Source organism: Adiantum capillus-veneris, chromosome 12, assembly GCF_014529385.1.
Source record: "Adiantum capillus-veneris isolate H3 chromosome 12, ASM1452938v2, whole genome shotgun sequence".
Lineage (NCBI taxonomy): Eukaryota > Viridiplantae > Streptophyta > Polypodiopsida > Polypodiales > Pteridaceae > Adiantum > Adiantum capillus-veneris.
Window position 1 is genome coordinate 99799253 of NC_140942.1, and position 72089 is coordinate 99871341.

Genomic DNA, 72089 nt, shown 5'->3' on the forward strand with positions numbered 1-72089 from the left:
ATCTTTGTGTGTGTGTGTGTGTGTGTGTGTGTGTGTGTGTGTGTGTGTGTGTGTGTGAGAGAGAGAGAGAGAGAGAGAGAGAGAGAGAGAGAGAGAGGGGGGCAATAAGAGAGAGAAGGAGAGAATGAGAGGGAGGGAAGGAGTTAGAGAGACAAAGAGAGAGAGAGAGAGAGAGAGAGAGAGAGAGAGAGAGAGAGAGAGAGAGAGAGAGAACTAGATCAAGCAAGGGAAGGTGAAAGAGATAAAGAGAAACAAAAACTTTTTCCAAGTAGTTTCAAAAAACATTCTAAATTATTTAAAAAATAAATAAATTTACTATCCTCGAGAGAATCATTTACATAAATTTTCTAAATCTTTTATTAGAGCTATTATTTAATGGTCCAAGTTAGTATATATGACCCATTGCCTAATTAAGTCTCTCTCACTCTTTTGATAACTCTTTTTAATCTTGTTTTCAAAACTAACACTTTCATTTTGTAGTAGATGGCTTGCTTTATAAAGTTTTCGATGGAAACATTACTATTTCATTCAGCTCTCAATAAAGCAGTCATACATTGACAACGTAGTCTTTATTGACAAAGTGAAGCTAAAGAAGTTTGAGTGGCTGGAGGTGGAGGCTTGAATTGATAAAGAGGATGTCTTGATCCAATTACTCACAATTGCCAATCAATATGGCCATTTTTTCTTTGTGTTGGAGCAATTTCTTTCTTCAAACTACAAGGTTCTTTGCATTGCTATCTTGGAAGAGGCTTCAAATGTGTAGTTTAATTCCACAACCATACAAAACAACACTCCCAAGTCCTCATTCCAATTTTCTAATAGCTCCCCCCCCCCCCCCCCCCCCCCCCCCCCCAAAAAAAAAAAGGGAAGGGAAGAGTGCTTTGGAGTACCTCCTAAGGCTACACAAAAAGAATATCTTGTGCAAAAATTTTGAGCGCAATAGAAAGGAGATAGTAAAGGTCCATGAGATCCCAAAGCAATGCAATGGTGATGTCACATTTGAGTTTCCACCAAATTTTGGGACATGCAAAGGAATGGATGCTATGGAGTTCAAAATATACACCTTAAGACAAAGATATTGTGGTCTCATTATGTATCCCCTAGAGTGTGGAAAAAAGGCTATTCCCCCAAAGTCTAAAGTGTGTGACTGAATTGTGTACGAAGTTTAAAAATTATAATTGCATTAATTGTGCACACTTCTTTGGCAACATGTTCAAGGCCCCATAGGGTGTGCAAGCATGCAAAGATAGTGAAGGGAGGCTAAAGTGCTTTTATTGCAAGTGTTCCATTATGAATAGGAAAATATTCAAAATTTGTATTTTAAGTAATATCAAAGAGGAAAATATGAGCCAATTGATATAACATTGTGATCAACATGATTACCCCTCATGTAATAGAACCTCTAAAAACCTTTGAGATCGCATAAAGGTAATGGTAACTCGGGTGATGAGAGCGAACCACACTAGCAGCCCTCAACATATACAAATGTGTTTAAAAAAGGAAATTCTAATGGGTTTGTTGGTGAAGGAAGGAGAGGCAAGCAATACGATGGAGACAAAAAACTTGCAATCATTGCGGAAGAGATGGAACCATTATTTTTTGAAGATGGATGGTAAGCAAAGTGTGCATTGTTTTAAGATTGCTTATCCATTCCAAAAATGTTGCCCTTTTTTGGATGGAAATGGGTTTAGAAGGTCAGTTACATTAGCTCACACGAGAGGCTCTAAAGAGAGCTATGGATTTGATGCCTTTTTGAGGCTAAAAAAGAATGCGCATATGATATGGGAATCATTTTTTTAGCTAGGGAAAAGAGACCAAGCGGTGTCTTGTTTTCAAGATGTATACCATTGGTGCGACGTCTTGAGTTGAGTTTGTGTATTGGATGAGGTGCGCTTGTATTGGCGACATGTGACCCAAATGGATCCAATTTTGATCACACTAGATAATTGAATGATCAAGATGTCTACCATTGGTGCAACATACGGAGCCGAGTTTGTGTATTGGATGAGGTGCACTTATAATGGTGACATGCGACCAAAATGGATTCAATCTAATCACACTAGACAATAGAATGATTAGGTTACAATGGCATGTTATGTCTATGATTTAAGGTTGTATTTGGTTTATCTTTCACCTTTTTTTTGTTCTCCTTAAAAAACTAGTTGATGTTAGCCATGCTCCTCTTCTCTAGCATACATGTATTACTCACAATTGTCGGCTGTGAGATAAAGGGGGAAAACATGGATACACAATTTTTCTTCGGCAATCTTTTAAATGGTGTTGGTCAAGCACAAATGTGAGCCAGAAGATTTCCATGGCTTCATGGCAAAGGAGGTTCAAGAAAATTGGAATGTTGCTCAAGAAGTATTCCAATCAATCAAAGGTGATGAGGGAAAGAAAGCGAGCATGCAAATGGAACTAGAAACAATTGCATTCTAAGTATGTTGTGGTGCATGCTCAACAAGTACAGGTCAATGTGTGACACGTGGAGAACAACCACCAACCAAAGAAGTAGCAATTGCAAAGGCATGTTTGCTACGATAATGATGGTGCATAGTGCAGTGCATGTTCAATATTGAGATAGCCTAGTGATGGATATATGGATGAGTTGTTAGGAGATATGAATATCCCACGTTGGCAATGCAATGACTAGAATTGAGGGAGGATGGTAAGGGACGAGCACTCTTCGCACAAACTTGTCAAAGTCAAAACATGGTGCACGAAAGGGTTTCTAAGGAAGATCTCTCTATATGACACATGCAAAACTGGCATGGAAAATACAATACTGCAAAGCACAAAGGACATACCTTACTCATTCAAAAAGCACATTGGATTGGGTCCTATCTTAGAAACCATCATGAATAGGGCCAACAACGCTCTAGTGAAGGTTGTGAGGATGGTGGTGAACATGTTCATTGAGTCGAGTCCCTTTGATGAGAGATCGCAAGTCTGCCTCCACGAGAGGATGAAAAACATAGTGATCGATGTTGTATGATTCCAACCATTCATGGATTTCAATGTACACACCCAGACTTCAAAGTCAAAAATGTAGAACACGCCCTAGGAAGACTCAGCTTGCCAAAACTACTCTTAATAGGAGGTTAATGATTAACAAAGAGTATGTGCTAGATTAAAATGTGAACAAGGATTTTGAGTGATACATTACACCCTAATTGGTAGCAAGGTAAGTGGTGCAAAGAATAGAAAAAGAATCCGTTGAACAATCATAGATATTGGGGCGTTCCAAAGGTGTTCTTGCACCTTCATTTGAGAGCAACAACAAGCATCCTAATGATGTCCAACGGCAAATGATGTGGTGTTGTACAAATTATGTGATTCATTGTTATGTAGTGGAACACAACATAGATCCACAACCCAATTATTTGTCCCATACATGGCTAGTAACCCTCGGGGCTAACGTGATGGAGGAATAAGACAAATCCTTAATTAATGGCGGGTACAAGTTGAAATTGTAAGGTCCAAAAGGAAATGGAAAATGTAGATGCAACACCTCCAGCTAATGTAGGTCCCTCTACAGATGATGCTGGAAGTGTAAGTGCAGGTCAAGCATGCATGTGGTGAGTAGGAAGGACAAGACACACAGCATGTGGTGGAGTGCAAAATGAGAAGAATCCTCATCCACTTTTTATTATTATATCAATCCAATAAGTGAATTATGTTAATGATGGATTAGTGAGTGTCCTGCCTAGTTGGTGTGAAACCCCAACAAACTCCCACTTGAAGGCCAATGTGCCCCAAGCTACCTATATATGTACAAACTTGTATAGTCGTGAAGCATGTTTGTGGCTTTATCCTATACCCATCATCTCTATGCAATGTTCAAACCTCTCTAAGGATAGGCTCTTTGTAAGAGCATCTACAAGGTTATCATCCGCATGGACCCTGAGTATCTTGAAGTTCTCCCACTAGACGAGCTAACCATACAACTTCCTTGCTAGCACTAGAAATCTTGGAGACATTACCTTAATGAAATGGCTACTCTAGCAAAGAAGAATGCATAGCCATATGTGAATTTTTTACTATCCACACAACCTGTATAATCTATATCTATGTAACCAATTATGGAAACATTGCTATACCCAAAGTGTAAGCACTTACTTGTTGTACCATTAAGGTATCTCAAAATGTGCTCCGCTACTTCCTTGTGCTTTCTGCTAGGATTTGTATGAATTTGCTAACCATTCTCACTACAAATAAAAGGTCTAGTCTGGTGGCTACCATGCCATCCATAAAGACTACCCATTGTTGAAGAGTATGGTACCTTTTCCATTTATGCTTTCTCTTCATCTTGGGAGCATCATCCTTGCTAAGTTTTTCACATGCCTACATTGGGGTACTCAATGAAGCCTTCCCCCCTACATATTAAAACATTGCAAGATTTTGTGGATATATGTCTCTTGAGATAGCTCCAATATTCCACGCTACTAACATACCAAGAAAGCAATTTGTATCTCCCAAATCCTTCATAACACACTACATGCTAATTGAATTTTTTAGGATAGCAATGTCATTCTTAAACTTCCCACCAATGAGCATATCATCGACATAAAGTATCGAGATGATTAGTGAACCATCATTCAACTTTCGGGTACCCAAGCAATGGTCTTCTTAGCTTCTCACATAACCTTGGGACTACATGCACTTGTGAAATTTTTGGTACTACTACCTTGAGCCTTGCTTGAGGCCCTACAAATGCCTTTTGCAGTGTTCACATTGTCTGCCTTGCTAGGCTTTTAAACATCCTCTTCTAGATCCCCATGAAGTTTTTGACAAGTTGTAATGGACGCTTTGTAGAAGGTTGGCTCTCTGTAGATAGTGACTAATAAATAGTTTTATTGTGGTTGAAAATTCTCACATACATGAGAGACTCTAGAATATCTCTTCACTTTCTCTCTCTAGAGCACTACTAGTAGTGGGAACGTCACCATAGACTAAGCTGCTGGTCTAATCTCACTTGAAGCTACATCTTGAATCTAACTTTTCAATACTCCACCTCTTGGAGAGGTTGCCTGTGCATCTTTAATTTATTGAAGATAACATGTAAGCTTTTAATTACTCGTTAAGATTCCAAATGGCACAGATGGTATCCCATTTCTCCATAGACACCATAATCAATGAGCTGCATTTGTGTGATTCAAGGTCTAGCTTTCTGAGAATGTCTCACACCCAAATAGATGAAGTTTGTGATATTGTGGTTTCTTATCAGTTTACATCTCCTCTAGAATCTTGTAGTTCAATGGCGTACTAGGCAATCTATTGATAATATAAACCATTGTAAGAAAAACCTCTCCCCAAAAATATGTGGGTAAATTTGCCATAGATAGCATTATTGTGACTCTGTCCTATACGACTATGTTCATGTTACCATATACATGTGGTAGTGATGTGTGTGAACACACTAGGACCGCCGGGGCATTTTTTCCCTCTTTAGGAGGTTTTTCCCCCCGTGCATTGTATATACGCCCATCACACTAGGGCTATCTATCTTTCCATTGCACACTAAGTAACACACTCTATTCTGTGCCTTGAGCTTCCTTCGTCTTCTCCAAGCTGTGTGTGTTTCTCTGCAACCCTAATTCCAACAATTGGTATCAGAGCAGGTCACGTCCTCCCGGGCTTAGTCGCCAGCTGCTCCAACACACGCCTGCTCACTTTCTCCGATTTCAGTGAGCTTTGGTGAGCGTTCGCAGGTCGACAAAAATTTCGGGATAGCTCGAAGAGCTGGGACTGCTCAGAATTTTGATTTGGGCTCATTTCGGCCTCCGTTTCCACTACAGGCAGTCCTGCACAGGCTATTTCGTCATTTTGTGCAGAATTTCTGTCAGTGCCGTTTCCTGCATTACAGGTGCCTTATAGTCTTCTACGGTTTGTGCTATATAACACAGGTTGTTCCCGCTCCGTTTCTCCTATTTTCGGGCAGTTTTCACATCAGGTGCAGCATTTACCATGGCTGACAACAACAACACAAATGTGTTCAAGATGTTTGCTGCTGAGGACAGGTTGGATGGGGACAACTACCCTATGTGGGCTTATATGATGCAACATGTTCTTGTGTCAAAAGGTGTCTGGAACATTGTGCAGGGCATTGATGTACGTCCTGGTTCTGAGGATGTAGGCGATGTTGAGGATGTTGCAGGTCTTGCTGCAAGGATTGCAGCTGTTCGAGTTGTTTTGCCTACGGCAGAACAAGCTCGTTGGGATGTTAAGGATGCACAGGCTCATGCATTGATTGTGTTGTCTGTGAAGCGCACCATTGTTCCTCACATCCGTTCAGCAAAATCTGCAAAACAGGCTTGGGATATTTTAGCAGGTCTTTATGCAAGCCGCAATGAGACTAAAATTGCTTTGCTGCGTAAAGAGCCGGAGTCGAAGATTATGCATGAGGAAGATGATATGGACACTTTTCTTGCTACTGTCAAGGATATCAATGAGCAACTTATTTCTGTAGGTGAAGTCATTTCAGACAGTTCCCTTGTGCAGACTGTTCTTGATGCCTTACCAGATTCTTACCAGACTTTTGCTAGTACTTGGAGACTTATGACCCAAGGAAATCCAGATGTTGTCAAGTTTGATGCATTATGCACATTGCTGTTGCAAGAGTCACTTTCCAAAAAAAACAGGACTAGACAGCGTGCAGTTGAACAGGCTTTTATTGCTTCTCAAAGAAAGGGTGGTAACAGTAATGCAGCCACTTCTTATGGTTCTGCTGCGAGTGGCAAAAATTATGTTCCTAATGCTTCTGTTGGCAGTACTTCGTCTAGCAATTCTGGTGATAAGGGCAAAAAGAAGATGCGTTGCCATTATTGTAAAGCCAATGATCACTTGATCAAGTCGTGTCCTAAGTTGAAGGCCAAAGAGGCTAAGAAGAAAGAGGGTGGTTCCACTGCAAATGCTGGTTCCACTACAAATGCAGCCATTGTTGAGTCTTCTGTGAAAGGAGACGGTAATGCTGATGTTGATGCAGAATGGGCGTTTAGCGCAGAGTGCACTTACAATCCTGCTGTCCATGATGCATGCTTGTTAGTTGCTGCAGATTCACATGTGTGGTATTTTGACAGTGGTGCTACAAAGCACATTACCTCACATCGTGAATTGTTTACCTCTCTCGAGTTTGTCCCTCATGGGAATTCAGTCACTTGTGCCAACAATGCCTCTTATCCAGTTCAGGGAGTTGGAAAGATTGTGCTCACTGCTGCTAATGGCAGTTCCTTTACACTTGTTGATGCACTTTATGTACCTGGGATCAAGAAGAATCTCTTGTCTGTATCCGCACTTGCTAGACTTGGACTTGTAGTCAAATTTGTGGATGACAGATGTACAGTTCATGATCTCAGTTTTGGTGATGAAATTGTTGCATCTAGCCTTTTGTGCCGTGGGCTGTATAAGCTCACTTTGTATGACAAGTGTGACAAAATTTTGCAAATGCTGTTGCAGATTCAAGGGCTATTTCAGATGCAAAACTTTGGCATGCACGTTTTGGTCATGTGAATTTTGCCAGTTTGCTGCGTTTGCAGAAATCTGATATGGTTGCTTCTTTGCCGCCTCTTGAAGCACCTATCAAACATGTTTGTGAAGGCTGTATTTTGGGTAAGATGCAGCGTTCTAAGTTTCCAAAGGATGGTTCAGTTCGGGCCACATGCAGGTTGCAGCTTGTGCATAGTGATGTTTGTGGACCCATGCAAACTCCGTCCTTGGGCAATTACCTGTACTTCGTGACTTTCATTGATGATTACTCCAGGCATGCATGGGTATTTCGGCTTAAAGTGAAGTCCGAAGTTTTTATGTGCTTCAAACAATTTTTGGCTATGGCTGAAAATGTCTCAAAATGTACTATGGGCACCCTCCGTTCCGATCCAGGGGGGGAGTATATGTCTCATTAATTTAATGCATTTCTGGCTAGTCGTGGGACAAAACACCAATATACAGTGCTTTATACACCTCAGCAAAATGGTGTTGCTGAGAGGAAAAACACGTGACTGACGGAAATGGCACGATGTATGGTCAAAAGCCAAGCTTTACCGCATTCTTTTTGGCTTGAGGCCATCATGTGTACCACTTATGTACTTAACAGGTGTCCTACGAAAGCTTTGTAGTCTATTACTCCATATGAAGCGTGGCATGATAGAAAACCTTCTATTGAGCACATGCGTGTTTTTGGCTGTTTGGCATATGCTTTGGTGCCACAAGTGCAACGCAGAAAATCTGATGATAAGGCTGTCAAATGTATTTTTGTTGGTTACAGTGCTGAAAGCAAAGGTTACAGGTTGTATCATCCGCAAACAAAACGTATTCTGGTTTCACGGGATGTAGTGTTTGTGAAAGATTCTGTTCAGCCCTTGCTGTCATGTACCAGAGACAGTAATGTAAGCTCACGGGACATTTATGACACTTTGTTGCTTCTTTTCAATGGTGGAAATACGAATGTAAGTTCCAATGAGGCAAATGTACAGCCTATGGGGGTTTCTAAAAATGTTTTAGATCAGCCTATTACTGATGCAGATGTACATGATGTACTTGATGAGGAAAGGGCTGAAAATGAGCAAGCTAGAGGTATGCCAAAATGGCTGGTGCACACTTTGTGTGACAGTCAATTGGATGCACCTTTGTCTAGTCGTACTCGTTCAGGCTCTCGCCATGCATCTTATGCATCAGATTGTTATGCTTTGGCTGTGTCTAGCTTACATGATGTTGAGGAGCCTCTAACTTTTGATGAAGCACAAAATTCAAAAAATTGGATGGCTGCCATGCAATCAGAATATGATGCACTTATAGAAAATGACACATGGAATTTATGTGATTTGCCTCCTGGCAAAAAGGCCATTGGTACAAAGTGGGTTTACAAGTCGAAACGCAAGCCAGATGGTGAGATCGATCGCCATAAGGCTCGACTTGTTGCAAAGGGTTATGCACAGCAAAAAGGCATAGATTATGAAGAGACTTTTGCTCCCACTTGTTGTATGACTACTGTGCGTTTTTTATGTGCATTGGCAGCTCATTTTGGTTGGGATGTACATCAATCAGACATTGTTACTACTTTCTTGAATGGTGACATATTTGAGGAAGTTTATGTAACGCAGCCTCGTGGTTTTGTCATAAAAGGACAACAGGACAAAGTGTGCAAATGTAACAAGGCTTTGTATGGGTTGAAGCAATCTCCTCATGCTTGGTATGAGAAAGCTGACACTCATTTGGTCAAACAAGGCTTTTGTAACAGTCCAACAGAAAGCACATTGTATGCAAAGTGTGAGGGTGTTGTACTTCTCATTGTGGTTCTTTATGTTGATGATTTGCTGATCACTGGACCAAATGAGAGACATATTGCTGAATTTAAGGGAAATTTGAATGCTACTTTCAAGATGAAAGATTTGGGGCTGTTGCATCATTACTTGGGTATATAGTTTAAGTAGTGTGATGGTGGTATTGCCTTGTGTCAGAAAAGTTACATAGAGACATTGCTATGTAAGTTTGGACTTGAGGATTGCAAACCTATTGCCACTCCCATGGAAACAAGTTTGAAGTTGAGTCTACATGATGCTGGCGATCCTGCTGATGTCACTCTTTACCAAACTGTTGTTGGCTGCCTCATTTATGTATGCAACACGAGGTCGGATATTCAGTTTGCAGTCTCACAGGTCAGCAGATTTATGCATAGCCCAAGGTCTAAGCATTGGCAGGCTGTCAAGAGGATTTTCCGCTACCTTAGTGGCACTTTACATCTTGGCTTGTTTTATCCCAAGGGGGGATCATTGTTGCCAGACTTACGTGCTTTTTCGGACTCAGGTTGGGCTGGTTGTTTTGACACGCGAGTGTCCACAAGTGGTTTTTGTTTCATGCTTGGCAGTTCATGTATATCATGGTTGAGCAAGAAGCAACCTATTGTGGCCACTTCGAGTTGTGAGGCTGAGTACAAGGCAGTCTTCACAGCTATGGTTGAGTGTGTATGGCTCAGATGCCTTATGGCTGATTTGGGTGTTGGACAGGACACTGCCAACACTATCTACACTGACAGTCAGAGCGCATTGGCAGTTGCAAGGAACCTTGTTTTTCATGCTCGCACAAAACACATTGAGGTGCATTACCACTATGTCAGGGAGAGGCTCTCAGCAGGAGAGATCAGTTTGGCTTATGTGCCAACACAGGACAACCTTGCAGATCTTTTCACAAAGGCATTGTCTCGTGAGAAGCTTGAAGCTTTCCGCAAAGCTTTGGGCTTACTCCCCTTTGTGGACTGATCCTGTCCTCAAGGCATGGCACTTCCCTTTACTCATGTGCCATCTCTCGTTCACCGCATCACTCCAGGGGGGGATTTGTTACCATATACATGTGGTAGTGATGTGTGTGAACACACTAGGACCGCTGGGGCATTTTTTCCCTCTTTAGGAGGTTTTTTCCCCCGTGCATTGTATATACGCCCATCACACTAGGGCTATCTATCTTTCCATTGCACACTAAGTAACACACTCTCTATTGTGTGCCTTGAGCTTCCTTCGTCTTCTCCAAGCTGTGTGTGTTTCTCTGCAACCCTAATTCCAACAGTTCATACACTGTATTATACCATTCTGAGTAGGTATGTATGGCATAGTGTACTACCACATAATGCCTTGTTTGCTACAAAAATCCTTGAATTATCTGCAGACGTATTCTTCCCCATTATCAACACACAAAGCCTTAAGCTTCTTGCTTGACTGGTTCTCAACCAACGTAAGGAATTTATGGAAATTAGCAAAGACCTTGTCTTTCCTCTTCAAGAGGTAGACACATAGCTTTCTATTAGCACCATCTATGGACATTAGGAAACATACTACCCCCCTAGAGACTTATGCATCATAGGCCCACATAGATCACTATGTACAAAGTTTAGAAGAAAGTAGTGTAGCTTGAGTCATCGAGTTGAGCCAAATTTGGCACATGTTGGAAATATGTTTCATGGTTTTGTACCTAGATGTGATTCCTTTTCACATTCTATTATGGTCCAAACGTGTTAGCAAAGCTTTCAAGTAATTGTAGTATTTAGTTTCTTTCATAGATGTGTTTACACATATTATTCACTCCTCTTTCATGTGTGCTATGAACATAATATCCAACATAAGCATTGGCAACTATAGTTATGAAATGTAGGTTTGAATCAATTTTTTGTAAATGCATGCACACTGGGCCTTATGGGCCCTAGTGTTTAGCAAAGGTAGATTTGGAGCAACATGCAAGTGCATGAAATTGATAGATTATGAAGCATTTTGCACCACAGGTGCAATATCTCTATGAGATTTATCGTGGCTCTACCAACCAACACACGAGATGATGGCTCTGTATGGGTGCTTGTAAATAGGTCAAATAAACTTTCCAAAGTTTAGTCAGTTTACTATTTACTCCGACTTTGTATCCATTACGAGTAATTGTGACCCACGTTTACGAGTCATTTTTGGAGGATTGTCTGAAAACGGTTGGGAAGAAATGACTTAATATCACTATTGTCACTCATCCAACAACAGATGGGCAACTTGCAAGTGTTAATCTGGTGCTAGAGGATATGTTAAGAGTGTACGTTAGCGAGAAGCAATCCAATTGGAAATATTCTCTCCCTAGTTTGGAGTTTGCTTATCATGATATAAAGCATGTTGCGACTAGGTTTAGTCCGTGTGAGGCATGATGCGGACCGTGCGAGTGCACATGTGCAGTGCAGTGAGTAAGAGGACATAACATAGAGGTGTGGGTGGGGAGACTCAAAAGTATGAGCAACCCCCTATACACTGTAACTATATCAATGTACTTGAAGAGGGCGGGCGCCCAAGGGCTTTGGGCGACCGGGCAAAGCACAGAGGCCTTTGTCCCAACAATCTCCCACTCAAAGGCAAATGTGCCTCTAAACAAGAGAACCTAGTGTGATGTCTATGTACAAGAAAAATAGGTGAGAGTCTGTTTCAACCTAGGCCCACTGGCTCGCTCAGTTGATCTACATGTAGTTGTATCAGCTCTAGTGATAGGCGAGTGTGTGTATCCACATTAGAGCCTGCATGTAAATTTCGTAGACAACTCTGTATGGTCTGCAACGCCCCACAATGCATCATGCTAGTGTCAACCACTATACGGCTGGCAATCCCTGCTGCAAATGCTCCCACTGTAGCTACTAGGTTGGGCCTCAAAACTAGTGGGTCATTCATGAGATGCTTGAACGCTAATGAAATTTGCTCAAACCTGGCTATCTGCATCATCAAGACTATCCATCATATAAATGTGTCATCGTCGACACTAAAATGGCTACGTTTGTCTCACCCATGGGCAAAACCATGCAGCTTGGCATCAACTCATCATCATCAGCCTGTAGCATGAGCATCTCAAAGAGCTCTGTGTTTGTCATCTTTGTCTATGTCTCTAGGGAATAGACCCACTCTACCTCTACTTGCACAGACTCTGAGAATACATGATGTGTCTCACTAAAGAAGTGTTGCTCTCCCTTTATCCCTACAGAGTCTACTGGCATGTCCTACATAGCTAAATGCTTTGTCTTGTGAGCATGGTGGAGCTCACCCGCGAAGGAGACATGTTTCATCTCTAGCTCAATGCAAGTCAGGAAAGCCATTGAGACTGCACCGTCTCATTTTTTATCCACATGAATAGGTAATCCATGTTATCCCTGACACCTCTCACAAGGACCAATGAACCCAAATGCATCGTAAAAGATCCCTCTCAAAGCAAAGTATGGCATCCACAATCTCTAAGTTGACCAACTGAGATCAAACTCACTGTCATGTTTGGCACGTGACGCGAATGTCTAAGCACATATGGATATAACTTTTTAGCGAGCGCTTTTTTGGAATCCAGCAAGCAGATTCCGAGAAGATTCTTTCTCCCTTATCAACTTTATTCTCTCTCTTGATCCTCCGTTAGCCTCTTTTCCTCTCTCTCTCTCTCTCTCTCTCTCTCTCTCTCTCTCTCTCTCTCTCTCTCTCTCAATTTCTCACAGAGGTGTGTGTGTGTGCTTTGTCGATGGTTGTATGTGTGTTAAAAAAAATGATAAATGGTTCTATCATTATACCACCCAAGCTTCTTCTTCTCCATCATCATCTGCTTCTGTGTGTGTGTGTGTGTGTGTAAAACATTCATAATTTATAAATCTCTCTCTCACTATCCTCTCACTCATACATGTGACTGGTCTTCTCAAATGTTGTGATATATGTTAGGCAACAATTTTAACCACCAACCTGATAAGTGTCCTTCTATTTTTTCACACTTGTGAGCACTCATACACATGCAAATTTGTATACAAACATGGAAAATATATCCATAGCACAACACACACACTCTTTTCAAACATCATGCCATCAACCGGACAATGATACATGCACACAAAACGTTCGCAACAACGCTTAACACTCCATAATAATGAAATTCGATTTTGAACAACATTTAAAGACTAAAAATAAAATAAAATCACAGACTTATATCAAAAGGGTTTAAAGTACACAACTTAAAACAACACCTACCATAAGATGGATGTGGAGAAAAAAAACAGTACGATATGCTAATATGGTGTCAAGGCCTTATTTTTTTAAATTTAGTGAGGAAACGTGAGATCTAGTTGTTGTTGTTGTTGGCTCCATTGGCTATTCCTTACACAAAAATGTATGCCATCCACACTTCTACCCAAGCCTCCACATGTCGTTTGAAGGATGCACACTCTTGTGAGGTGCAAAAACCATGTCCCCCCCAAATCATACTTGCATTGTTGGCTAGTGCGGCAGCTTGATCGATATCCCCTTCGATTGGATGTGCATTGAAATCAAGGTTTTGTATGGCATTGAATATTGAGCTTGTGGCTTCGTTGACTGCACGAAGAGCATTCGTGTAGTTGTGTGTACTCTGTGCTGTGAATACAAATCTCATTTATAGAAGATACATTGCATTGAACTCTTTCTAAAATACAAATCGTCAAATCAAACTGATTTCCAAGAAAAACCCCATGTACTTACCTAATGTATGTGTATTATAAATTTAGAATTACCTTCCACGGTAGTTGCGCTAGCAAAGATATATGTAGTCTAAGCCATTTTGAACAGTTCATTGCCGTCCCACGAAGTGCCCCTTAAACTTTCGCCCTATCTTCTTCATTGAATTTTTCCAATAAGGACTGTGGGTCCGCAAGCACTAATTTTTGCATCATAAACATGTCATGCGCAGTGGTGTGAGACCGACGTCACTAACTCTCTCCAATAAGTGCCACGCCTATTGAATGGTATAGGATCTTGTCCGGAAAAGCTTCAGACACAATGAAGGAAGCCATCGTGGGCTGGTAACCTCTTTCGGCTATAGAGGTTGTTAGTTTTGCCACACAATCATCATTCGTTCTAATGGCTGGGTTGACCAAAAGACAACAAAGAGGGATGCGAGGAAACAAGTGATTGTATGGCACAACATGTGCATCAATCCAATGCGATGAGATGTGGCTATATCAACCACGGATATAAAGAAATCTGTAAGAGGATCATTACTCGTGTTTTCCGCAAGGATGGTCATTGATGTGACTGCACCTGTCGAAGGAGGCACTTGCATCGTCGTCAAAACGGACGCTTCAACAAACAGAATCGCTCTCTTGAGTGGTGTGCAAAGGAATTTCTTCTTAGGTGATTTGAATCATCGTTTCTTCTTGGCGGTCCATGTCTTTGGACTGCTTTCTTGTTAAAATTGGCCTTTAATTGTTAATTGAGGTGCTTATGACTTCCAAAGAAATGATGAAAGATGAAACTAAGAGAAGAGGTTTGAAGATGTGGAGAGAAGGTTAAGAGAAATGAAATGAGAGAGAGCGGGAGGAGAAGGTTTGAAAAGGTGTGAGGTAATTAGAAAAAAGGTTTTCTTTTCAAAGAGATAGAGATCACTAACTAACTTAAGAAAGAGTAGAGTGTGGAAAAAATATCGAAGAGAGAGTGAGCTTTTTTTTTTTTTTTGGGGGGGGGGGGGGGGGGGGGGGGGGGGGGGGGGGGGGGGGGGGGTACGTAGTGTCAAGGAGGTAGCACACAAGGGATCAAGGGGGCGGTGCGCGCAGGGGGTCAAGTGGGTCGCGGTGCAAGTAGAGGGTCAAGGGGTCAAGTGGGACACTGAGTCAAGGGGAGACGCGAACAGGGAGTCAAGGGGGCAAGGCGCGGACAGGGGGTCAAGGGGGATGCGGTGTGGGTAGGGGGTCAAGGGGTCAAGTGGGGTAGTGGGTCAAGGGGGGACACGAGCAGGGAGTCAAGGGGGGGCTACCATCCATGTGGCAGACCATGTAGACTGTGGGCGACCCGCAGTCCATGTGGACTACCACATGGATGACGGTCCCGAAGCTCCCGTGTTGCGTGGCCTGCTGGCGTGCCGCAGTCTGTGCCCGCATGGGCTGCGGCGAGCCAGCATATGCCACACAGCACCCCCCTGTCCCCACCCGTCCCACCTTGATCGCCCGCAAAGGGCCGGTTCCCACGGTGAGAGAGAGAGAGAGAGAGAGAGAGAGAGAGAGAGAGGAGAGAGAGAGAGAGAGAGAGAGAGAGAGAGAGAGAGAGAGAGAGAGAGAGAGAGAGAGAGAGAGAGAGATTTAACCTTAAATAGCTAGCCGACGAGGAGAGTTGAACTCAAGACCTGTTATACAAGAGGGAAATGGCATAACCAATCTACCACACTTGGGTGATAGAAAGGTTATACCATTTTCCTCTTTTATTAGCACACACACCCGACACACAAGAGAGTTTTAACATCGTTAGAAACTATCCCAAGAGACCATAAAGATCTACTCGACGAGGAGAGAGAGAGAGAGAGAGAGAGAGAGAGAGAGAGAGAGAGAGAGAGAGAGAGAGAGAGAGAGAGAGAGAGAGGGTGGGGGGTGATTCACACGGGGAAAGAGAGAGAAAGATATATAGATATATTTTATTATTGTGCTTGGAGGTCAAATATGATCTATGAGATCGAAGTTACATGTGATGTAGTATGTGTATGGCTGATGAGTGACTCTCGATGCTCCAAAATTGTGGTGATAAGAATCGCAATGGAGAGCCTACACTTTGGCTGGGAGAGGAAAGTGTGTAGGTCTAAGTCATGGCTGAAAATGTGAGAGAAGCAAGTTCAGACATGACCAAAAACTGAGCACTCTAGCAGTGTGGGGTACTCAGACTCTCGAACTTGCAGAGAGCATGATGTGCACATTCGATTTGACTCTTCTCCATTGCCCCAACGCCCTGTCTCGCATTGAAGGGAATGGGAGCTAAATCGAATGGATGCGATAGTGCGTATTGCCGACAAGGGGATAGGCTCAAGCATGTAAGTGTGAGTACGGTTTCCTCTTTCAGTGAAGAACATGGTTTTGTAGTTGGGGGCAATATCGGTGGTGTAATGTATGAAGCATGACCCACCGGATTTCTTCCAAGCCGTAACATATTCATGTTGTAGAAAAGCTTCATTCACTTGGGAGTCAATTGAAGCATCATGTAGCAAGTGTAATGCATCCCATCTCCAACACCACTTTATGTCTTGCATCCATCCCGTGCTCAAGATTTTGCTTTTATGCATCTTTTGAACTTTTTTGCTTGCTTCCCATGCAATTGTAGAAAGTCGATGTGAGGGGTTTTGAATCATGTATTCCACAACCCTTTCCATGCCCATAACCTGAATTGAAAGAGATCCCGACTCAAGAAGTAGGAGCATATATGGTATTTGTGTCTAAACTTGGAGAAAGTATGTAAGAAAGCTCTTTTGGACATTCTCAAACTCTTTCCAAGTAGATCACACTTCGACTCCGTAAAGAAAACCCGTCTCAGAAATGCATCAAAAAGGTACTTCTTGAAAACCCAACATTTGATGTTTCCCGCATTACATATCTTCTCAAATGCATAATATGCTCTCTTTCCTGCTTCCAAACAACGCATAGCACATTCATGCCATTTGTGATTGGACAGAACCTCAAGGGACCAAGGTACTTAAAGCTCTCAACAACTTCAAGTGTCTCATTGTTGTACACAATGCATGGCTTCTCCTTATGGTTGGTTTTCACAAGCATAACCTTTGTTTTGGATTCATTCACAATCAGTCCACTATGTAAGCAAAATCTCTCGAGTACAACTATAAGCTTTTGTGCAGCTTCTAAAGTGTGTGCGTGAAGCACTACATCATCTGCATACAACAAAAGCATGATTACCACATTACAAATAGTGACCTCTTCAATGCTTCTTCTTGCATAAAGTCAAGTACCATTTGTTCCAATTGATCGATGCATAGATTAAAGAAAGTTGGTGACAAGGGACGTCCTTGTTTAACCCCAATAGTGCTTACAATTTTTTTTGAAATTCCTCTTTCCATGCACAATTGACACATCACCTTCTCATAGATTCGAGAAACTGCAAGCGCAAACTCACTTGCCACTTGGAGTTCTTCCATCCTTCTCCACAAATTGTTACATGGAATCATATCAAAGGTTGCTTAAAGTCCAGAAAACAACTCTCCAAGAGAACACGAAGAGTGACAAGATGATCAATGGTGCTATGTCATCGACCAAAACCCGCTTGTCCTTTTGTACGCTTGTCATTCTCTGCAGCCCAATCACTCAATTTCATCTCCATCATACACCCATATAACTTTGCCATAAGAGACCCAATCATTATAGTCTGGTAGTTGTTTACATTCTTTACATCCCCTCCTTTATACAAAGGCTTGATCCAGTTAGTACTCCAATCATAAGGCATATCATGTTGAAGTGCAAGATTGAACATATCACACATCCACTCATGGGTAAAATCTCCCGTCCATTTGATAATCTCCGGCTTTATACCTTGAAGATGTTCCGCTTTGCGAGTGGCAAACTTTTCAAGCCCACCGCATACATCCTCAATAGTAAAAAAAAAGAGGGCATACATGGGAGTAAACCATAAAATGGCATTTTTCAACATTTGGTTGCTCATATAGTTTCCTACAATGTGTGTACATATCCACAAGACTCAAGTTACCAAAATTCTCACCCTGCTTGTCCCTCAAGTTTCTCCAAAATCTTCCGCATGACGTGTCTTTTCTTGGACTTGAAAAGTTGTTGCTTTACGTCCTATCTTATTCTCTTCTTTTGAACAATGCCTTGTACGTATGCAAATGATTTTGATAGTTGTCTTTGTCCATAGTTGCATCAAGATTTATCAAGGACTTTCGAGCATCTTGACATTCTTTATCAAACCACCTTTTGCGTGATCTATCTTTGTTGATACCATTGAGATGCTTTATGGCAAAGCATTCTTCAGCACAAGAACAAATAACTTTCTTGAAAGCTTTCCGTTTAGTTTCCAGTGGTGCGTCATATTGAATCTTTGTCATCCATAACTTTTGCTCAACCATTTCAATGTACATTGGTGCCCATTTGAAATCCATACATAGTGATAACTTCTCTTTCCTTTGGCTAAGATTATTATGCTTGGTTGCTTCTCCATATGCAAGGTCATTACATAAGGTCTGATGGTCTCATTATGGGGTGCATTGGCCAAACATAAACTCTTTATGCAATACATGATGGCTTCGGAGAGTAAACTATAATCAATCATACTATCCCCATTATGTTTTCTATGTGTAAATCCATTGGTTCCACTCCACAAAGACACACCATTGGCAATGAGCATACCTGTGCTATAACACATGTGTAAAAGTAACTTTCCATAGTAATGCGGCTCCTTCTTATCCATTGAAGTACGATCATATAAGTGAACTTCCTTCAACTCCCTTGAAATGTATGGAATATCAAATTGTTGAGTATCATGTTGCAATGTTTTTGTGTGAACATTCATATCCCCAAATAGAATAACATCACCTTAGTTTTCCCTTCTTTCAAAAGGGCTTTTTCCTCTACCAATGGGAAGATTATCTTTGGGGTTAAATATCTACAAGAGTATGTTGCACCACAAACATTAATTGCTTTGCATGCAATTGTCATGGTTGGGAGTGAAGAGTTGACAGTGCCAATGGAGAGAACAAGCAATCATTTAGAAGAGGAGTTTTATGTTGTGGACGAATCTCTCTTCACAAAGTTCATGGTGCTAGTCGAAGATGACATGGTCTCAAATTCAAGTGGCATGGCTGCTCCTTCGGTGGATGTTCCGACTCTATCGAGGTAAGGAGTACAAATAGTATTTTGTCATTTTTTAATGCAATAATGAAGCCCAACATCTTGAAGAAGCTTCTTTCAAAGATAGTGGAAATCAAACAAATATTGGAAATACCAAAGGTGTACAATGGTAACATGGTGTATGAGTTTACACAGACCCTAGGAAAGGTCATCCAATGGATTATATGAAACATAAGCACGATCCACACCATTGGATCAAATCGCAAACCTCAAACATTGCATTTCATGGAGTGTGTCGCAAAAGTCATTGTGCAGGTGCTCTAAAGTGTCTCACTGAAAGTTGTCCCAAATTGGTTAATTTTGGGAAGTCAAACACAACACATTTCAATGGTAGCATGCTAAAATTACCTTGCATGGGTGAATTTGTGACGGACTTGCCGGCAAGCTTACTTGCCACTATTGCGGTCAACTGGCTATTTTTTTGCGTACATGTGATTGCTTTGTATATTATGTCATGCTAAGGGATGAGAGCATGAACAGATTAATGATACATCAAGGAACTCATCAACATGACACGAGAGATGGTTCATCAATAAAACCAAAGAAATGGTTGCACGAGTTCTCGATGTGGATAGACATGCATGTGCAAGAAAGGTACAAATGTGTGTGGCAAAGGAAATTGTGACAACAACTTTGATGCAAAAGGGGGGCTCTAGCTATGTACTTGGTGAGCAAGAATTTATAGATGTTGTTGAGGCAATGGTTTCCTTGGTGGAGGAAAATTGGTGAGGATTCTTACATGTTTTTCTTATTTGGACATAATATTTCAAAGTAATTTAACTCTGAAATACTAGTTTCGAAGGTCCATGGCTACAACTAGGAATGGGCCAACTAAGGAGAGCTTTGGTGTGGACTCCTTGTTGCGGCTAAAAAGAGATTGCACATATGATTTTTTTCACAAAATCAGGTTTCTGGGCAAGGAGCGGAAGGAGATCGGTGCTTTGTGTTCAACATACCTACAATTGGTCATGCATCTGGATTGGATATGGTTAATCGAATGCGATGAAATGGGCCTGGAGATCTTCGGCACGCTTGGGTGCAGTTTGATCACACTCACCAAGTGGCGGATTGGGTGACCATGGAATCCAACAACGTGTTTATTAATGTGCTTGTCTTATGTTGTAGCATGCAGGATCTCCTCACTATTGCAACTTGTGAGATGAAAGAGGAAGACATGGAAGCATAAATTCTATTCTGGCAATGCATAAATGAAGTTATGGAGGGTCATGAATGTGAGAGAGTGGATTTCCATGGATTCATGGCGGAGAAAGCTCAAGCCAATTGAAATACAGTTCGCACCGCGTTCAATGGTGGCAAAGACAATGTTCTACAACATCGGGAGCGATCTTGCCTTTTTCATTGGAAACAAAGCATGGTGGCACACACCACAAAGTACATTGTCTCTTCATCTCAACGAACTCACAAAGACATGTGCAAAAAGTGGCGTCTAGCCCCCTCTAAAGAGGCAGTTGTAGTGGAGTCTCGTCTCCTTTGACAATGGTGGCGAAATGGAAATTGCATGGATAAAGACATCCCTGCAATGGACTCTTGGTTGATTTGGTGGAAGGTGCGTATTGCACATTGGGGGAGCATCATGATAGCAATGTGCTGATGGGTGAAAAACTCCAAGAACCAACTTGGCCAACAGCAAGCATGGTAGTCGGTTTGCAGGCGAAGGCTTAAAAAACAAAATCTCATTGTATGACGCGGGATAGAGATGGGAGTGAGAATTCCAAAGAGAAGACAAAGTTTTGTGTTTTGGAACAAAAGGTCGATGAAGCTATGTGGGCAATCAGAAGAACCACTTTTGGTAGTTGTGTGACATGCAGCGGCACCCCTAGCGGTGGAAAAAGATGTGGACAAAATATTGTGGCATGTAGCAAAGGGACACCTGCATCATCCTTTGAGGGGTATAGAAAACATCCAAATGGGCTACTCAGACAGTGGTTTTGGTTCTGTCTCAGACATGTTATTCATTGCTATGTGGTGGATCATAATATAGAACCAAGGCCAGCTCCTCCTCCAACAACTTGATCGGTTGATCTAGGAACAAATCTTATTGATGAAGAACTTGATGTATTATTTGAAGGAGGATTTCAAGTGGAAACAGTTGGAAAAGATCGAGAGAGTGCAATAACAATGCGAACTCCTCCCAGAAGTGGAGGTGATTCCTCTTTCGCTTCAACAAAAGCAGGTAGCAGTGGGTCAATATTAAGAAATAGCATAAGAGTCAAATTTCAGCCTTACATTTCACAGGAGTTAGCTAAGAAAATTGGTCTCGCTCTTTGTTTAAAGGCTAAGGTGATTGAAGAGAAATGTATTGTAGACATAGTGCATGAAGTATTCAAGGTTGAGCATCACGTAGTAGATGGACATGTGGGGGTGTATGAGGTACACATCAAGGATGAACCCTACTGCACATGCCCTAATTTCACCCACAGGGAGGCCAATAAAAAATCTTATTTGGTTTGCAATCATTTGTACTTCATTTTCTTGAGAGTTCTTGGATTCAGCTAAAATGAAAACATGTTCATACATCAACACGTGCTAAGCAAAGTACATATCTACAATACTCTTAGCTGTGAACGCACATATCCAAACTTAGAGTAAATCCCATGATTGTACAATTTTGTGACACATTTTCTGCCATGCATTGTAGCTAGCAAAGTTTATATAGATTGGATAGGAATTGGAGAGAGAGAGAGAGAGAGAGAAAGAGAGAGACAGAGGCTAGAAAATGCTCACCAAGAAATATTCCCCAACACATATGATGCACCAATCACGGTAATGACAATCTCACCTCTCATGCACCAACTATGTCATGCACTGAACCATCAGTCAAGCAACATGGATTGCTAAAGATGCTCCAATGGTTTCTTCTTCCACAAAGTGGATTGAAGATAAACTTGGTGTAATAGTTCTTGAACAAGTGGTGCCCAACTCTGCGGTTCACTCACTCCTGAATGCACACATTCACTAGTAGAAAGTTAGGAGGAATGATCAACAAAAGCCACTTTGAACTTCAATGATGCCCTTCAACCTTCTAGTCTTGTGGTGAACACTGACATGCCTAAATTTTGCCGAATTAGTAAGGATTTGAATGGGATCTTGCCTTGATTTTGCCAAATTATAAGTAAGGATTTGAATGGGATCTTGCCTTGATTTTGCCTAATTATTAGCAAGGTTTTGAATGGGATTTTGCCTTGATTTGACTCCTTTTTTTGGTTCGAATGGCATATCTACATAATGTTCGCCTTCTAAAAGTCCTTTTTGGAGTGGTATAACAACGAAGCAACATGAAAACATCCCTCCTAAATACCTGAAATGCTACATATTTAATTACCAACCATTATGGGATATGCAACTGAGCATGCGAACATCCATCCTAAAAGCCTGAAGCCCTGAAACTACCCTCCCATGACATTCCATATGTTAAAACCAGCTATCATACGGTACCCAAAATGTAAATGGAGTCAGATATGCATCCACATACATAATTGCACACTAAGTAATGCTATTTCTCGTGATGGCCCTTGAGCTTCTCCTCTCCAAGTTTTGTATCTGCAGTCCTTTTTCCAACACACACACACACACACTTTCTCTCTCTCTCTCTCTCTCTACCTCACACGAGCACACTGGCTGTATAATGCATACAACAATCTATCATCACCATTTTGGGAGTTCTCCTCACATGCTGTTGCTCTCTCATTGTTTCTCCTCTATAACTGTTAGACAACATGTAAGAGCGTAGGCTTCCCAAACGCTACCATTACCTCAATCAGAACTCTCTGCACATGTTGTTTCTCTCTAACAAACTTCCACTTTACAATAATTGTAATACCAACTACAACATTCAAGAGCCTATGCTTCTAAAGCTCTCTTACAAATTTATGCTCTATACTTACTTGACTCACATCGACCAACTTAGGACCCCATAGTATATATCTTTGTTTTGTACTGTTGTTAGGTTATTTTGTTACTCTGACTTTGTATCAGATCCACCACTTTGTAACTTTCGGGTCTCATAGGTCATTATGGCCTTTTGAAGACGTTAATATAACATTTCATTTCATTTCTCTCTCTCTCTCTCTCTCTCTCTCTCTCTCTCTCTCTCTCCCCCCCGCCCCCCCCTTCCCCAACACAAAAAAAAAGAGAGTCTAGCTCTATACGTGCATATCCAGAAATATATCATTGCTTCTTTTGGAGCTCTCCTCTCTTCTTGTTGCTATCTTATAATTTTTTTTCTCTACAGCTACTCTGGCAATATGTAAGAGCATAGACTTCCAAAGACAAGCATAGTATTTTGTTACTTCAAAAAGATTAGTTTGTGCACTTTTTACTTTCTCATAGCTCCAACTCGTGTAGCCTTGATTCCTCGAGAATAGGACTTTGGAAGTTGTTTCCCTATCAACATCTGTGCAATCATGCTATTGATTTTGAAGTCTATGGCTCCTTAATTGGTAGGCGTTGGAAATGTGCTCACAATGGCCATGTATCTGTATGCAAGCTCCTTACCATTTGGTTTAAGAACACAGAAAATGGAGATGAGTGAGTCCATTTTGTGAGACCCGTCACCAGAGAGGTGTTGTGTGTCAAGTAGTGCATTCGAAGATCTCTAAAATGACAAAATGTGTACAATTACTTCATCATGATAAATACATGGATCATGCACATGTAGCATGATGATTAGTCATCTTGGCTACGCATATCATCAATGTTGATTGGGAAGGATTGAGATGGCTTATTAGGCCGCAAACCGATATTAATCAGATGGCAAACCGATGAAATCAGATTTTTACTCTCTCTCTCTCTCTCTCTCTCTCTCCCCACACGCAAACTTTCTCTCCGTCTCACGCGCGTGCTGCGGAATGCGACGCCGTCTTCGCCGGGACCTCCTCGCGATCTTCCATTTTATGACGCCTACAGATGAGCGAGGCCATGGATGCGCCTATTCTTGAGAGCTCCTGCTCCGCAACTATCTTCAAGCTCCGAGAAGGCGAACGCGTCGAGGTAAAGCCATTGTGCTGACAAGCGTTTTTAAATGTGAATGTGTTGAGGTCACTCTTTCCCTTACATTGCTGTGCCTTGATCCCCACCATTGTGATTCAGTGAGGCAAAAGGACAAGGGCCTGCGGGGCTCTTGGCATCCGGCCACCATTGTTGGTTTGATGCCCGGTCGCCTCATTGTAGAGTATGGTGAGCTGTTTTTGGATGATGGACATTGTAAACTTAGAGAATGCATACCCCTAACGAAATGCCTGCAAAAGTCTTCTTCTCCAACTGCAATGTCGTGTCCACTTCTAAACCAACCCTCCAGCTCCTCACTGCCTACACATTCCAAAAAGCGTGGGCTTTTGAGTCCTGCCCCTCCTGTGCCAACTGATCCTCCTTCCTTCACCTGGAAAGGTGGACTTTTTGTGGATGTTTTCTCTCAAGATGCTTGGCGGGAGGCTGTCCTCCTTGATGATGTAGTTACAACAGAGGAAAATACCTATGTAAATGTCATGTACCCTCATGAAGGAGACCTAGCACGAGTTCTCATTAAGAATTTGAGAATCTCCCAACTTTGGGATGAGGTTACGGGGAAATGGATAATCAAAGGCAGTTGTAACCTTTCCAGGTTTTTGAGTAGGCGAGGCATTGCAAGGAAAGAGGCAGGTTATCAACCTACCGTACTTATATTTCTTGTGTTTGGCAAGTTCTTGATGTGTGACTTTACATATATTGTTGCCACAGATTACACAAACCACAAGCACAAACCAGGATGATCTCCACCAATTTCGCTTTGTTGAAAGTAAATTAAAGCTGAACAATGGATTCTCCTCATTTTCAGTTGCTGGGCTCCCAGGTGGCAATGCAGCTCAGGACATGAGCTATTATTTGCAAGGTACATGATGTCTTTGAGCTGTAGACTGTAGTAATATGTCAGCTCACTTCTATGCATTTGAGCCTTGTTATGTGTGGGTATTTGCAGCAAGAGCTGCTCTGTCTGGTGGACAGTGCTACAGGAATATCGAGGATTCATGTGCTGATCAACCATCGAATGTGGACCAACCTGGTTACGCGAATTGTGTCAGTTTAGAACACCCACAATCATCTCTTTCAGAAGCTGGCAAAGTTGAGAGTTTATTTTGTCTATCTCAGCCTGACGACCTGCTGGGGGATACAGGGTGTCTACGCAGGAGTCGGTGCGAGGCTTTTGAAAGTTTAAAATGCGTCGACAATGATGAGTTGTGCAGTGCTGGCACCAAATCAAAAGATGGTGCACAGGCTGCTCAAGCAAGCATTGCTACACAACAATGTATCAAAGAATTCTTTGAGGCGGAAGCAAAAGTTGGCTTTGAGTCTGTTGGACTGGCATCTTCGGATCAGTTTAGGGATCAGGCTTGCATCAGTCAAGAGCACCTAGAGTCAAATCTGTCAGACATTGATAGAGTTGATACTTTTAATTGTATATCTCAGCCTGATGGCTTTTTGGGTGAGACAAGTTGCATACACAGGAATGTGGATGAAGGTGTTGGATGCTTGCAGTGCTCCAATGGCAATGGAGAGTTATGCAGTGATAGCGAAGTATCAAAAGACAGCGGAGAGGCTGTTCAAGAGGGCAATGCTATGGAGCAAAGTTCCCAAATAGGCTCTGAAGGAGAGGCAAAACTCAGTCAATCTAGCCACTTGGTCAATGCCAACAACATTCATCAAGAACCCCTACAATCAGCTCTTGTAGAAGATGCATCTTGTATTTTGCTAGCTGACAATCTGGTGGAGCATACAGGTCGTATGTACCGGAGTGCTTGTGAAGGTTCCGAGAGCTCCAATAATATTGCAAAGCCGTCCAGTGATGCCACCGACTTAAAAGTGGGTGAAAGGACTGTGAAGAGGAGCCATGCTCTGCAACAAGGCGCTGAAATTTTTTCTGAGGTAGTGACAAAAATTTGCCTTAAGACTGTTGGACACTCAAATTCAGGTCAATCTGGCACTAAGAAGTGTATTTTTCAGGAATCTCTACAGTCTGTTCCCTATGACGTGGACAGAGTTGATGATACATCTTGTGCATCTCTACAATCAACTCTCCTTGACGGTACAGTCGATGATACATGTCGGACATTTGGGCCTGATAGCCTCGTGGAGAATATAGGATGTCTACGTGATAATGCTTGTAAAGGTCCTGCAAGCTTAAAGTGTTTTGACATTGATGCAAATCAATGCAGTAGTGATGGAAAGGTCTTTTGTGAAAGCATCGCTATGCAACTGTGTGTTGAAGCGGTTCCTAAGACAGTGGAACTTAAGACTGTAAAGCGGCCTGTTTCTCCAATTGGCATTGACAGACCCATCGGTCAGGAACCCTATCAATCAACTTGTGTAGAAAAGAGTACGATGTTCACTCCAACATCTAATTTTCTTACAGACAATCTCACCATGTCTAGAGCATCTCCCTGCAGGATTGAATCAGCTGATTATGGTTGTCCTCAGCCCACAAGAAGAAATAATACTCATGTTGAGCCAAGCACCAATATTGCTGCTCACCAAGGCAATGAAGAGGCTGTTCACAAAACCCTTGCTTCAGAACAGCTTTTGCCAAAGGAAGAAAATATCAATGCCAGTGTTTTTAGACTAGAATACCCGGTTGAAAGTTCTTTTGGAAGTAGCAAAGTCGTTGATTCAGCTGTAAATCAAAGAAGTGGCCCACAAGTTGGTGAGAGTCTCTGTGTAAAAGGAGACTCATTAGCCTTGCCTTCCTTTTCGTCAAGTAATAGTGCGCAAGTGGAGGAAGGTGCAAGTCTGTGTGTGAAGCAGGTATGCTTGCCGGATGCGCTGGGAAACTCTCATTCACTAGCAGAGCCAAAATCATCAACCATTGCCCCTTTGCTACCATTTCGTCATTCTTCCAAGAAATTGACTAACAATATTTGCAAAGCAGAGATAAGTAAATACTCCTCTACTGGAGGAGGCTTTACCGTTTGCAAAAGAGGCTCTGATAGTCAGAGAAGCGCTGAAGAAGCAAATGGAAAATTAGGTGAGAATGATATAAAAAAATCTGTGTTTCCTGCTTATTTGGTAACATCCAGCTCTCAAAGTCAGGCTGAATCAATTTCTGAAGCAAACCAGGATGAATCGGGACAATTTGATTCTGGGGGTAGTGTGTCGCCTGCAAATTTCATGCACTCATCAACACAATCTCAGCAGACAACTGAGGACTCTGATAAGTTGGATTTTTGGGAGGAAAGATCAGTCAATCGTTTAATCTGTGATAGCTCAAAGAGGCATGGGAGGACTGTGGACTCAGTAGGATCAAGAGATTTTCCTAGTTGTATGACCTCGGGCTCTCACAAGGAAACATCTGTGAAAACTGAGGAAACACAGGCCACGGGTTTTCAGATGAAAAGGAAGGGAACAGATGAGCCTCAGGAAAGAGGTATCAGGTCGGGACCTAGAGACAAGCATCGAAGTCATGTAAGGTTGTTGGAAGAGAAAAGCGGAAGAAGATTAGACAATGAAACCTTGATGTCTTTTAGAAACCGTTTGGTCCTTCAAAAGCAGGCAGACACTGCGAAGAGAAAGGCTCTGGAATCAAGGAAGGTATCAGATCACGGAGAGAAGAATGGAAAGAAAGTTGCCATTTCTGGTAAGCAAGGAGAGGAAAGTGGAAAAAAAGTTACTATTTCCAGTAAGGGAAATGTGATGGAGCTGAAACCAATGTCTAGTCTGACAACTTCTATGGTCAAAGACAAAAGCTTGAAACTTTTGACTCGGGATATTGCTAAAGAGGCTCTCTTGGAGGCAGGCTTCAGGATAGATTTGAGGCCCAGGAAGTCTAGGGACTACCAAGATTCTGTGTATGTTTCTCCAGATGGACATGCATATTGGTCTGTTCCAAAAGCATGGGAAGCTCTCAAAAAGTTACAAGCTGAAAAATCTGCTCACATTGACAGGCAGGGCTCTTCTGAAGATGTATCTCTCGTGGCTGGCTGTCATGAGAAGGCTGCAATGTCTTCTTTGAGTGGGGAGAAAAGCAGACAAAGTCTCGCTAAAGATGACAGAAGTGCCCTGACAGAAGTTTTCTCAAGGTTCGGTGATGATGAACGGTTACAATCAGCTCTCACAAAACGAGGTGCTTGCTCAGGTACAAACTTGGAGATGCCACAGGATGTTATTAGGCAGGCAAAGATGACGAATGCTGATTTGACAGACATTTTACTGGGAGACTTAGGTCTATTGAGACGGTTCACACAGACGTTTTCAAAGAAACAAAGATCTGAAGTTAACAAGTCTACCGATTCTCTGACACCTAGGTTGGCAGCAGCTGACATTCTTGACGAAAAAAGGGGGATAAAACGGAAGCAAGACGGCATAGCTGTTTCAGAAATATCTGAGCGGAAAATTTTGGATGGCAGGGGCTCTGCAAAGAAGTCACAGGACATTTGTGTTTTCAGATCGAGAGAAGACAAGAAACAAGAGACTAAAAGGAGTTTGAAACAGACAATGTCAGAGACCAAAGCAACAGTAGTGAAGCACAAGAATAAGAAAGGGGAGAAACGTAAAGCACGGTCAGGTCTTAGGCTTGAGGTGCGGCAGTCAAGTTCCAGTGGGTCTGAGGAGTCAACATGCCATAGCACACGAACAGTTTTTGCATGGATGATAGATAGGGGTGCTGTTTTAGAACGGGAGAAGATTTTTTTTGTGGACAAAAGAAACCACCAGGTTGTGAAGGAAGGTGTAGTTACTCGAGAAGGGATACTGTGCTCATGCTGCAAGAGGGTATTTACAGTCCATGGCTTTGAAGCACATGCTGGAAGTAAGTTTGGTGATTGGCACCAAGCTTTGGTTTTCACATCGGGTAAACAACTTCTTGACCGCCAACTCAAAGCTTGGGATGCTGAAATTCATTTAAGGAAAGCGCACAATTATATAGGCATCTCTGAGGATGATACAAATGATGACACTTGTTTGCTCTGTGGAGATGGTGGAGATCTGATCTGCTGTGATGGTTGTCCTTCAACATTTCATGCATCTTGCTTACAAATGGATGTGAGTGCTTGGCTTTTAAATTGACTTCTGGATTGGAAGTGCTTGATATTTTTAGGCTTAAAATCTTTTAATTTGTTGATATCATACTGCAGAATGTTCCTGATGGGGATTGGTATTGCCCAAAATGTTGTTGTGGTGTATGTTGTTGCCATCGACACAGTGAAGAAAAGGAGGATCTAACTGTTATACTGTGCAATCAGTGTGAGCATCGATGTATGTTTCAAGTGGCAAGTTCTTTTTTCATAAGCTTATGATTGTTATTGAGTAGTTCAAGCAGGTATTAGTTAGTTTATGCGAAAGTTATCTTTGATACTTTTGTGCTTTAATGGTTCATTGCAGACCACATTGCTTGCTTGCACGGTCGTGATTCCTTTGTTGGAAAAGAAGTCTTTTGTGGATCTTCATGTGAGCAAGTAAGTTTTTTGTGTCCAGCAGTATTTTTTATCTGGATTTGACCTGATGAAATAAAGCATTTGAGGTAATGGGTGCTCTTGCAGTTAAGACAGCCTGAATAATTGCTAGCGTACATTGATGTGTTATAGTTGCAGAAGAGCCCATACTTAGAATTCTTCTTGCTTCTCTCTCTAGAGACAAGGTCTTATGCAGTTGGGAAGAACATGATGGTGTCCCACATTGCTAGGTGGAAGAAGGTGCATGCGTCCTCCCTTTAAATGGAGCTACTTATGTTACCAAGGTTTCAAATGAGTAGAGCTTATAAGTGTTATATATAGCAGTCTGAGAATGTACTATGGCCTAGTGTGGGTATGTACTATGTCTGAAGGCAGCGGCAACAGATGAAAAACCTGTTGTCTCTGAATATGGACAGCAGCAACCTTAGAATCGGACACCTCCAAAGCAACCTGTCCATGGCGTACACCGTCAATTTGCGACTGAATTGCAGTAGAGGGGTCGCCTAGGGCAAGTGATGGCACCAGAGATGGTGACCTAGAGAAACGCAAGAGAGAGATCTGGTAGGGGAGAGAAAAAGCGCTAGAGTGGAAAACACCAGAGAGAAAACGCCAGCAGACGATGGAGAGAGACACAGAGAGAGACCCAAAAGTTAAAAAAGCTGGCGCTATACTGGTAATGTGACACAGGATGATACAATTATGGGCACTGCCCCTCCCTATATAGGGGAAGAGTCGGGGGCCCAGGCTGCCCGACCCCGGAGGGCTCGAAAATACCCACAATCTAAAAATAGGGGGCAAAATTGGCAAAAATATGGAAGTGCATCCCTAGGTGGAAACCAGTGGCACATGGAAAAAATATCCGGCCTGAGGCCACCAAGAGGCACTTACTTGGCATTGCAAGTAGGGGTAGGCAAAACAATTGCGGAAACTGGTCGGAAATCAGAAAATTACCTCACATATGCTGGTCACAGCCACAAAACAGCCCTCACTTCCTATGATCAGCGCTTGGAGAGAGAATGTTGGGGCATTAGCAGCTCTGCCTGGACTTGCCATAGAGGTGCCAAACTCACTTGACCCTTTGTATTGCATAAAAGCAAAAATGCAAATTACAAAAAACGGGCGAAGCCAGAGTACACAATACAAGTGGAGGTGAGAAAACCCCTCAAGATCTTGGGGTAAATCTAACTGAGGTTAATCTCGAAGGAACGAGACAAGGGGTATAGATATCTGTGAATGGAGCCTACTTGGAAAGCTGAGAGACGAAGTTCTGTAGAAGAACACATAAACCTACTTGGTAACTTCTTAGCTCCACACGATGTAGTACTTCAAAGAAGTTAGCGACATGTGGTGTCACGTGCGTACTACACTTGCGCCATATGGACAAGCTCTTGCTACATTCTAGCATCAGCCTTAGCTTAGGACCTAGCCTGGCACCCTTGTGAGCCTCTATAGTAGGATGTGCATGTCCAGGGCGGTCATAGTTGCATACCCTCTCTTGCATAGTTAAGTCACTTAAGCATATAGGCATATGAAAAGACACTTAAGTCATTTATTAATAAGTGACTTTGACATAACATTTATTAAAAGTATGTTGGGGTATAGGAGCCTGTGCCTTGCCCGGCCGCCCAGAGTCTGGGCGCCCACTGACTTGTATACCTTATACATAGCATAAGTGTATAGGGGGTTGCTCACTCTTTGAGTCTCCCCACCCATATCTGTGTGTCGTGTGTCTCTCTCTCTCTCTCTCTCTCTCTCTCTCTCTCTCTCTCTCTCTCTCTCTCTCTCTCTCTCTGTCTGTGGTGCTCCCCGATCCCCTTCAATTGGTATCAGAGCTATGGTGACCGCGGAGAGCACGACGGCTTTGAGAGCTTCGAGGCGATAGCTCGCTCGCTCTCGACGGTGGAGTTCGATCGCGGAGTTTCATGGAGAGCGATTTTAGCTTGAGGAGCATTGTCTTTGGAGCTTAGGAGCTTGGTGTGGTCAAGCTTGGTCGAGGAGGCGGTTGCGGCTTCCTTGGTGAGAGGAGCTTTTGAGCTCAGTGGAGCTCGTTAGAGAAGTGCTCGGCGGAGGAGAGCTTGACATTCGAGTGCTTGGATGCTGTTGTGGCAGAGCTCTTGCGTTGGAGCTTGCATTGAGAGGACATTGCATCACGCAGAGTGGAGCAGGAGCAGGTTCAAGACTGTGTGTAGCTCGTTTTTGCCATTTTCGGGCTCTAAAACGCAGTTTTTTGCGTAGCTTCGTCATACAGAGTCAGATCTACATGATCCAGGAGTCTAGGTTAGGGTTTTGGCACGCTCCGGACGCGATGGTGATGTCTATTTGCTGAAATTATGCTTTGAATTACAACAGGTACAGCAACAGGTTTATTTGTGCACTTTCGGGTCCCAAAAACACTGTTTTTGGTATATCTCACACACATGGAGTATTTTCTGCAGCAACCAGCAAATTCATAGGTGTATACAGGTTTTTGGATATGCATTTGTCCAGAGAGCCACTCATGCGAGAGTGAGCTATGTTGCCATGGTCTTGGCGGTTTATGTATGCCATATATGGATTTGTGTATTTGTTTATGGCTGAGATTATTTGAGATTTGGCTCAATTTATAGAAGAAACTCTGTTGGATTTTATCTAGGTTCTCGCCATAGCTTCTACGTATCCGTAGGTTGCTCTTTGACAGTTTAGTGGTTGAGTTTACTCCCACTTTGACAGGTGATTTTCAGTCATCATTTGGTTGGAGTTTGGAGTCACTTGTGTATGCCCTTGTGTGCCGTATTTCGCATTGCGCATAGCGACAGATCTTGCAAGGTTTTGCGAAATGTTGCTATAGTTATCTGGCAGACATATGTTTATCGATTGAAAGGTATTTTGGCAGCAATCATCACTCACATGTATGTCATTTGAGGTGCCGTTGAGTGGTACTCCGGCAAGAGCGGGTATGCTCATATGTATGACTTTGTGAGGTGATTCCGGTCGAGTTTATTCCCGGATTGGCCATTGTGGCATATATTATTGTCTCTTTGAGGTTTACTGTTGAGATTTTGCTCCAGTTACAAAGGAGACTCTGTCAAAATTTTGTCAGATATTTATGCGCGATTGAGTCATATTGACTTGTGATTTTGTGCAAGGTTTTGCACGGTTATTGGTGCAACTTTGCATCAGGTTTTGAGCCATATTTGCAGACTTTTGTTGATGCGATTCGAGCCAGTTTAGGGCTGATTTGGTTGACATTTGCTACTCATTGTTGGTTGCTCTTTTGCGAGCATTATGGCTGATTTTTCATTTGACTTCTAGCGTTATGGTCTGACACAGTTTGATGGTGCAGATTTTGTTGCTTGGAAGGAGCATATGCTTGTTGCATTGGCGGATTTGGGGCAGGATAAACCCTTGCGTGGTTTATCGGCGAAGCCCAAGTCTATACGTGATGATGATTGGCAGGATCTTGATGAGTTAGCCATGTCTACGATTTGTTTACATCTGGTTGAGTCTGTTTACTGGCAGGTCTCGAGGGAGACTACAACTCATGCTTTATGGCAGAGTTTACATGCTATGTACGCGACATCCATGTCTACAGGGAAGTCTAGTCCCACTTCTATGTCCATGGGAGAGATTGATCCCACACGCAAGTCTCGACGGCATAGAGACTTGACATGTTGGCATTGTGGACATAGAGGGCACATTAGGCGTCGATGTTTCAGGCGTTTGAGACAACGGAGGCGAGAGATGCGTGATGCAGATTTGTGCATGACAGATGCTAGTGAGATCAGTACGGTGGTTACTGAGTATGATTGTGACGGCGTTGTCACATTTACATCTAGCTTGTCTTCAGACGATCTTATGTCTACGGATTGCATATCGGATTGCACATTGTCTTCATATTGGTTACTAGATTCAGATGCTACTTTCCATGTCACGTCGCATCGTGAGTGGTTTAGCACGTTTTCTAGTGGGAGACTTGGTTGTGTGCACATGGCTGATGGTGTTGTGTATGACATTGAGGGTGCAGGAGACGTATGTTTGTCCTTGCCCAGTGGTATGAGATTTACCCTGCGTCATGTGCGTTATGTGCCAGATCTGAGACGGGATTTGATCTCAGTCAGACAGTTACTGGATTGTGGATGTCAGATTTCGCTACGAGAGCGAGATTTTGTGATGTGTTTGGGTTCGCTAGTGATTGCGAGAGGTTACCCATTGCATGTGGATCACGGGAGAGACGGTGTTGTCTCTGTGATCATGCAGCCAGGTAGAGAGCGAGAGAGCAGGCGAGTCTCTTTTGCTCATGGGTTGCAGGGTACTTTGCATGGAGTGCAGAGTAGTGAGCTCGTTGTGCACACAGTTGAAGCACGACTTGAGCAGTCACACAGAGAGGTGACAGAGTCAGACATGCATGCTTTGCTAGTGACTGAGCAAAGTAGAGAGTCAGTTGTGCGAGATACTTCTATGCAGGATAGACAGGTAGAGCGGTCTTGCTCTAGTGAGTCACGACAGGAGGACGTTGTGCAAGAGTCTATGCATACGGAGTTAGAGCATGAGAGCTCTAGTGAGTCACAGCAGATTGAGTGGTCATGTTTGCAGTGGATGATTGCAGAGGAGACTGAGATGTCAGCGATTATGCAGTCATTCCTTTCTATGCTCGACAGTGAGCATGGGGATATAGTTGTGCAGGATATGTCTTCCAGTAGACATCTAGAGCAGCTGGTTTGCTCTGAGGTTGCACGATAGGTTGATGCGTCTTTTGCGGACAGTCAGGAGATGCATGTGGCTGACACGCCTTGTCAGTCAGAGATGCCTATTGCCAGGGATAAATATGTTGATGCATGCTCCATAGAGCTAGCAGGGCACGCTAGCATTGCATCGGCATTCGGTGGTCTCATGTATGAGATGTTGATCTTGAGACCGGATATCGCAGCTGCAGTGGGAGCATTTGCAGTTGGGGTTGTCAGTCGTTTGTTGACTGATGATGGCATAGTGCACGAGGGAGATATGCAGGTATTGCGTACATACTTGCAGTACATGTGCGGTACGTCTGGTGGTGTATGGACTTACACGGGAGCAGGACAGCCGGATGTACACGATCACAGCCAGCCAGTGGGCATCGGTTGAGAGCGGTTTTCTCTCGCCTTTTGTAGTCTTTAGACTAGGTTCTCTTGCTTAAAGGCACAGTCGCCTTTAAGTGGGAGGTTGTTGGGGTATAGGCGCCTGTGCCTTGCCCGGCCGCCCAGAGTCTGGGCGCCCACTGACTTGTATACCTTATACATAGCATAAGTGTATAGGGGGCTGCTCACTCTTTGAGTCTCCCCACCCATATCTGTGTGTCGTGTGTCTCCTTCTCTCTCGCTCACTCTCTGTCTGTGATGCTCCCCGATCCCCTTCAAAGTAGGTAGGGCAAATGGCTAAAAGACCTCTAAAAGAAGCCCTTTGGGCGCTAGAGAGGGTAGAAGGGGCAGAAGAAGAAGCAGTACCCGCAGCAACACATCTTCTCAGCAGTACCCAATAGTTCGAATGTTTTCCCATCAGCCCTTTGGCGTTTTAAAGCCACCAGCCTCAACGTTTTTAGCATACAGCGCTAGCCTTGTCCCGCATCGTGGTCCTCGCCTTAGATCTTCAGCGTTCTGTTTTCAGCCATCATTCCATCAGCGTTTTTCAGTTTTCAGCCTATCGCTGCCACCGGCGATAATAGATCAGCCCACATCCTCATTGTCGTCGTCGTTATCACAATACGAAGCATCTCTAGCAGTACCCATAGCGCCTCAGCAGCACCGCAGTACAAGTACCCCTGGTTGTCGTCATCGTCGACGTCGTCATTGACGCAGTACCCCAGCATGTAGCACCCCTTGCGTTTTGGCTTGGCTCCTGCCTAGCTCAGCGTAGGGATCATCAGGACCTCCGTGTCCTTAGCACCCAAGTACCTTCAGTACCCGTAGTACCAAGTACCAAGTATTCGTAGTACCCTTCAATATCTCAGTAGTACCAAGCATCTGTATCAAGTACCCATTAGCATCTCAACATCTCATCATTTAGCATCATTGTATCAACATTTGTGCAAGTAATAAAGCAAGTACTAGCTCTGGCAACAGAACAAGGGGGGCTCTTGAGGGTGGTTGGAACCCAACATGTCACAAATTGCTGACGTGTCAAGCAACTGAAGAATAGAGCAACTTGCAGATCCTGACCAAGAAGCCTAAACCCTAGAAGCAGCAGGAGAAGTTTTACCAACTTGCAAAGTCTTGCCGAGTAACCTATTTTTAAAAAAGAGTTCCCACCAACTTATGCTGATGGGGTCTAAGTGACTAAAGGCATTAAAGTAAAACCGGCACAAAAAAAAAAAAAAGCATAACCAGGTGATGATGTGGAGGAGGAGTACGAATTTCTGCAATTTGCGTTAACCTATTGATGTGGCAGATTTCGCGATTCGCGCTGACAGCTGCCATGTGGCAGCTTGTACGGATTTCTCATCTTGCGGGCTGACAACTTTTGGACACTAGATGCTTTTGAGTGTGAATGCTTTTCATGTAACTGCTTTTCAAGGCCAAGAGCCTCTAAATATGTGCAGAAGGCTCATTCTCTCACACTTTTCTTGGGTGAAGGTGCATAGCGTGAGTACTGACACTGTACCAAGTTCAAGTAATATAAAGAAATACCGAAAGGGGCGCCAAGGTTTGGGGCCAATGCTCTCTGTGGTGGAATTCCGCCACTCCGTGTTGCGTGTGATCTCTCTCTTTCAGTTCAATTGTTATTGAAGCGCTAAAAGTTTGTTCAGTATGTTCTTTTCCGTTGGTACGTGGTGCCCGTCTCATGACAGTGGTATCAAAGCTTCAGGGGTGTGCTTTTCTAAAAGCATACCGGTCCTACCAAAGAGCAGACAGAGCAAGATGGGGCTTCCAAGTTTCACGGGGAATTTTATTTGAAGAATCTTTGTGTCGCGACCGTGGACTTATTAGCCACCCCCATCCTTACTTCATCACGCATCGGACGCGCTCCTGTCTTCACTGCTCTGTTATAGGGCATAATACAAAGAACCCAAGATATGGCGTTCATGAATTCAACAGAATACTTGCAGTTTCTCCTCGACGAGCTTCGTGACATTCTTTCGCGGCATCCTCAAGAGAATCTTCCGATGTTGCAAAGTTTTCAACAGTTTTTGAATTACATGTTACCCCCTCTGATACCCCAGGTGGTACCTCCTCTGGCACCAGAAAGTATGAGAGCTTTCAATCGGTAACCTTCCCAATCGTCTGTTCCGATCGGGGGAGTCTTCAGGAATATGGTGGAGCCATCTGACCCTGATCTAGTGCAACCGCCTTTGCCACTGCCGTTAACCCCACATCTTCCACCACCACCACCATCAAGCTACAATTGTTGGAGCCCATATGGATACCCTTATTATCCGTACCCCGGGATATGCGCCTAACCAATCGAAAGATTTCAAGGATGGCGGCACGACAATCAAATTTTTCACTTTTTTCGGGGTGAAAGATCAGAAGAAAGCATTGCAGGTCCTATAGCATTTCGACAACATCTATGCTTTGGGGAACTATACAGAAGAATCCAAGATTTCTCTAGCAGCGGGATTTCTTAAAGAGAATGCGATGCAGTGGTGGAGTTCAATCGCGACACAACTGCATGCTCCAAGGACTTGGCAAGCTTTAAAGACAGTCTTTGCACGCAGTTATACGACTTCTCTCTTAAGTCCGGATTTTGGAAGAGGGGCAATTTGAAAATGCTTGCCACAGAAACCATGGATGACTATAACCAAAGGTTTCTCGATGTGTACCTTCCTGTGTCCTTCATTAGAGCAATGAGAGCGATACACCATTGGACTACCATATCCATTGCAGGAATATTCTCTCTCTAAGCAATTCTCCACCATGCAAGAGCTTATGGACCATGCCACGGTCGGCTACAAACTGTAAAGGGAAAGCTGGAGTTTACCACAAAAAGAACCTCTGACCACTATCCACAACTCTTGGCAACAACGAACGAATTCTCGAGAGTCATGAAAGTCAACCGCAAAGGCCTCGTTTGATGTCTCAACAATGAGACACCTTATTACAAGAAGGCCGATGTTATGGATGCTTTCAAATAGGACAAAACTATTTTGGTTGTCCCCAACGCTTTAACAGACCAGTGAAGCTTACGCCTGCGTCGACGGTCAGAATCCCAGGACCATCTTCAGTCGAACGAGCTAAAGCAACCATTGGACTTGTACCTGACATCTATGGCATACGCCTTGAAAGTACAAATGAATTGTGTCGAGCATATGGCAAAGCAAGGTTGCATCCGTACGTACGTACGGAACCTTCCCATACGGTACAACCGTACCGTACAATTCAGTACGGTGGTAATTGGCAAATTTGGGCGAAATTGCAACGATAAGGTGGAAAATGGGAACTCGAGCGGTTTTGGGCTGTTGGGTGGCCTGGAAGCATAATAGCCAAGGGTTACAACTAAAAACTTATTACACGTAACGATTTCCAGATTCCAAAGAGCTAGTTTCTTCGAAGAACTTCACAGACAGTAGCACAGAGACTATGGGTTTTTCACTAAAACATGGGTTTTTTACAAATGGTACGTATCTATTACGTACCTGAGAGGTGGTTCAGTACTGTAGTACGGTCTGTACATACCTAAAACATGCCGTACACTACGTACCTTTCCAAAGTCAACAGCTTCAAAGTCCTAATTTTCTTTGACCCAGGAGTTGTCGAAAACTTCATCCATCCAAAATTCCTCAAGCAGATGGACTTTGATTATGATCCAGAGGGTGGCAAAATCGAAGCCAAATTAGCCAATGGTAAGGCCCAGAAGGTGGTACCCCTTATTGGTGCTCTTCCAGTGACCGTCCAAGCATATCACGGAAAAACCAATTTTCACATTATGAAGTTGGGCAACTGTGACGTTCTCTTGGGCATGCCTTGGCATGACAAGAATGATGCGACACTCGAAATTGAGAACTGTATAATTACCGTGATGCAGGACAAGCTAGTCGTCCTCAAAGTTTGTCTTTTTGAACAAAAACTTGAATAAATTATCTAGTTGTTTTTATACTTTTGAACTCTGTTTGAGGAAGTACTAATTGAAATTTGTTTGAAATGGATGGTATCTGTTTTAAACCTATCTTGGTGCTGATTTGAATCGTTTGACTTTATTTCTAACACTGGTTTCAATGATTGGTGATTTTACTCTCGGGTGGAGTAGTGAGAAATGATGTTTGCGAATGCTTCCTCATACTCATGGCTCGGACCTTAGTGGTTATATGCGGGGGGAGTATTGAATGTTTGAAAAGTGCTGTTACTCATTGCTCGGACCTGAATAGTTATTTACAAGGGGAGTATTAAGAAGTCTGAGCAGTGGTTACTCTCAACACCTCCAAACGATGCAGGCTGCGGTCTGGGGGACGTTTGGTTGTAAAAGGCCTCTATATCTCATGGCCCGGACCTTTTTAGGTTATTTGCAAGAGGAGTGATGAGGGAGTCATTGAACAGCTCATGACCCGGACCTAGATGGTTATTTGCGGGGGGAGTGTTCATCGATGGCTTTATGTTTCTATGTCTTGTAACATGCATATGTGAGCATTCGTGTTGCATCGTGATGTGCCAACCACTGAATATTCCTTATTGAATGAGATACTTATGGGAAACCAATGACCCAGGATATCAAGAGTTCGGATCTAGAATGAGACTCCTTATCGGATGAGATGCTTCTGGGAAGCCAACGACCTAGGGAATCGAGAGCTCCAATTTGGAATGAGAAAATTGATTGTCCCACAGAATGTTCCTCGAAATGACCCTCGAAAATTTTTGAGCTAAATTGAGTTGTTTTGCAGATATGTTATAATCGCGGACAATTACTTTCTTTCAAGAAGGGGGGATGTCACAAATTGCTGACGTGTCAAGCAACTAAAGAACGGAGTCAATGTGCAGATCTCAGCTGAGAAGCCTAAACCCTAGAAGCAACAGAAGAAGGTTTACCAACTTGCAAAGATTTGCCGAGTGGCCTATTTTCAAAAAAGAGTTCCCATCAACTTATGGGACCTCGTCCGATGGGGTCCAAGTGACTAAAGGCATTAGAGTAAAGCCGGCACACACACACAAAAAAGTGTAACGAGGTGATGACGTGGCAGACGAGTACGGATTTGCCGACCTGCTGACGTGGCAGATTTCTACGACTTGCACTGACAATTGTTTCTCAAAGAGCCTACTGGGGGAGTTGCCCCCTAAGCGTCCTGAGGATCATACCATTGATCTGATTTCAGGGAGCTCACCTCCTAACTGACCCCTTACAGAGTAAGCCCGACACAACAAGAGGAGATCATGAGTCAGGTCGATGATCTTCCCGAGAAAGAATTGATTCAACCCAGTTTTTCACCCTTGTGTGCACTAGTTTTGCTTGTTTAGAAGAAGGATGGATCCTGGCGAATGTGCATCAATTTTTGTGCACTCAACAAGATTACAATCAAGAACAAGTTTCTATACCCAAGATTGACGACATCCTTGATCGACTTCAAGGATCGAGTCATTTTAGCAAGACTGACCTTAAAAGTGGCTATCATTAGATCCGGATTGCTCGTGAGGATGTTCACAAGACAACATTCCGTACCACTTTTTGTCACGTGCGCACTTCACTTGCGCTACGTGGACATGTTCTGCCACAATCTAGCATGATCTAGTAGCTTAGGAGTGAGCATGGCACCTTTGTAAGCCTCTAGCAGGACGTGCATATCTAGGCCAGTCATAGTTGCATACCCTCTCTTGCACTGTACGATCATTTTCAGTATATAGACTCGACCCATCCTCTGGCAGATACATAAGGAAGGCCAAGGCGCTCAATAGAGAGCAGAAGAAGCAGAGACACAAGGAGGCAGGCACCTAGTAGTCAGGCAACACCTCAGGAACTCTAGCGGTTTCTCTAGGGTCAGCCCAGCATTTTCAGCCATAGAAGTTCAATGTTTTTTCTTACCTATAGCCAGTTTGCGTTTCCAGCCCAGCATCGCCAGCATTTCAGATCAGTTCAGCATTTCCAGATTCAGATCAGAATAGCGTTTTCAGATTCAGATCAGATTGGTGTTTCCAGATTCAAATCAGATCAGCGTTTCCAGATTCAGATCAGATGAGATCAGCATTTTTAGATTTCAGCCTTGACATCGTCATCGTCGTCGTCGACATAGACCCCATTAGTACCTCGTCGTCGACCTCATCAGCGTCAATGTAGTCCCATCAGTAGCCAGTACACAACATTAGTAGCATCAGTACCCCTCAGCATCAATACCTCAGCATTTAGCATCATTGTAACAGCATTGTGCAAGAATAAAGAAAGTACTTGCTCTGGCAACAGAGCAAGGGGGCCCTTGAGGGTTGGGACCCTACATCCCTGTGCCGTCTCTTTTCTCTCTCTTGTCTCTCTCTTTCTTTCAGTTCAATTCAGTTCTTTCAAGTGAAGTAAGTGTCCCTTGTGTTTGTGCGGAGTACTAGATCCGAACAAAATCCTTAAATACTTCCGTTGCACTTGACACTTTTGGACTCTTATGAGTTTTTCGTGATGCCTTTTGGCCTCACTAATGCTCTAGACACATTTAACCGGATGATGGATCGAATCTTTCGAGAGCACCGACAATTTGTGGGGACGTTCTTTGATGATATCATTATCTTCTCCAAGTTGGAAACAAAACATCAAGAGCATCTTGTAAAGGTCCTTCAAAGTTTGTGAGATCATAAGTCTATTATCAATGGCAAGAAAAGCGAGTTCTTCATACAGGAGATACACTTTCTTGGACATATTATTTCTCCAGAGGGTGTCAGAATGGACCTAGCCAAGGTTGCGACTATTCAGAATTTGCCATCTCTTAGGAACGTGCATGATGTGCACAGTTTCTTGGGGCTATGTTCTTACTACAGAAGGTTCATTTTCGGATTTGCAGAAATTGCAACACCTTTGCATCATTTGACCAAGAAATGTGCTCCCTTTTCTTGGAAATAGACACAGATCACAACTTTTGAGCGTCTGAAATAAAAGCTTATGAGTGGACCAATCCTTGTGCTTCCCAATCTGCAGAAACCTTTTCAAGTGCATTGTGATACATGTGGCAACAATTTAGGAGCAGTTTTGCCACAGGATGGTCATGTGATAGCCTATGAGAGTAGATTATTCTCTAAGGTTAAGATAGTTGCACAGATTTATGAGAAGGAACTTCTTGCAATAATTCATGCATTATCTACTTGGAAACATTACCTACTTGGAGCTGATTTCACAGTTCATACTGATCATCAGAGTTTGAGATACTTCTTGTCACAACCGAAGCTGTCAGACAAACATATGAGATGGGCAAATTTTTTGTCTCTTTCATTTTCAGATTGTTTATGTAGAGGGGAAGAAGAATGTGGTTGTAGATGCCTTATCTCGCAAACCACAAATTTCAGCAGTCATTGCTATTTTTCATCACGAGTTGGATGACATGCGACAACAGTATGCTACGGATCCCGATTTTCAAAGCATTTATGATAGCTTATAGGATTCTGAGGCTGTTCTAGGTTATTCTCTTAAAGAAGGGTTTTGATGAAGACGACTTCAAAATCCAACTAAGTCGTGTGTCACATGACAACTTAGAGAGAAAGTGTTGATTGAATGTCATAATCCACCTTTTTCAGGGTATCGTGGAATTGAGACTACATTAAAAGTAATAGATATTCCATGTTATTCTCTTAAAGAAGGATTTTGATGAAGACAACTTGAAAATCCAACTAAGTTGTGTGTCACCCGACAACTTAGACAGAAAGTGTTGACTGAATGTCATAATCCACCTTTTTCAGGGCATCGTGGAATTGAGACTACATTAAAAGCAATAGATACTTCTTTTGGCCTCAACTCAAGGTAGATGTGGACACTTTTGGCATATGGATTGTTGTAGACAGGTTTAATAAGCAAGCTCATTTTATCCGTGTAAAGAGGACAATTAAAGCAGATCATATGGCAAAGCTGTTCATTACTCATATTTTTACATACCATGGGATGTCTTCTTCTATTGTTTCATATAGAGATCCCAAGATGACATCTATTGTTTCAGATAGAGATCCCAGGATGACGAGTCTGTTTTGGCGAGCTTTATGTGAGAATTTGGGAACTACATTGAAGTTCTCTTCTTCTTTTCATCCACAAATAGATGGGCAGTCAGAGATTACAAATCCAGTTGTGTTGGATTTGTTAAAGTGTTATGTTTCAGACCACAAATCATTGTGGAATAGATATCTGCCATTGGTGGAGTTCGCCTATAACAACATGGTCCACACATCGACAGGGAAGGCCCCATTTGAAATTGTTTAAGATGGCAAGAAAGTTCCGCCTATCTTGTGCACCAAAGATAAGATTTTTGAGGCAGATTGCTTTTTGGAGGATCTTGATACCTCATTTTCCAAGATAAAGAAGGGTTTGCAGAAGTCTCTCGAAAAACACAAAAAGGCAGCGGATAAGCATCGTAGAGACATGCAGCTTAAAGAGAATGATTGGGTACTACTCAAGTTTGAAAAACACGCCTCAGAAAGGAAAAGTGCAACGAGAGGCTTTATCCAAAGCTGAGTATGCGATACTATGGTCCTTTCCAAATCAGTGAGCAAATCAATGATGTTGCTTTGAGATTGAAGCTGTCAGATCATTGGAAGATTCACAATGCTTTTTATGTGAGTCTTCTGCGTCCTTTTAAAGGACAAGTGCTAGAGGATATGATTGTTGACGAGCAACTTGAAGTTGAGGAAACAGAGGAAATCCTTAACCTGAACAAATACTGGCACACAAGGAAAGAAAGATCAAAGGAAAGCCAATCCAGAAATATTTGGTCAAGTTTCTGAATTATCTAGCCTTGGATGCCAAATGGATGGAGGAGGAAGACTTGGCAGATACTCCAGCTTTACCTTGAGGCTTTTGGATTGTGACAGCACTCTGCCATCACTATGTATTTTGATGAAAGTTGCAACAAGAATGATTAACTTTCTCATTTTGACTAATGTCTTATTATTTGATTGAGTATGGTTGGATGGAATGTCTGCATCATTCTATCTTGATGATGTACTAATTCATCAGAGACATCCGTAAAGTTGATTGGAGGAAGTCCTTACTTCCCAACCCACGAGTAATATGGATAAATCTAGTGCATCAAAAGTTTCAATTTGGATGAGATAAACTGGATATGCATCAAGACATCCGTCAAAGATTGGTGAGATTTGGATGTGATGGCTAATATTGCTACTCCAAGATATCAAAAGTTCTAATGAGGATGAGATGGCTGGACATAAATCAGATTGATTCTAGTGCATGAGAGAAATCCGTGGAGTTCAAGATAAGAAGTGGGTGTGATGACTAGTCTGATTGATTCTAGTGCATATGGAGTATCTGAGAGTTCGATATTGAACTAGATAGTTATGCCTAGATACATGTGATGCATGCCATGTACATGATTGATTGACTAACGATAAATATTATTGTGTTACCCTTGTTATGTTTTGCAAATGTAATTGAGGACGATTACTATTTTTTCAACAGGGGGTATGTCACAAATCAACCCTAGAAAGTGGGGTGCCCTTCTTTTTATAAGCCAAGTCCATCGACAAATGAAAAGCAAAAGGTCAGACAAATGAAAAGTCAAATGTCCGACAAATGAAAAGCCTAAGGTCGGACAAATGAAAAGCCAAAGGTTGGACAAATGAAAAGCCAAGGGTCAAGGGCACCCAAAAGGCTAGGCTTTTATCTATATAAAGACCTCTTGAGGGCATTTGTGGGGATCATTAGTTTTTGGGCGATCTCTCTCTTTGAGCATTTCTTGAAGACGACAAAGGCTTGAGTCTTGTGAAGATCAAGAAGGATTTGAGCACTCGTGACATCAACTTGTATTGGACATCTTTTGCAATATAAAAGAAATACCCTTCGGGGGCCCTCGTCTTGAGGGCCAACGCTTCTAGGGAAGGAATTTCGCCTTCCTGTGTCTCATGTTTGATCTCTCTCTCTCTCTCTCTCTCTCTCTCTCTCTCTCTCTCTCTCTCTCTATTTTCAAGTAGATGTGTTTGCTATTGTGATTCACCTTTTGTGCTTAACGTACATAAAGGTTTCACAAACAGCCCTATACTCTGCCTCTATGGAAGATAAGCCAATTGTAGGCTGTTTCTTGCTACCCCATGAAATTGCTCCTGAGTCAAAATAAAAGGCGTAACCTGTAGTTGATTGTTGTCCATCTGGATCTCCACCCCAATTTGAATCACTCCATTCTCGTAGGATGATCTTGGAGTTTGTACCTCCAGTCGCATAGTGAATGCCTAATGACTAGGTCGCCTTTAAATACCGCAGAGTTCGAAGAGCCTGTTCCAAATGTGGCTCGGCGGGTACCTGCATGAAAGAATTGAGAAGTCTCACTAGGAAACTAACATCAAACCGGGTGTTGAGAACCCAAATAGGAGAACCGACCAGTTTTCGATATTTGCTATATCTGAGGGGTCATACGTGACAACTTCTGATTGGGATCCATAGGGGTTGAATGGGTTTGCTCTCGGTCATACCAAATGCTCTCAACAACTCTTGGATATAGCGTTCCTGAGAAAGAAAGATGCCCCCCTCTGTCTACCATATCTCCAATCCAAGAAAGTAGTGAAGCAAGCTGAGATCTGTCATCTCAATCTCCTTAGCCAAGGTCTCCATAGTACTGCGATTGTACTCAACATGGCTACTTGTGATCACACAATTGTCCACATAGAGAATAACAATTACTAATCCCCCCTCATTGTAAATATACAAATCTAGGTCTATAGAAGAATGTCGAAAGAAGTGTCGTATGAAGAAAGATTGGTACCACGCATGAGGGGCTTGCTTGAGGCCATAGAGAGCCTTCAACAACCTACAAACCATGTCTCTAAAATGTGGATCCTCGAACCCTAGAGGTTGCTCCACATACGCCTCCTTCTCTAAGTTGTCGTTGAGAAAAGCTGAAACTACATCCGTCTGAAAAATTGGAAGGCAGCAAGGGCAAAAACCGTCTGAATGGTCACCACCTCAGAGTTGATGCAAAGGTCTCGTCGTAGTCCACACCTTGTCTCTGAGAGAAGCCCTTCGCAACGAGTTGTGCCTTATGGTTGTCCAAAGAACCATCAGATTTGTACTTGGTCTTGTAGACCCATTTGACACCAATCTCCTTCTGCTTGGCAGGCCGTGGAACCAACCCCCAAGTGTTATTCTTTTTGATGGACTCAAGTTCTTTCTGCATGGTCAACTTCCACTTTGCTTGTGAAAGCGCCTCCTCAATTGTCAGAGGATCTCTGTCCTTGATCACTATCGACATCAAAGCATAGTTCACTTGTGATAAAGTCCCATCTACCTTAGCAAACCGAAGTCACTGAGAGTATCGTGACGTACCGGCATCGTGCCAATTTGGTGGAAAATCTGAAGTCGTTGCATCTCGCACGGTCTCGAGCAGCCACTTCGGTAGCTTGTTTGACTTCTTCCCCATGGGAGGAGCTACTAGTACAATTGGCTCTACCTCTGCACTGTGGTGAGAACTATTGTCGTTTGTATCATTTGAACGATTACATCCTCCTCCGTAGCCTGAGAGACAAGAATAGGAGAAGAGGGTTCATCAACCTCAAGAGGTAAATCATAACCTGGGTCTCCGAGTATAGGAAAATTTGAAGTCGTGGTAGAAGACTTGGTGTCACAAAGTGATGACATGGCATGGTCTAAAGGACGGAGGCCGGACATAAGAGGGGCCTAAACCCTAGTGAAAGAAGAAGAAGAAAAAGAACTTGTTCCAACTTGTAGATTCCTGTCGAGGGCCCCATAGGGTTAGCAATTAAAATCCTAACCCACCCAATTTATGGAACCCAGCTGAGGGCCCAAAACCCCTAAGATAAAGCTAGGACTTAGTTTGCTTAAAAAGTGATACGTGGCAGCAGCTTACAGATTGGCCTGCCTTTTACGGACATGACACATTGTACGGATTTCCGCGATTTGTTGCGCGTATTATGGGCAGCCCGTTGGGCGTTGGGCTCTTGGGTCAGATGTATTTAAAAGTAAAGCTTTTCATGTAACTGCTTTTGCCTAGGCCAAGGGCCTTTATAAGGGTGCCAAGGCCTCATCTCTTCGGCAATTTTTGGAGCATTGCTAGAGAGAGCATTCTCGGACCTTGTACTTTATGAAGCATGATAATAAAGAAATCCTGAGAAGGGGCGCCAGTGTCACCAGCGTGTGACTACTATCTATCCTTTTTGTTGATTTCTTTCTTATTATCTATTTACTTTCACTTTTTGGAAACACCCCTCGGGAAATCTAACTGCCCTGCATTGCATAGCTAGTGTGGAACTGTCCAGAGGGAGTCCAGGCCTGAGGGCAAGAGAGCACTAAGGTTGGACAAGGACTATGGTTAGCCAAGTGGGGTCATTGACTAGCCAAAGTGGAATCCTTTGCTACAGAGGCTACATTTCAGTTCTGGATGTGGCCGCAGTGTACAAAGAGGGTCGGATGACCTAGAAAGATACAATGGCAGCATCTCCTAAAATTTAGGGAACTGCTATTTTGGGACCTGAAAATGTCTTCGCGTCATTACGTGCAGTTTGACATGGGGATCATTTTGTTACTCTGTGGCCAAGTCAACAGAGGCTGCAGGTGAGATATTTTTAGACCCGAGGGTCTAAAGCGGGAAAATGCACAAATGAGTGACACTTGGCACTTTGAGGCCAGTTTACTACTTATAGAGAAGGCAAAAACGTGATTTATAGTTGGGAGGCTCATTTTGCAACTCTCTGTCACAGGTTAAGAGCTATGGAGTGCTTGCTTTCCCTCTTATGCACAGTGCGGTGCCAGGAGTGATGCCCTGCACGCTACGCACTGCCCTCTCTCTCCCCTTTGGCAGTATGTTATGCCCCTCTAGTGGGCTTTTCATTTGACCAATGTACAGTTGTGTGGGTTCATGCGCGATTGCCGAGGCAAGAGCCTCTTGCACAGGTACTGGATTAGCTAGCGGCTAATCCCCCCGCAGGTACAGGTGAATTCGGAGAGGTTTCACGCCAGAAATCTCGTCCGATTCAAAGGGCAAGTAGCCCTACAGGTGCGGGAGCTCGAGGACTTGCTAGGGATGCGACCGGCACGCAGAACGGAGCCCGAAACAGTGAATTACAGCCTGCTGTGTATTTTTGCAGGTTTAGGGTTTTGGCCCTAAACGGACCCTAATACCCCCAGGAGGTTCGGGGACGCAAGGGGACCGCTGTACAGGCGATCTGGCGCATTTTCAGGGCTGAAAACAGAGAATTCAGCGTGCTGCAGATTCTCGCCAGGTTTTGCAAAGTGCCCGTAGGCGTCGGGAAAGTCAGTCAATGCGTGGGAATACTGACCGTGAAGGGTTCTAGTACAGTTATGCTGCCGAAATCAGGCTGGAACAGTGGAAATTCAGCCGAGTTTGTGCGGGGCAGCTTGTAGGGAACCACAGCGTTTATTCCCTCTTTTGAACAATAAAGAAATACCGAAAGGGGCGCCTAAGTTAGGGGCCAATCTGGTGTCCGTCTACTCATACAGGTGCAATCTAGCAGCCTGTATCCCTCTCCCCTTTGTTGTGTCTTGAAAGTACAGGTAAAATAGACGACTAATAATGGGTGAAAGCTAAATCAAGGTTTAAAGTAAAGTCTACCGCCCTTTTTGGATTGAACAGGCCGGTTACAGCCAGTGCATCTGGGTGTGGAACTCTGCCGTGCCGTGTCGTCTCTCTCTCTCTCTCTCTCTATTTTTCAATTCTGTGCAATTGTTTCCAGTCTCTCTCATGTGTGCTGCTTTAGATCTTCATCTTGGGGTGTCCAAGTCTATTATAGTGGTATTAGAGCTCAGATTCTTCTTCTACGAAGGATCTGATCCTTTTTCCCCTAGCACACATGGATTTTGACAGTGAATCCGGAAGGGAGGAGACATTTATCCCTACTCGCCCGAGTGAGGAGACCAACAGAGAATGTCACAAGACGGGCACCACGTGCCAATAGAAAAGAACAGACTGAACAGACTTTTAGCACTTCAATAACAACTGAACTGAAAGAGAGTGAGACGACACGCGACATGGAGTGGCGGAATTCCACCCCAGAGAGTATTGGCCCCAAACCTTGGCGCCCCTTTCGGTATTTCTTTATATTGCATCAACTCAGTACAAGCCGGTACTCCAGACTCTACACCTTCGCCAGGAAGCATGCCAAAGAATGAGCCCTAGCCTCATATTTAAAGGCCCTTGGCGTGAAAAGCAGTTACAGTGAAAAGCCTTCAAAACTCAAAAGCATTTGGTCCAAAAGCAATGCTCAAAAGCTGCCAGCGTAAATCACGGAAATCCGTACACCTTGCCACGTCATAAGCCAACGCAAAACGCGGAAATCCGTATAGCATGCCACGTCATCATGCCAGTGCAATTTTCGAAAATCTGCCATGTCACCAGTTTTTGCATGTGTGCGGGTCCTCCTTTATTTTAATCCTTTATGTCACTTGGGGCCCCATCGGACGGAGTCCCCATAAGTTGGGTGGACTTCTTCTGTTACTTGTTCTTCTTAGGGTTTAGGCCCCTCGGCCGGCATCTGTAAGTTGGCTCCATTCTTTAGGCTTTGACACGTCAACAATTTGTTACAGAGAATCTAGTGGGAGTTGGACTTCTTTAGAGACTTTGGGAGAAGAGTACGACCCTCTTTGGCTGAATGACATTGAGAAGATTGAAGCGCAATGATGGCTTCAGGTTGATATCTGTGCCAATCAAATGTTCAAATATGCCAAGGACCCGTAGTATGCAAAATTTTTGAAGAATTGTCCACTTGACGAGATTCATTCGAGATGGCAGGCTGCCAGTCACTCACCTCTCAAGTCGGCTATTGAGCAAAAATCTAAGCCGATTGCAGACAAGCGGCGGGTGGACTCCTAGGATGAGTTTAATGGTTTTATCGAGCAACAGGTCAACCAAGTTATGAAGTTTTCGAATGGCTCTTGAAAGAAAAGTCGTGGAGTGGATTACCCCGGCTACTTAGGTCGGGAATCCATCCAAAATCCACTTGTCCTTCCACAATCCTAGTTCTCTTAGAATTCAAAATCCTCTTGTCCTTCTAGTATCCTCCTCGTAGAATCTTCCAGATTCTTTTAGAAGCTTTTAGAACCTTCTTTGAAAAACTGCTAACAAAAAGAAATATCAATATGTGTATCAAATGAAAGCTCTTTTCGTGTAGATCACGATTCTAGGTTCAAAACATAAATACAAGATACTTGTGAAAACATAGAAGCATTCAACTCACGTATGCACAATGAGCGATATTTCATGAGCATGCCATCTTATTGATTGTAATCGTCGTTTCTGGCGGATCTAGCCCACACTTCAAGGCATCAATTCTTTCTGTGTGCAAGTGTGACCACGATATGTACGAGTTACATGTCACAGGCGTCTTTTCAAATTAACTCGGTGGCAGTGTGCATTATCAATGTTCTAACGCAATGTGTGGATCCACCTTAATCTGTGACTACTTATCGGTGGCCATCCTAAATGCACTGTTTTACATACCTTGAATTCAAAGAGGAAAACAATTTTGAGACTAGAAATTATAGAGAACACTTAGGAAAGGATACAAGCTCAATTTCAATTAAGTTGTGACATCAACATATTAGTTTGGTTAGGTTTTGCCTAGTCTAGATTCTAGGTTGATACATAATGGTTTCTCATGTTAGCCTTTATATCACAAACTGGTGATGTGGCTGCCCAGTACACACGCACACCCCCCCCCCCCTTTGGCATGAACAGTCCCGCGGAGAACGTGGCTGAAATGATGACGTGGCTGCATCGTACGGACAGGCCCGTGTTTTGCGGCGCAGATCACGAAATTCGTACAACTGACGTGGCAGCTTTTGCGAGGGCAGTTTTTGTGGCAGTTTTGGGACTGCTTTTGGCTACGCAAGCGTAGGCTGTTTCTAGGCAAATTGATTTGCTTTATTTTTTAATCAAGCTTGGAGAGAGAAGTTCCCATTATTTTTGAAACCTTTTGATGTATAGCTTCTGGGGCTCTGCTTTTGGGCATCCCTTGTAACCTTTAAATAAGTGGGCAGGCCTCCCACTTCTCAGAGCATCTGGACGCAGAGTTTGAGAGTGAGAGCCTCCCACTCCCTTGTACTTTGAGTCGCAGATTAATACAAAAAAAGAAATACCGAAAGGGGCGCCAGTCTTTGGGGCCAAGCATTCGGAGATGCGGGAAGAGATCATGAAGAAGACTCACGCGAGAAGTACGGCCCGCCTTGGCCTACTCCGGCGGAGTTTGAAGAGACGGAGCGTCGACGATTGATCGACGATACAAGAAAGCTGATGTTAAATTTTCCGAAGGACCCAAAATTTGCAAAATTTATGACCCAGACCTCCTTCAACGAGGTGTATGCACAGTAGCAACAAACCACAGAACCACCCCCCAAACCAGTACTCAAGAAACCTCCTACTCCAAGGATGTTTACTGAGCAAGAATTAGAAGAGGTGGTTAATGCACATATTTCTCAGCTTTTTGATGCGCAGAACAAAGTTGAAAAGCACGACAAAAAGCAGAAGAAAGGAACTGACTTCCGGGGTTATTTGGGTCGTCAATCTACTTTTGCCTCGGCAAGAAAGCAAAAGAAGCGTGTGCAGTTTGAAGGATTACCTAGTTCTTCTTCTTTGTCTTCTTCTGAGAGTTCTTCTAGCTCTTCCAATTGGAGCGAAGAAGACAGAAAAGGCAAAAAGCGAAGCAAAAAGCAATGCTTCGGAAAGGGCAAGAAAAAGGCAAAGAAGTCTAAATCTCGCCGAGTTTCGGACAATTCTACAGAGAACTCGTCTTTGGATAGTTCGGACTCCGATGACCGCATATTTTATGCAAGGAAGAAGAATTTTTACAAAGTCAACCAGTATGACTTCCTGGAAGATAAAAGCAAGAAAGTCAGAGAGTTCAAAGAAGGTGGACATTCAATTAAATTTGACACGTTTTCTGGTTTTCGAGATGCTTCGAAGGCTTTGGCCTTCATACAGCAGTTTGACATAGCTTTCTCTGGAGGGCGTTACTCAGAGCACTCCAAAATTCGGAGAGCTATCTCTTACTTCAGGGGAAATACTCAAACTTGGTGGCCCACGCTTCTATTGAACAAGAAAGCGCCAGTTAAATGGCTGAAATTTCAAAGGCTTTTTATTTCTTCCTAGTTGACTCGAGAGTACAAACGTGACATACGAACTGCTTGGAACCATCTTCGGATGACCAAGAGAGATTCATTGGACGCATATTGCGAGAGATTTTGGAGCTCTTTTCTACCAGCCTCTTCATTTAAGAAGATCTCGTTCAAAGAACAGATTGAGCGGTTTACCTTGGGACTTCCTACAGAGATCGGAGATCACTGCTTAGAGCAAAAGTCAAATTCCATTCACGTATTGATGAGTCTTGTGAAACGGGGTTTTGCCATTCATTCAGGCAGTTTGACTTACCCCACATATGAGATCATGATGCAGAGAACCGAACAGACTTCTAATTATGAAAGTAGAAAGAAGAAGAGTACCCTAGAATAGAAAGAAAAGGATGCACAACTCCAGCTCACTCTTCGAGAGAGGGTCAGCTATATCAAAGAGGGGAAGTGTTTTGGATGCCGGGAAACTGGGCACATCTCCGCGAAGTGCCCTAAAAAGGCACCGAATGAAGAGGATGGAGAAAGGTCAGAGAGTTCAAAAGCAGCTGAGGAACGTGGCAGAAAAGGCAGGTGAAAGTAGAACTGGTAGCACATTGCGCGGGGCCCAAACTGAATCAAATGAATGAAAGTGCAAAACTTTGCCGCTTTTAGGGCAAAGTGAAAGATCAGGAAGCCCTCTTTTTCTTTGATGAAGGAGCCAAGGCCAACTCCTTTTGGCGGCTCGATTTGGAATTACGCCCGACAGGCTGAGGCCACAGGTGGAGGAAGTTCTATCGGCACCCGGACGGGATGCTACCATTACACCGATCATTGGCAAACTATAGCTTGATATGAAGTTCATTGAAGGTGTCTTCCTAGGTTATGGGGAAGAAGGTGAAATGGGCTATAGAGTGTGGTTACCACAGTTTAGAAAGGTAATGCGCAGCCGAGATGTAGTGTTCAATGAGGCAAAATTGCTTAAGAATGCTACAAAATCTGATGCTGACAAGAAAACAGTCAGATTTCAGCCTTCCGTGCCACCCATTGATGTTGAAAAAGAGCCTCATGATGCATTACTGCAAGCTGAAATTGATATCAGCCGGTTAACCTTGAGCCATAAGAGGTAGGACATGATTTTGATGCTCCTAATGAGGATGGACAGCCACCTGAATTGGCTGAAATTGATTTTCAGCAGCATGATAGAGCTGAAAATGAGTTGCCTTATGATGTAGAACCGTTGCCTGAGAATGTAGATCATTCGGTACGCAGGCCAACTCGTTTGAGAAGGCAACCGCAGAGATTTAATCCCTCTTTGGATCATGTAATGTTGACAGATGAGGGTGAACCTCTTACTTATAAAGAGGCTAAGTCATGTGCGTCAAGCAGTAAGTGGAAGCTTGCGATGCAAGAGGAAATGAAATCCTTGTATGCAAATGATACTTGGGATCTTGTGCCATTGCCTAAAGGGAGAAAGGCTCTTCCTAACAAATGGGTATCCAAGATTAAGATAGTGGATGAAAAACCCAAGTACAAGGCAAGATTGGTTGCAAAAGGATATGCACAGAAAGAAGGAATTGATTTTCAAGAAATCTTTTCTCTTGTTGTTCTAAAGCTTACAACTTTACGTGTCCTTTTTGCTCTCATTGCGGTGGTTGATTTGAAATTGAATCAAATGGATGTAAAGACAACGCTTTTGCATGGTGACATTAAAGAGGACATATACATGAAACAGTGTGAAGGTTTTGTAGTTCCTACACGCGAGGAACTTGTATGCAAACTGAAAAGGGCTCTGTATGGTTTGAGACAATCATCACGACAGTGGTATAAGAAGTTTTGACACTTTTATGCTATCGCAAGGCTTTAAACGCAGCCATGTAGATCATTGTTTGTATACGAAAAGGGATGAAGATGGTAGTCCCATCATACTTGTTCTCTATGTTAATGACATGCTTCTTGCCGGGAAACATAAGACTAGTCTTGATGCTCTGAAACGTAAGCTAAATTCAGCATTTGCTATGAAGGATTTGGGTAGAGATAGAAAGCTGAAATTGCTGTTTTTATCTCAAGAAAGGTACATTGCAAAAGTACTTGACAGATTTAATATGACTGATGCTAAGTCTCTTGGGGTACCTTTACCTCCATACACTAAGCTTAGCAAAGCAGATTGCCTAAAGGATTAGGTGGCATTGAAAGCAATGAAAGGAATCCTTTATGCATCAACTTGTGGTTCTCTTATGTATGCTATGGTTGTCACTCGTCCCGACATTGCTTATGCAGTGGGAGTTGTTAGTCGATACATGTCGAATCCTGGCAAAGCGCATTGGGAAGCTGTCAAATGCATTCTGAGATATTTGAAAGGTACACACTCAAAGTGTATCTGTTATGGCAAAAGTGACTTAAAGTTGCAGGGATATTGTGATGCAGACATGGCAGGTGACATGGATACCAGGAAATCTACCAGTGGATATGTATTTGCCATTGATGGTGGTGCAGTCTCTTGGTGTTCTAGGTTACAGAAAATTGTGGCATTGAGTACTAGTGAGGCTGAATATATTTCAGCCTCTGAGGCTTCAAAAGAGGCCATTTGGTTGGGCAGACTTGCATGCTTGCTCATACACCCGTGTTGGGTTGTGATAGCCAGGGTGCTATCTATTTAGCCAAAAATGCCATGTTTCATGCGCGTATCAAACACATAGATGTGCGGTATCACTTCATACGACAAGTATTGGAGGATGGTGTAGTCACCTTGACTAAGATCCATACAGAAGATAACCCTGCAGATGTTCTCACCAAGAGTCTTGCTAAGGCTTAACATGAGCATTGCATACAGCTGGTGGGAGTTGATTAACTTAAAGGCGTCATTTATGCCTTTAAGTGGGAGGTTGTTGGGTTAAAGGCCTAAATAATCCCCTTTTTGTACATTTTTTAACTTTGGAACTTGGACACATTTTTTTAAAGTCACTTATAATAAAAGACTCACTTATTGAGTTTTCCCCAAAAACGTGAGCTCTCTCTCTCTTTCCCTGCTTCGATCCCTAGTGCTTCCTCTCTGCTGCACTCCGCCTCCTGCTTCTTGCCCCAATCCTGCACTACATCGCGACGGGCACTTACCGGTACCTTCTGCTTCGCGCTTTCACATATAGTTCCACATCTATTAAGAGTAAGAGCTCCATCCCCCTCATTACTTATACACATGTACACACACCTCGATGTCAGTCTATTTTATTTGTAGCAGGTTTAATTTCAACACTTCTATCCTTTTTCTGGATACATTGTCTCATAGGCAGACTTCGGCCTCAAGAAGATGCCAATAAAGAAATCTTTCTTTCTTCTCTCTAGCGTCTCACCTCTGTGCGCTCCGCTGTTTTGTAGTGGGCCAGACTCAACTCTGAGCGTGGGTTGTCAGGTTTAGCTTGGAGTGGCACCTGGAGTTAATGTGAAAGAAACATTAACTTTACGTCTCTCCTAAAGGTAAAAATGACTCATGACACGTGTGTATATCGAAGTCTATCCTGCCAGGAGGGGAATGGAGGGGGAAGTCAAGGAATTGAGCTGTTTTTTTTATGCAATGTGTGTGAACATCCTCTATCATAACAGCTGCTCAATCTTACTGTAGTTTCCAGCAAATCTTGTTACGGCTCAAACCCTGATGTATTAGAAAACTCAAAGACCTTAACATGAATGGTGTATGTTCCTCTTCTGTTTAATCTGCCTTCATGACAGATCTGGGCAAAGCGTCCACAAAAGCCGCGAGGCTTGCTTGAAGGATTCATGCTTTTGTTTTCTTTAATGCCCGCCATTGTACTGGATTCTATTTTATTCGGAGGGGATAAGATGAACTGCTTAGCAATTATTCTGTTGCTGTTTTCTTAAGCAATTGCAGATGTTCAGATGACATTGATGGAGAAAAGTTTTCTCGCTGTTGGTTTTCTATGTATTAGATTTTTCAAAGAAAAGGCAATTTTGAGGGGAAATCTCTCATTCTAGATCAGGTCTCATGAATGTTTGGCCTCTGGTGGTTGATCCTTGTGAACTGCATTCTAAAATATTTTCCTTCACAGATCTTTTCATGTCTGCGGAGCCTGGTCGGCATTTCACAGTCACTTCCTGGAGGCTTCTCATGGACTTTGCTGCGGTGCACGGAGGAGGATGACATGCGAGAGTCAACCCAGAGTATAACACAAATTGATTGCCACAGCAAACTAGCTGTGGCTCTCCTTGTTATAAAAGAGTGCTTCAATCCAATGGTTGATCCACGTACAAATGTTGATATGATCACACATGCAATGTACAACCGATGGTATTTTTCTACTATAGCCTTTCTATCTGTGGAAAAAGTTATGGTTGATTGATCGCTAACGAAGACTTACTCTGTTTTGTCTCTTGTTTGCATGAATTTTGTTTTCCCCATCTGGTATTCGGCTTTATTTTGCATTGAACTTCTCATAAATTCCCCCTGGTTACTGTTTTTTTACAGGTCAGACTTTGATCGGCTGAACTATGCAGGTTTTTATACTGCCGTTTTAGAAAAGGACGGTGAAATAATCTCTGTAGCAACAATAAGGTAATTGAATTTATTACCAACCTTACTTCAGTAAAACTATTATCTCCATACTCACTGCATCAGATAATTGGACAGAATACATGGTGTTCGGCTAGCAGAAATGCCACTCATAGGGACAAGGGAAAAGTATCGCCGCCAGGGCATGTGCAGGCTACTCGTGGGTATTATTGAAAATGTGAGTGATAATCGGGAATACCCTTTTCCTGCTCAACATGCCGCTCATACTGCGCTAGACCTGCAGCGAAGTGGTTGCTAACTCCCCTTTGCTTTATTTACAGCTAATGAGCTCGCTCAAAGTGGCCTCCTTTATTTTACCTGCAATTCCAGAGCTCTTTGATACTTGGACGCTTGCTTTTGGTTTTAAACCTCTGGATTCATCCCTTAAGTTCTCTCTCAAAGACATAAGCATGATGGTATTTCCTGGAACCGAGTTGCTGCAGAAGCCTCTATTACCAAGTCCAATGGAGGATTCATCACTTATGCAAGAAGCATGTGCCGAATCATGACGTCATGAGGCCATGAGATGCGTTTCATTGGTTTAAGAAACACACACAGGACAGTTGCAAGGTGTTGTTGGATGGAAAAAGTTGTCAAGGGCCTTTGATTCTTGCCGTAAGATGAGTGGCATAGCTTGAAGACTTCTGCAATCTGCAGGTTTCCAGAAATATAGATTTAATCTTTGCAAGTCATTGTGAAGAACTCAAAATGAGTTCTACAGCTTGTGGCGAATGTGGAAGAGGTGCAATGTGCTTGCACCCACCACATACGTGGACCTAGCACATTAGAATGTGGATAAGAAGAGAATTGACAAGTGCAAATGCTCTCGGCATGTCTACTATGAGCCACTGAGGACTTTCAAGAAGTTTGCCGGCTATGTTGTTTGCTTTGATGTACCAGATGACATTATGAAAGAGACTTTTACCCAAAACACAAAAAGAGAAGTGCTATGCTTTGGACACGGTACTGGAGGAATAATTCCTTTGGACAAGGTGAGAGTTTTGTTGGTTCAGTGCTTGTTTGAAGGCGCATTGGACCTTGGAATGAGGTATTCCTTAAATCATACGTTTGAAGAATTCGACCAGCTAAAGATCTGGAAGACTTTTTGGGGACAATGGGGGGCAAGCAGGAATGTCGAGCTTCACCCTAACCTCATATTGTCCTCGCTGCTGCTGGCTTCGCAAGAAGCCATGTATCCATACTGAGCTTGAGAGACATACATTCTTTTACCTCTGAAGTTGGGGTCCTTTTTTGGAAGCCTTGTAACTTTATATAATGCAATCTATTAATGTGGAGGTTTCATTTGTGTACTTGTAACTACTTGTTCTCTCCCATGTCGCTTCATACCTTTTACATGCTTTGACCTCGTGCCTGGACTTCTTCTTTTCATGCCATCTCCTTGCTAAATTGTAGTATAACAAGTATAGCAAGTCTATAACTCTTCATCGTGGTAGGAAAAGATTTATCCAAATGCTCTTAGGCTCTCAAATTTGGTAGGGAACTATTTCCCTTTAATTAGGCTCTCAAATTTGGATAAGAGGGAACTATTTCCCTTTAATTTTACGTAAAATAGTAAGGTTTATACAAATGTTATTAGTTCTCTTCCTAAACTCAAAATGAGAAGGATTTGAAACCAGATGAATAAATTGATTCTCCCTTGCCTTGATACTACACTCACAAGCAATTGCATATCAAATACAACCTAACACGGCCTTTTGAGGATGTAGAGGATCAATAAGTCCTAAAGCACGAGGGACTAATTGTAGCCTAGCACATCCATGCCAATGGATGTTGCCCAATATACCTTGCACTAGCTACGGCTTGAGGTAGACACAAAAATGCAGCAAAGATTGTGGGGAGGAATCCCCCCCGTGCGCGTGGGTGTAGGAAGAGGCAAGGAGCAACTATTTTGGGGAAACACAACACCAAGAAGGAGCCTCTTGTGTGTGTCTCTTTATTACTTTTGTATTAAGAGAAATAAAGGGTAAATGAGTTAGAGATGGACGGTCGGTCAGTTGGTGTGAACCCTAATAATCTTCCACTTGAAGGTTAATCTGGTTCAAGGGGCTCTTAAGTGTAAGGGTTAATATGCACAACTATATAAGTGTGAAGCATGACCATATCTTCACTCTATGTCCATCATTTTTATGCAATGTGCAAACTGCTTTGAAGATAAGCTCTTTGTCAGAGCATCTATTGGGTTCTTATATGTGTGGACTTTGGCTAACTCAATGTGTTTGCTAACCAAATTATCTCGTATCACATGTGTTTGAGGTAAAGACGTTGCGTCTTTGTCCGAAGTCGAACGTTCGGTCTCCGGTCGTTCCTCCACCGTGTGTACGTTCCTTTGTTCATTATATATTTATGAATAAAGAGCTCCTCACATATTACTATCGGAGCTGCTCTGTGAGCACTCGAAGGAGATCGAACGAGATCTCGACTAACCCACGCGTGCAACTCTCCCCAATCGAGGAGGAAACAAGAGAGCTTGGAAGCTCTGCACAGGAAATCGGCAATCTCAGTAGAGGCAGTAGGGGAATCTTTGGGGGAGTCTTGAGAGCTTTTAAGCCCTGCACGAATCGGGCTGCAGGTCGAGTAGGAGACTGCAGGAAGTCGAGGTCAAGGGAGAAAATTGGAGAGCAATTGAGGCAATCTGCAATCGGGGCTTGCAAACGGAAAACCAGTAGGTTATCGAGCACAGAATTGGAGTCAAAGCAAGGACATTTGAAGCAATTGGAGACTAGCAATGTTGAAAGGTAAGCCGAGTACACGACAACAGACATGAATCAGGGCATCGAATAGAGAAATTCGGGCAGCAGCAGGCTTCGACAGAGAGAACTGTGCATAGCATTGGAGAAGCTAAAGGACTTGTGAGCAAGCAAGGACTTTGCAGGGCTGAGCAGACTCGGGCAACCAATTGGGGGTTGCAATTAAGCAAAGGCCTGCAGTGTAATTGCTGCAAGGCAAGCAAAGCCTTGCAGCAAAGGAGGGGAATTAAAGCAGCCAAGGCACAATCGGGCTGTCAATAGCGGGGAGCAACCAAAGAGCAAGAGACAGTGGAATCAAGGGTATGCAGCGCTAGCGAGTGCAGTCGTCCTCATTCGTCAGACTGTCGCAGCTTCTGCAGGCCATTTCGACACATTGCAAAAAAATCAAATTCTTTAAAAATTCACCACACACACTATTGTGTGCAAGCAGCCGCTCCCACAAGAACTGTCTGCTCGTGTACCCGACAAGCTGGCCCCCCGTTCACACACATCCGAGAAAGAGTGTGAGAGAGAGATAGCTCTTCTCAGCAAGGGAATGAGAGAGTACGAGTGAAAGAGAGCGAGTGTGAGGAAGCTTGAGTTGTATGAGAGAGAGACGACAGTGTGTTCGGCCATATGGGCGAGTAAGCCCGAGTACTCACCAGCATCCGCCCGACTCCTTGCTGCGGCTTAGCCTCGGCTTCGAGCATAGGCAGCTTCTTCTCGGCATCGGTTTTGACACTGATTAGAAGGCTATTCGGCTAGCGTGCTTTCGCTCGGCAGTGGGAGAGGTGACATCAAGCGTTTTTCCGGCTTCGAGCACAAGTGGCCACAACATTAGCGCTTCCGTCCGGCGGTGGAAGACGGTATCGAAGACATTCTCCTCGGCTTCGACATAGCGAGAGCGGCAGGGGTCCCCTCGGGCGTATCTTCCCCATTGGCTTCCCTCCCACGCTCATTCCGGAGCAGTTTTGGCTCCGACGCACATCCTCGGCACCCCGACATCCCGACCTCGACAACATGAGATGATAGAGCGAGAGAAACATCGGCTCTTCTCTAGCTCCATCCGTAGCATCTCGGCTCCGGCGTACTCCACGGTGTTTCGGCTTCGACGATTCTCTAGTTTCCGGCTTCGACGACACACATATGACACATAAGACTCTGATGGCCCATTCCAGAGCAGATTTTTTCCTCGAGCGCGCTCAACACTTGGCAGGTGTTTTTAATCGACGAGTTTATCGATCGATGAGATAGTGTATGCCAGTTTCCCAGCAGTTTTGCTCATAAGTTGCACAATCTTTCTAGTGTGGATTATGCAGCACATGTAATGCTCATGTATGATTGTGTGGAGCGTTTCAAAGAGTTCTTTTGGCACGGTCTTGTGCAGTTTCATGCTATGTACGCATTTTTCGATACAACTTAAGCTTGGTATTGCTCGCTAATAGTAGGTTTGCAGGTTTACATGTGTTTTTTGGACAGGTATACGTCCATAGAGTCACTTCGTCAGCAGCCAGTGAGCTGTTTAGCCAAGGCTTTGACAGTGCTATGCATGTGCCATTTGTGGATCTGTTTGCTGAGACATTGAGTGTCTATTTTAGGTGCAGTTTTTTGGTGAGATTTTTTGAGATTTTGCTCAAAATACAAAGAAAATTTTGTCCATTTGTCCCTAGATTCTCGTTATGGTTTATGCATATTCGGAGTTTACTCTCTGATGGATTAGTGGTCGAGTTCAATCCCACTCGCAGTTATCTGTAATTTTTTGGCTTGCGGTTTGCGTTGAGTTTTGGCTCATTTTGCAAAGGAAACTCTGTTCGTTTTTCCTTGTCTTCTCGCCATAAAAGTTTGTAGTGTTATGCCATCTTGTACAGTAGTCGATATATTCCCACTTTGACAATGATCGAGTGTTTGCTCTCATTTTGATAGGTTTTTTCAGTTTCGACACAGTTTGATGTTCTTGTACCTGTTCTTGCAGGAGTGAGGATTGCATATGCTTGTATGGCTACATATATACAGTCACACGCTTCACAAATTTTTGCAGACTTTTACAGACAGTTTCTCTTTTGGGATGTGCTTTGAGCTACTTTTCTCTCTACTTGCGTATATGGTTATGCACTTTACGCTCAGTTGAGCTATTTGTCCCAGTGTATGCTTATAGATAGAAGATTGTGGAGCTCTTTTATGCATATGTGAGCATCAAATTGGTCATGGTTTTCATGATTGTGTAGTGATTGAGTGATCTCCTACTTTGTTGCCATTTTGACATTCACTTATGGCAGCAGACACGTGTGATAGTGAGAGATGACGATCTCGTTTTTGTCGATACGTACAATGTTGGCATTGTGGTCACACATGACACATTAGGCGCCGTTGTTTCATACGTATGAGACAACAACGAAATGTATGCGAGATGCAGATACGGCTTTGGCACATGTAAAAGAGGAAGTTCAAGTGGTAGTCTATGCCAGTGACGATGATGTCATCTTGCCTCGAGTGTACCTCTTGCAGATACGTCTATGGATATCACACTTTCTTCACAGTGGTTACTAAATAGCGACGTTGCTTTCCACGTCACACCATGTCATAGAGGGTATAGGAGATGTTTGTTTGTCTTTACCATTGGTGCGTCATATATGCTACGACATGTACCCTATGTTCCTCAGCTAAGACATAGCTTGATCTCAGTGAGACAATTAGCAAATTTGGTTGTCAGACACTTCTTAGAGAGGAGTTTTTCCATATGCATTACGGTTCATTAGTGATTGCCAGAGGAGCCCGTAATTATTCTGGTATAGCCTATGCATGTGTCTGAGGTTTGAGACGGGGTAGTCTCGGTTTTGTTGCTGGGATGCTTTGAGTGATAGAGGAGATGTGTCTCCTTGGCGGGTGAGCTCCACCATGCTCACGAGACAGAGCATTTAGCTGTGTAGGATGTGCCAGTAGACTCTGTAGAGACAATGTCACGAGGACATGGCAACTGCTAACCTTAGTTGTTGGTTTCTTTTAAATGATTTTTGTTTTATTTTTGAAAAACCCTCTTTTTTGAAGTTGTTGTATGGCCAATGTGGACGGTAGTCTCACCCGCAGACGGGAAATTGGTTGGTACTGGAATTTGCATAGTAAGAGGATGTCTAGGCTCAGTTTAAGATCATATAGGTCCACCCGTCGCACTTAGCAAGTTGGTGGATACTAGGAAGTGAACTCAATAAAGGCATAAAGCCAAGGTGGTCACTAATGGAAAGTACCCGACAGTTGGACCACATTGCATTTTGGGATGCGATCCCAATGGGGATAGATGGTCAGAAGACCCGGTGGGAGCCCAATGGAAGCATCTCCTAAAAATTAGGAAACTTCTATTTTGGGCCATGAAATTTGTTTGCGTCATTACCGCTGGAATGACAAGGGGAACATTTTACAACTCTGCTGCAAAGTCAATTTGGGCAACCAGTTGGGAGATTTTTAAGCGACAACCCCAAAACGAGAGATTGCTTGTAAATGCGCCAAGTGGCACAAAGTGGTGGACTTCCTCATGCAAGAAGAAGTGGCGCTGATTTTTGTAGCCGAGAGGCCTCATTTTGCATACTACCACATGTTAAAAGCTATGGTGTGCAAACTTTCCCTCTCATGTACAATGTAGTGCAAGAAGTGATGTCGTGCACACTCTACATTGCTCTCTCTCTCTCCCCTACGTGCAGTAATGTGATGCCCCAGAGGGCTCTTCATTTGATTCATGTACATCTGTGTGGTTACATGCATTTTTGTTGAGGCAAGAGCCTCTATAAGTAGGAACAGGAGCAGCTAACTGCTGCTCCAAAAACAGGCACCGATGAGGGTGATAACCTCACCGTACATGTGCGATTTTAGCGTTGGTTATGCGCTGTATTTTGACTGTTTTTCAGCCATATGGAATAGTGCCGCACTGCTAGAGGGAATTTTAGGGACTGTTTTGTGCTGAAAACAGGGCAAAAACCAATAAATACGGCTCGCTGAATTTACTGTTTTTGGACAGAAATCAGAGGGTTTATGCCAATGGAAGTGAGTTCTAGCAAGGGAATTGGTTTCGCACAAGTTTTGGGGCTGTTATGTTGTCAAATTTTTTCCAAAACAGAGGGTATCTAGCTGGATACAGGTAAGTAATTCCTAGGACCCTTCTTTGTAATCTACCCTCTTAAAGTATAAAGAAATACTGAAGGGTGAAAGCGTGGTTTGGTGGTACAAAAAAAGGACCTATTTTACTTCTACCAATGAAAAAGTGGGGAATGGTAAAATTTTTGTAGTTTAGGTCAAAACTTTTCGGACCTTGTGTTTTTAGATTCTCCTTTTGCAGATCTATGCATCGATATATAGTATGATAGGTAGTTTTTCATGTGACATGTAGAAATTGTAACTTAAAGATTTGTCAAAGGTGCTGTCAAGGACAATCCTTTTTGTACCACCAAAGAGTGCTATTAGCCTGAAAGGGGTGCCAATTTTGGGGCCTACAGGTTGTCTGTGTCTGTTGGAAGCATTTTAGCTTCCGAGCCGTGTGTGTGCATAAGTGTTAATTCCCGTCAGAGGTTCCCTTTGCAAAGTACTCTCTCTCTCTCTCTCTCTCTCTCTCTCTCTCTCTCTCTCTCTCTCTCTCTCTCTCTCTCTTTGTGTCTAAAGTAAATAATTTCGAGTGAAAGCCAAAGCCTACCGCCCACAAGACAGTTTCAAGGTCCCATTGCCGGGATACCAATCACTTTTTCCTCAAAGAGGGAGCCTCCATTATTTTGGGTAAAGACACAGACTACAGGAACGCGAGATTACACTATGGCCGACAAAGGGAAGGGCATTATGGAAGAGGGTTCCTCTTCGAAAGACAACCAGGAAGTTCCTATGGTGTTGGAGATTGGCGAGAGCTCACGGCCATGCCCGTCTATACCTCCTGTTGATGTGAATGTTTCCCCAGTATAGGGATTTATGATTGGGCAACTTGAGGATGATGCGTTCAGGACTCAGTTAGTTACCGTAGTGCATGTGTTTTCGTAACTGGTGCACAACCCAAGGTTTATGGAGTTCTTGCAAGCGCCACCAGTGCTACAACAAAATAGGCAACCTACACTGCGAACAGAGCTTGTTGAGGCTCAAGCCCAAGTATTTCATGCGTCTAAGAAGGATAGGGAACACTCGCATGTTGCGTGATCAGGGGCTCGAAAACAGGTACCTCATGTCCTTGAACATGTGGTTAGGACGCCTATTCCACACGCTATGCCAGTTCAGTGTGCCACCTTTCAAAGCCCGCATGTTGTCTTGAATGGACAGGGAACTGGTTACGAGGCAATCCGTCCAGTTTTTCCATCACCACCACCACGGTACATCCTGGGTATTTCGGGGGTGGATCTGTGTTCCAGAGTATGGCTGGTTATACACCTGAAAGTCAACCGTACATGCTAGGAACAGTGTTTGGGGGTATGCAAGGCATAATGCCAAACCCCATGTATGGTAGCATCGGCACAGCAAGGTTTTTAGAGCAACCAGGGCCAGCTTGGGGTGCCACAAGGTCATTTTGGCATGGTTGTTTTTTTGGACAGCAGCCAGATATGGCACCTCCTCTGAAGCAAAATGTCAATGGCCAAGATGTATCAATGATGCCTACTACAATACCCATGTTGCAGACTATTCCTTATGACAAGTTGGGGGCATTGGAAAAGCCGAAAGCTTACAAAGAAGGTGGTGCACCTGAGAAGTTCAGCACTTTCAGTGGCTTTGAGGATAAAGCAAAGTCTCTCACTTTCCTCCAGCAGTTTGATACAACTTATGCAGGAGGGAATTTTACAGAGGCCTCTAAGGTCAGGAAAGCTACCACTTTCTCGAAGAACAATGCGTTTACATGGTGGACAACATTGTTAATGAAAGGACAAGCACCCGCCAGATGAGTCTACTTCAAACAAATGTTTGCATTTGCTTGGCTGTCAAATGAATTTGAAGCTGACATGACAGACTGGCACCAGCTTACTTCGGCTATATGCAAGAGCTTGCTGGAGTATAATCAGAGGTTTTGTAAAGCGTTACTCTCAGTGACCTCCTACAGATTTGTGCCATTGATAGAGCAGATAGAGAAGTATTGTTGTGGGTTGCCTAAAAGGATTTGGAACTACTGAATAGAGAACAAAGTAGCTACCCTCACCTAGCTCATGGAAGTTGCTAACATTGATCTTGCCTTGTTGAAAGGAGAGGACAGTGGGTTTCCTAGCCACGAGAAAGGAGGGCAGCAAAAGAAAAATTCAGCAAAGAAGTCCTTTGTGAAAACGGCTCCTGAAGCGTCACAAGGGTCAAAAAAGACCACCAAAGACAAGGATTCAGTCGAGACTTTTGGAGTGAAGGCAAAGAAACAAAAAAAGAAGCCTTTTGTGTGTAAGTCGCTCGAGGAAAAGAAGGTCCTAATGGTTGAAAACAATGCTTTATATACGAGCAGCCTGGTCACTTTGCTACCAATTGTCCACAAAGGAAAAGACCAGCTGACTCAGATGATAAAGAGGACCAGAAAGGCAAGAAACCTAAACCCACAACAAGTTTGGTGCCAGATGTGGTGGGTGACAGACCCAGTACGGATGCCTGCGAGTTATGCAGGGCATGGGGTAAAGTTAGAGATCAGAGGGCACTCATCTTCTTTGATCCAGGTGCCAAAGCAAACTTTATCTCACGAGATTTAGCCATGAAGTTGGACATCAGAGCTGAAGAGATGGGGTACACGCTAGAGGCAGGGTTGGCATGTCCTGGCCACTCATAGTGTGTTACTCCCATTATTGGAAAGATGTGTGTGCATATTTAGTCATATGTAGACACAAAAGAATTTTATATCATGCCATTGGAAGGGTCTGATGTGCTACTTGGAATTCCATGGATGTTCAGAGTGCATGGCGTGCTGGATGACTTCGACAAAACGATCACCCTTCAGCATAGGGGCAAAACTCATGTTTTGGATGTAAGCTCAAAGGGGAGTCTGTCCCTATTGTATCTGCTTCGGCTATCACTTCTGTAATAAAGAATCATATTTCTGTGTACTTGATTTTTGCACGTGATGTCTCAGATAATTGTCAGTCAAATTTATCTGTGTTAGATAAAGAAAGGTCAACATTTTTGCAAAAGTTTAGTGACCGTTTTTTTGATTCATTACCGTCGCAATTGCCGTCAGAGAGACTTGAGGACCATCCGATAGATTTGGTGCTAGGGTGTAGCCCATCAAATAGACCTCCCTACAGGGTTAGCGAGGTGCAACAGAAAGAGATTATGGGTGAGGTTGAGGAGTTATTACTGAAGGGGCTGATTCAGCCTAGTGCTTCACCCTTTTGCTCCCCAGTGCTTCTAGTGTAGAAAAAGGATGGCTCATGGTGCATGTGTATTGATTACAGTGCGTTGAATAAGAATACCATCAAGAATAGGTTTCATAATCCTAGAATTGATGATATTCTCGATCGTTTCAGGATAAACCTTAAGAGTGGGTACCATCAGATTCGTATAAGGCCAGAGGATGTGCACAAGACTACGTTTAGAACGACATTTGGTCTTTATGAGTTTCTAGTGATGCCATTTGGGCTGACAAATGCTCCTACCACGTTCAATAGAACGATAGACCAATTTTCTGCCTGCATCAACAATTTGTTGGGACATTCTTCGATGACATGATAGTCTATTCAAAGAATGAAGAGGAGCATAGGCGTCACTTGACCATTGTGTTCAAAGAGCTGTGCAGTCACAAGCTAGTTGTCAATCCTAAGAAAAGTGAATTCTTCCTGGAAGAGATCCACTTTCTTGGCCACATAGTCTCAAAGGATGATGTCAAAATGTATCTCGCAAAGGTCGAAGCTATTAAGACATGGCTAGACTTGAAGAACGTGCACGATGTCAGAAGCTTCTTGGGATTGTGTTCCTACTATAGAAGGTTTAACATGAATTTTGTAGAGATAGCATCACCTCTTCACGCTTTGCAAAAGAAAGAGGTCACTTTCAGATGGACCCAAAAAGAGATTTCAGCTTTTAGTCTCTTAAAGGAAAAGTTGACTTCAGATCCAGTAATTGTCTTGACAGATCTCAGGAAGTCATTTGTGGTCCAGTGTGACGCGTGTTGCAATAGCATGGGAGCAGTGCTAATGCAAGATGGACGGGTAGTAGCTTATGAAAGCCGAATTTTCAAGGGCGAGAGAAGACTATGGAAGTCTATGAGGAAGAGCTGTTGGCCGTGATTAATGCGCTTTCTAGTTAGAAGCACTACCTCTTAGGTGCTGATTTTGTTGTCCAAACAGACCATTAGACCTTGCGATACTTCTTGACATAGTCAAAGTTATCCGAAAAGCATATGCGATGGGCAAATATTCTTTCTATGTTCCACTTCCAGATTATGCATGTGGAAGGCAAGAAATGTTGTGGTTGATGCGTTATCAAGGAAGCCACAAATTTCAGCTGTGTCAATTCCTTATCATCATGAGTTAGATGACATGAAGGAACAATATGTTGCTGATGAAGATTTTGCAAGGATCTTTGAGCAGTTGCAAGAGGGGCAACATCATGAGCACTACCTCCTCAGAGATGGTTTTATGATGATGCATGGCAAACTTTGTGTCACTAGGCCATTGCGACATAAGGTCATGGAAGAGAGTCATGTCCTACCGTATGTAGGGCATCGTGGTATTGATGTGACAGTTAAAGCGGTAGAGGCACTCTTCTATTGGCCTACCTTGAGGAGAGATGTGGATGCCTTTGTGCGAGCATGCCTGATTTGCCAAAAGGTCAAGTTTGACAGGCAAAAGGCACCAGGGTTGTTACAACCACTGCCGATTCCGGGTAAGCCATGGGAAAGCATTGCTATGGACTTTATCTTTGTTGATCTTCCAAGAAGTCCAACAGGGAATGACGATATATGGATCATTATCTGCAGGTTCAACAAGCAAGCCCATTTTATCCCTATCGTCAGAAAGAAGATAATATCTGACCAGATGGCACGCTTGTTCATGTACAATGTCTTTAAGTACCGTGGTATTCCACAATCGATTGTCAGTGGTGCTCATGATCCTTGCATGACAAGTTTGTTTTGGAGAGGATTGTTTGAGAACATGGGCACTACGCTCAAGTTCTTGTCTTCGTTTCATCCACGAACTGATGTACAGTCAGAAGAGGCTAATTCTAATGTCTTAGATCTGCTGAAATGCTACGTGTCAAATAATAAGGGCAAGTGGGAACAATATTTGCCTATGCTGGAGTATGCATACAACAATACGGTGCATTCATCGACTGGCAAGGCACCTTTTGAGATTGTTGAAGGCGGCAAAAAAGTTCCTCCCATTTTGCATACAAAGGAAAAGATCTTTGAGGCAGATTGATATGTTGAGAACATGGTGAAATGTATAAGAAAATTAAAGTTGCCTTGGAGAAGACTCAGGCAAAGCAAAAAAAGGCAAGGTTAAATAAGATGAAGGGCAAGGGACGGTTGTTTCCTAAGCTTAGCATGCGTTACTATGGGCCTTTTCAAGTGCTTGACAAGATCAACGATTTGGCTTAGAGGCGAAAATTTCCTGATGCATGGAAAATTCATAATGTGTTTCATGTGAGTCTTCTAAGACCCTTCGTGGTGGGTGATGTGCCAGAAGATATGCCAGATGAGGATCAACCAGAAGTTGAGGAACTTGATGAGATCCTGGTACCTGAGCACGTTTTGGCACATAAGAACAAAAAAGTTAAAGGACAGGTTGCAAGATGCTACTTGGTGAAGTTCAAGAACTATCCGCCTATGGATGCAAAGTGGATGGAAGAGCATGAACTGTTAGAGTCACCAAATATATTGCAGCTTTACCTTGAAGCCTTTGGGTTACAACCTACCTATGCCCCAACCCAACGTGTGCAAAGGAGGGCTAATGATAGGGCTAGCACATCAAATGTACTATGAATTCAATGTAATAGATGGAAATGAAAAAAGTATGAAGGTCTCATTAAGTCATTTGTATCTATGTGTTACAACCTTTCTTGCGGATACATGCGATGATAAAAGAGTGCTAACAACACAAGATCGTCAATGGCGTGTATTTATGGTATGCAATCGAGGATGTTTGCAATTTCAAGAGGGGGTATGTCACGAGGTTGTGGCAACTGCTAACCTTAGTTGTTGGTTTCTTTTCAATGATTTTGTTTTATTTTTGAGACCCTCTTTTTTGTAGTTGCAAATGGTCGGACATTGTATGGCCAATGTGGACGGTAGTCTCACCCGCAGACGGGAATGTTGGTCGGCACTGGAATTTGTATAGTAAGAGGATGTCTAGGCTCTGTTTAAGATCATATAGGTCCCCCCGTCGCACTTAGCAAGTTGGTGGATACTAGGAAGTGAACTCAATAAAGGCATAAAGCCAAGGTGGATCACCAAAGGAAAGTACCTGACGGTTGGGCCACATTGCATTTTTGGATGCAGTCCCAATGGGGATAGATGGTCAAAAGACCAGTGGGAGCCCAACGGAAGAATCTCCCAAAAATGAGGGAACTGCTATTTTGGGCCATGAAATCTGTTTGCGTCATTACCTCTGGAATGACAAGGGAACCATTTTATAACTCTGCTGCAAAGTCAACTGGGCAACCAATTGGGAGATTTTTAAGCGGCAACCCCAAAATAGGAAACTGCTTGTAAATGCGCCAAGTGGCACAAAATGGTGGACTTTCCTCATGCAAGAAGAAGTGGCGCTAATTTTTGTAGTTGAGAGGCCTCATTTTGCATACTGCCACAAGTTAAGAGCGATTGTGTGCAAACTTTCCCTCTCCTGTACAGTGTAGTGCAAGAAGTGATGTCTTGCACACTCTACACTGCTCTCTCTCCCCTACGTGCAGTGATGCGATGCCCCAAAAGAGGGATCCTCATTTGAATCATGTATAGTTGTGTGGTTACATGCGTTTTTGCTGAGGCAAGAGCCTCTATGAGCAAGAATAAGAGTAGCTTATTGCTGCTCCAAAAGCAGGCATCGATGAGGGTGACAACCTCACCGTACATGTTTGATTTTAGTGCTGGTTATGCGCTGTATTTTGACTATTTTTCAGCCATACGGATGCCAGAACCCTGGAATAGTGCCCCATTGCTAGAGGAAAGTTTAGGGACTGTTTTGGGTTGAAAACATGGAAAAAATCAGTAAATACAACGAGCTCAATTTACTATTTTTGGGTAGAAATTAGAGGGTTTATGCCAGTGGAAGTGAGTTCTAGCAAGGGAATTAGTTTCGGGCAAGTTTTGGGATTGTTATGATGCCAAAATTTTGCCAAAATAGGTGGTTTCTAGCTGGATACAGGTAAAGAATTCCCGGGACCCTTATTTGTAATCTACCCTCTTAAAATATAAAGAAATACAGAAAGGGGCGCCAATTTTGGGGCTTACAGGTTGTCGATGTCTGCTCGGAGCATTCTAGCTTCCTAGCCATGTGTGTGCATAAGTGTTAGTTCTCGTCACAGGTTCCCTTTGCAAAGTACTCTCTCTCTCTCTCTCTCTCTCTCTCTCTCTCTCTCTCTCTCTCTCTGTCTCTTTGTGTGTCTGAAGTAAAGTAAAGGATTTCGGGTGAAAGTCAAAGCCTACCGCCCCACCGGTTGGTTTCAAACAGAGGTAGAGCGGAAATGCTCTAGTGAGACATAGCGGGTATTGTTAGAGTTTGTTTAGGCAGAGGTAGAGTAGGTATGGTCCTATAGACACAAACAGAGATGACAGACATGGGGTTATTTGATATGCTCACGCTAGAGGCTGATGAGTTGGTGCCAGGATACACTGTTCCACCTATGGGTGACAGGGACATAGCCATCCCAATGTCGACAGTGACACATCCATAAGCGATGAGTAGTCCAGATGATGCAGTACATGTAGACAGTGTAGGGCAAGCGAATACAGCCAGGTTTGCACATATTTCGTCAGCATGCGTTTGGGTGTCTCGTGTTAGACTTGTTATTATCGAGGCCCGACCTAGCAGCTGCAGTGAGAGCATTTGCAGCAGGGATTGTCAGTCGTATGGTGATTGAGACTAGCATGACACTTTGTGGAGCTTTGCAGACCATATAGAGGTGTCTGTGAGATCGAGGCTGGACGTCCGATGTTCGGCCGCTCGTCCACCGTGTGTACGTACACATATTCATTATATATATATACATATAAATAAGGAGCTCCTTGCATACTACTCGCCGAGGTTTCTCCACCTACACTCTTGTGCTTCTCCCCTTCCTCACATGCACCACACCCCACTGCGCACGCACGCATCTGTGCACACGTGCACTCACAACATGATACCTAACTTTGATGTGTTTTGATTTGGAATGAAACACAGGTTTTTTTGCTAACGCAATCGCACTCTGGTTTTTGTATTGTAACATTGGAGTCTGGTGTATACTAAGGTCTCCCACTAGACAAGATAACCACCACACTTCTTTGTTGGCACTGAAAACTGCAACATACTCATGCTTAGTAGTGGAAGACAAAGTACAATTTTGGATACAAGAGCTCCAAGAGACCAACGCTTCAACAAATAAAAAAATGCAACCAGATGTGGATCTCCTACTGTCCACACAACCTGCATAATTAGAACTAGTGTATCCAACTATGGGTGCATCACTGTTCCCAAAGCAACGCTTGCTGGTCAATTCCTGGATGTATCTCAAGATATGCTTCACAACTTTTCAATGCTTTTGGCCCGGGTATTCCATATACCTGCTGACTACTCCCACTAGAGATGAAATGTCTAGTCACGTGCTAAGCATGGCGTACATGAGACTGTTGACTGTCGAAGAATACGACACCTTTTGCATCAACCATTGGAGTACTCAACGATTTCCCCTTTCGTATGTTAAAACATTACAAGATGTTGTGAATATACTCTTCTTGTGATAGTTCAAGTATTCCACGCTTATGATCTCTCTTGATATGCATACCAAAAAAGTGATGTGCATCACCAAAATCTTTCATGGTAAACTACTTTCTTAAGACATTCTTGAGAAGTGCAATCTCATCTTTTGACTTCTTAACTATAAGCATATCATCCATGTACAAAATTAGAATGATGAGAGAACCATCGTTCAACCTCCTTGTGTACAAGCAGTGATCCTCTTGG

The 72089-nt window shown here is 43.2% G+C and overlaps 1 protein-coding gene across 7 annotated transcripts; it reads left to right on the top strand.

Moving 5' to 3' along the window:
• The first annotated feature begins 23930 nt into the window (after positions 1-23930).
• LOC147446212 (uncharacterized) lies at positions 23931-57583 on the top strand. Of its 7 annotated transcripts, XM_086525474.1 has the most exons (11): positions 23932-24145; positions 24245-24789; positions 24872-25022; positions 25110-26053; positions 26132-29161; positions 29254-29374; positions 29501-29574; positions 55767-56005; positions 56183-56269; positions 56345-56444; positions 56548-57583. In XM_086525474.1, exons 2-11 carry the CDS (start codon positions 24304-24306, stop codon positions 56773-56775), a joined length of 5460 nt encoding a protein of 1819 aa, XP_086381600.1. In that variant the 5' UTR covers positions 23932-24145; positions 24245-24303; the 3' UTR covers positions 56776-57583. The 7 variants fall into 7 exon arrangements, with proteins under 7 accessions (XP_086381599.1, XP_086381600.1, XP_086381601.1 ...); XM_086525473.1 differs by having other exon boundaries at positions 23931-24145; positions 25110-29161; XM_086525476.1 differs by lacking the exon at positions 24245-24789 and having other exon boundaries at positions 23933-24145.
• The last annotated feature ends 14506 nt before the right edge of the window (positions 57584-72089 follow it).

Bases quoted from the DNA above. Each gene is read 5' to 3' on its own strand.
- LOC147446212 (XM_086525473.1), top strand. From the start codon at position 24,304: ATGCCCGGTCGCCTCATTGTAGAGTATGGTGAGCTGTTTTTGGATGAT. The intron at 29,575-55,766 runs GTAAGTTTTTTG...TTTCCTTCACAG, and splicing joins GTGGATCTTCATGTGAGCAA to ATCTTTTCATGTCTGCGGAG. The intron at 56,270-56,344 runs GTAATTGAATTT...ATAATTGGACAG, and splicing joins ATCTCTGTAGCAACAATAAG to AATACATGGTGTTCGGCTAG.